General features: G+C 39.3%; 2 protein-coding genes across 2 annotated transcripts; one reads left to right on the top strand and one right to left on the bottom strand.

Annotated features, from left to right (window-relative positions):
* Nucleotides 1-32,037: 32,037 nt before the first annotated feature.
* LOC149288986 (proteasome maturation protein-like) lies at nucleotides 32,038-34,853 on the top strand. The gene is made up of 6 exons (XM_089491270.1): nucleotides 32,038-32,047; nucleotides 33,011-33,111; nucleotides 33,253-33,313; nucleotides 34,282-34,383; nucleotides 34,487-34,580; nucleotides 34,786-34,853. The coding sequence occupies exons 1-6, from the start codon at nucleotides 32,045-32,047 to the stop codon at nucleotides 34,851-34,853; spliced, it is 429 nt and encodes a 142-aa protein (XP_089347396.1). The 5' UTR covers nucleotides 32,038-32,044.
* Nucleotides 34,854-41,474: 6,621 nt separating this feature from the next.
* Nucleotides 41,475-52,954, bottom strand: LOC149288987 (lysosomal proton-coupled steroid conjugate and bile acid symporter SLC46A3-like). Its single transcript, XM_089491219.1, has 5 exons — nucleotides 52,763-52,954; nucleotides 47,635-48,502; nucleotides 45,013-45,096; nucleotides 42,559-42,715; nucleotides 41,475-41,556 (listed from the first exon to the last, which is right to left on the bottom strand). The coding sequence occupies exons 1-5, from the start codon at nucleotides 52,952-52,954 to the stop codon at nucleotides 41,475-41,477; spliced, it is 1,383 nt and encodes a 460-aa protein (XP_089347345.1).
* Nucleotides 52,955-54,140: the final 1,186 nt, after the last annotated feature.

Genomic DNA, 54,140 nt, shown 5'->3' on the forward strand with positions numbered 1-54,140 from the left:
CGACAACAACTAATTGATACCTAACATGCAGTACAATAGTATTGTTAAAGCCTGGTTTATCAAACAGCAAATTACAATTACAGATGTGTACAAGGTCTTGTTATTAGAGTTAAAATGATTAAGAGTCTTTAATCTTTACATAGATGCTGCTTCTAGGGCAGCTGGCACAAGCAGGGGCACATTTACCACTGCATAAGAGGTATTGTGTTCCTTTAATATAATTATGGCATTAAAACCCATTTTATGTATGCCTACGCAATATTCTGTTTATTGTCACCAGCATGGGATTCGTGTGCAATCGTTGTACAACCTTTTTTGTTTTTTAAATATGCATTTTGTTACAATTTTATTTTTTGCATTTGTCATATTTGTGGAAAAAGAAATCTGTACTTATATTATATCATGTAATGTGACATCTGTGCATAGCTTAATTTGATCTGAGGAAAAATCATATATATATATATATATGTTTTTCGTAGGTAAGCTGCTTATAGTCTAAATATGACTAGATCAAAAGTACAAAGATTGTCGCTGCCTTCAGGGGGTAGGGTGGGTGTCGATATATGTTCTCACATGGCACTCAAATAGTTAAACAGAAAGTACCATGGTGAAGCACTACCTTTTGTTATCAATCTTCTATAATGTCAATAAAAGCTTCCTACTGTGCTGTGTGTGTGTATATATTGTGGTAAAGTGTATGGGAAAGTGGCGGATGGGGTGTATATCTCACCTGGTTTTCTCAGCCAGGCACGGTAGCAGAAATCCAGGAGGATCCATGCTGCTTTAGCAGAGTGTAGTCTGCTAGGGCACTTTTGTTTAAAGTTACATGGGCTGGATTTCTTGGACTGGGGGACAGGTTGGAAGTGGGAGAGCTCCAGTCCACACCCCTAGCCCACTACGAGTTTTCCTTACTCCCAGGGGTCCTCAGGTGAGGCTTCCTATGCTTATTACTGGGGAGGAAGCCTTAAAAGAGAGGGCTGTTAGGTTTGCAGGGTGTAGGAGAGACTGAGTCAAGGAGCAGCTACAACCCATGCTGCAGCCCACCAGGTATGAAGCTTTCCCTATGGACAACTTGTTATTTTGCTTGGTGCCAGACCTTAGGCTTGTAGTGGGATAGTGAGGTATCCTGATCTTTAGTTAGAGCCGGACAGGCTTAGAGTTTGTTTTGTTTGCAAGGTGCTCTGTGCCTAAATTATTTAAATAAACACCCTCTTGAACTTTTGAAACCTGCTGCCTGTCATTGCCGCCCCATGTGTGAGCTCTTCCCTCTAATATATATATATATATATATACACACACTACACAACCAAAAGGTAGATTTCAAAAGTTTGGTGTGGAAAAACTTCTTGTGTGCGCAGGAATCTGACTTTAACCCCACTGAACACCTTTAGGATGAATTGAAACTCCGATTGAGAGCCATGCCTGACCTCACACATTCTCTTTTGGCTGAATGGACACAAATTCCCACACACCCTCCAAAGTCTTCCCAGAAGAGTGGAGGCTGTTATAGCCGCAAAGCTGGGGGGGAGGGGGGGGGGGCTCTTTTACAACCCCCTATTAATGGTCGGTGTGATGGTTTAATGAACACTATTTAAGTTCTCTAATTGATACACTATGTGTCTAGTCGTTATTTACTTCTGACTTTTGTGCTTGAACCTGATAAGCCTAGTTACTAGGGCCTGATTGGTCAAATGTCAGATGGCCCTTCTCTACCACATTTATGGGGTTTGCCATATCTATGTAATGTGTGATTGTTAATGAATCCTTTCCACCTTACATTGCTGTATTTAAATAGCATTTTATTCAGTCTTATCTTTAAAGATGTTTTCCTATTGATGCATTTACCTCCACTCTGAGTAGCTGACACTAGCAATAGAAAGTTAGGTCGTGAGACACATCCCAAATGCAGCCCCCGTGCTTACCAACTGCCCCCGTAATCATTCAACTATTCTGCAGATATGGCAGCACCACATATGTGAGCAGAAATTCTAAACAGGAACAAAACATAATCTCTTAAACCAACCAATATAATTGAGCACGACCTTCTTCTATAAGTCACGGAGGCCCTTAAAAATAGGACTGCATATATTGTTGAAAGCTCCCACAGTGTACAATGGCACAATTGTATGCTGTCCAATGTTTCTGATAAGGTCACTAATGGGAGTCAAAACATTGGACAAATTGATATATTTGGTTTAAGGAGTGCCCACCTCATTTCTGAGATAGTGACCCACAGATTGACAGAAGACAGAAACCATTTGGGAAAACACGTCTGGCTTTTTGTTCCAGCTTTAACCTCTTAGAATCCAGTTGGGGTGAGTAAAGCATTGACATATTTTCCATGAATTTCCTTCCTCACATTGATCTCAGCTGTTTTTACTACAGCAGGACTCAATCAGCTGTGCCTGGTATATGATTTTAGCTATTTTTGTCAATCATAAACATCTCCAGAGCCAATAGTAGGGGAATTGCCTCATACGTAGTGGGCAACGTGTAAAGATTCATTGAAGGAACTGCGTAGAGACAAAAAATGGACAATGCAACTAATCCCACTAGCAGGGCATATGCATTAAAATAATAGCAATGTATTGAAAAAGTACAATACAAGGCTTTAGTAAAGAAACTTGACATCCAAGGGTTATAAATGTTCACTAGTGGTATGACGCTCTTGGCTCAAGCCTTTGCCTACTACCTAAGTTCTAGAGCTCATGACCAGCAATAGAATAGGGTTGGCAACAATGTTCCCTCTGATTTTTCTTGGGTGGTGTGCGCAGAAAATTTCTATTGTGCAAAATTTTTCCCAGAGCCAAAATTTTTTGCGCACAATATGCTTCTACAGTCCATATAAAGCGAAGTTGGTGGAGCTGAAAAAAAATCACATTGCAAGGGGGAGCTATATATTTCCAACCTTTTTGACTCCATGGTGTATTTGAAAGGTGAAATTCTCACTGCAAATTATGAGCGAATCATGAGCGGGGGCTCAAGGCTGCATAAAGGATCAATATATATATTAGGGCTGCAACTAACGATTATTTTCATAATCGATTAGTTGGCCGATAATTTTTTCGATTAATCGGGTAAAAAAAAAATATGCAAATTTTTCGTTTATTTTAAATAAAAACGTATAATTTACAATGGCATTTCACGATTCGCCTTCTTATTTTACTGACATAATAATTAAAGCTATATTTTAACAAGAACTCAAAAAATACCAAAAAAAGCTTTACTAGTAAATATTCATGTAAACTATTTTTGCCCAGTTATGCACATCTCACCCCCAGCTTGCCTCTCTGTCCCAGAAATGCATATCAGGAGGGGTATAAGGCATATCAGGGGACAGAGTGGCATATAGGAGGTATAAGGGGATACGATCAAATATTATAGACATTAAAAAAAAAAACACAAATGCACATAATTAATAGATCCCGCAAAAATTCTACCTGCCCCACCAGGGGTTAATATATCAACAGAAGAAACACAGGGCAAATGAGCATAAAAATAAAGATAATACTTACCCAGTGCTGCTTACTTGTCCTGTTTTTCTTCTGTTGATATATTAACCCCTGGTGGGGCAGGTGGAAGTGGCAGCGAGATGAAGTACCGGAGGTTGCGCACATCGCCCACTTAAATCCAAATCCCCTGCAGGCGCTGCAGCGGGACCTGGATCCTCTCCGGTAGGGGTCTGTGTGATGCGCGCACACAGCCGCTTCTCCCCTCCGCTTCCGTTGGGGTTTCCATGATGGAAGCCGCACCGGAAGGTCACATGACGCCGGGTTCAGTAATAGAAGCCCCGGCGGAAGTGGAGGGGAGAAGCGGAAGGGGAGAAGCGGAGGATGTCTGTGTGTTTTGCACAGACCCTCACCGGGTGGCAGAGAGGATCCAGGTCTCCTGCAGCTTTGCGGGGGGTCTGGATTCTACAGTTATAATCCGATCTCTGTTTGAGATCGGATTATAGAAGGACGGGAGTTTTTCAGAGCGTTTGCTCTGAAAAACATAATTTTATAAATCGATAAAAATCGATTCAACTAATCGATTATGAAAATCGTTGACAACGATTTTCATAATCGATTATTATCGATTTTATCGATTCGTTGTTGCAGCCCTAATATATATATATATATATATATATATATATATATATATATATATATATATATTATTTTTTTATTGGGGAAAAACTGCATAGCTTCTGTCGTTAGGCAACCATTGACAGGGGTACAGCATAACACCTATCACTATATACTGAGGCACACATTGACTGGGGTACAAACAAACATCAGTTGCCGCGCACATCACAAGGGAGCAGGATCGGAGGTCCAAATTAACAGACCTCCCGCTCCCTTGATTGATTTTAAGCCGGATGGAGGGAGATCCTTGATTTCCCCAACCGAGCTTGCTCCTCCAGCGACGAACATTACTGTCCGTCTCTGGAGGAGGGCCAGCGTCACCCTGGATGGACTGCCCGCCCCCCCCAGCTCCTCGTTAGGTACTGTGCGCACAATGTTAGGACGTGTGCGCTCCCTTGAAAAGTTATGTGCGCACACACAAGCGCACAGCTTAGAGGGAACACTGGTTGGCAAGGCAGTTTAGCAACTCTACAGTGAAAGGGAAAATAATAAAATAATTAGACGAGGATAATGCCACAGGGAAGAACACGAGAAATTAATTATGCTTAATTAATGGCACCATTCCTTTGGGAGAATTAATTTTGAATATGGTAAACCCGGGCAATGATTTTGACAATCTTATCTTTGAGTTGATTATATCACATCACATGGATTTACTCTCTCCGTTTGGATCTATATCATAATGCATTATAATGCCCTCTTGGGGCCCTAGATATGTGTACTCTTGTGTGCGCGCGCGCACACACACACACACACACACACGTCTTTTCACCACTCAGGTGGACTCCCCACTGGAGTCAGAGGGACTCCCACAGAGTGCCCTCCTTTTGTTAACAGTAGCCTGCACAGTTCAATTACTGCTATTAGGCCAGCTGAGTTGTGGTAGCCAGAATCATCAGAATACCGGAGGACCCAAGGCACTTGCCTAGTGTCTCTAATGACAAACCCAACGCTGACTGCTACCAGCAATAGTTTTCCAACAGAGAATTTTGTACTTTGTGTCCGACTTGGAGGACAGTATGTCGCTACATGTTCTCTTGCTTGAGATCAGCAATACATTTTTATGCATACAAATGCAATTTATTTAAGAGAATAGAAAAAGTAAAAAAAAAAGACAATTCTAGTTACGAGATTCAATATATAAACTAAGTGAATAAAAACTGTATGATATGTATGTATAACTTATTATATGTAATACTTTTATAGCATGAGTCAGACTAAAAATGTTCTTTGTCTTCTCTATTTGACAAATTATTCACTGTGACACATTTGTGAATAAGTGACTTTAGCGAGTCTCTGGACATCACCAACACCTGCAATGTGAACTTCTCTGTTTCTAAAAGACCAAAAAATTCAAGAGAAGATGTGACTACTGTTGGAACATGTTTTAATTCCTTTTCTTTTCTAATAATAAATGGTATGACATTACTTTGAAACACTGGTATTTATTAGACTTGGGCACCAGGGGGCTCTTCGTGTTCGTCTTCGTGCTCGTCTTCGGGGGGGAAAAAACCTTCGTATTCCGCGAATATTCGCCCGTTCCTGTCTTCTCTTCGGGCGAATATTCGCGGACATTCTTCGTGCTCGTTTAATCTTCGTTTCCTTCCCGGTTGCCTTGCAGGGGTTAATACGGGGTTAACAACACATCGGAGCAGCAGCAGCTGCCGTGAAGGAACGTGTGTGCAACTCTATTGGTCGTTTCGGCAGGGGGCTGGTCTGGCATCAACTAGTGAATTGCAGAACGCACTTCATTCGTTGATGGCAGGCCAGCCCCCTGCCGAAACGACCAATAGAGTTGCACACACGTACTGAGGTGTACTGTACACAAAATGACCTAGAGACAAATGCTCCAAGGAACTTGGCCTCCGTTTATCATACACAATCACACATCCATAGATGTTTAATAAAAGAATAGGGATTATTTTACATTTTTAAATTGATTTTGGACCACTTGTAATACATGCCTAACATTTGCTACCTATTCACAATGGCATACTTTGCAACAACCCAACTTTTACTGGACAGGACTGGAAAAAAGCAGGACTGTCCACCAAAATCTTGGGTGTGTTGGCAGGTATGCCGATGGAAAAATGTTGGACAAGAACTAAAAAATAGCTTAGGGTTAATGTACGGTTATGTTTAAGATTAGTAGCAGTGCACTGCTTTGGTTAAAGATGTATTATGTCTAAATAATAATTTAATTTTAATGGGTTTTAAAAAAAAATTAGGGGTTTATTTAAATGTATTTTAAAGTTAGATTTATTATTTAGTACTTTATTATATTTATTTAATGTTTATACTAGTGCTACCTACCGAGCTATAACTACCAACGTGTATTTGCATACCTAGTTTAGCTAAATTAGATGGGACAGGACTGGAAAAAAGCAGGACTGTCCCTGAAAAAGTTGGGTCTGTTGGCAGGTATGTGGATGGAAAAATGTTATAGTATGAAGTGTGAGTTATAGCGTTAATGCTAGTGAGTGTAGAAATGAAGGCCAGGACAAATAACAAGAGGAAAGGTCCTTGTGATTTTTGCATTGTACGTGTATGTGTTATATGTGTTATGTGTGTTATGTGTTTTGTCACTGTGTTATTTGTGTTGTTGTGTGTGTTATGTTTGGTTGGTTGTGTATCAGAAGGAAAATAATGAAATGGAAATGGGAAAGGCGAATGAGTGGGCAATTGGCGACCCACTCACCTGTTTCACCCCAGGGCAAAGCACCCAAACACTGTCAGTCCTAGACGTTTGGCAGCGGACTTCCAGAGCTCAGACACAAGGCCCTAGCGTAAGCTGGCCACTCCGGCGGAGGTAGCAGGCGTTGCCACACCGCAGACAGAGGCAGCCAGGGGGGAGAAACTGCCCTTACCATTAGGGACATTTGAGGCATGACACTAGCCAGGAAGCGAACTGGCATCGAAGAGACGCTGGCACCACCACCAGCAGCAGCAGCAGAATTGGGAAAGGCGAATGAGTGGGCAATTGGCGACCCACTCACCTGTTTCACCCCAGGGCAAAGCACCCAAACACTGTCAGTCCTAGACGTTTGGCAGCAGACTTCCAGAGCTCAGACACTAGGCCCTAGCGTAAGCTGGCCACTCCGGCGGAGGTAGCAGGCGTTGCCACACCGCAAACAGACGCAGCCAGGGGGGAGAAACTGCCCTTACCATTAGGGACATTTAAGGCATGACACTAGCCAGGAAGCGAACTGGCAGAGAAGAGACGCTGGCACCACCACCAGCAGCAGTACAGCAGCAGCAGAATTGGGTAAGGCGAATGAGTGGGCAATTGGCGACCCGCTCACCTGTTTCACCCCAGGGCAAAGCATCCAAACACTGTCAGTCCTAGATGTTTGGCAGCAGACTTCCAGAGCTCAGACACTAGGCCCTAGCGTAAGCTGGCTACATTGGCGGAGGTAGCAGGCGTTGCCACACCGCAGCAAGTGCAACCAGGGGGGGAGAAACTACCCTCTCCATTAGGGACATTTAAGGCATGACACTAGCCAGGAAGCGAACTGGCAGAGAAGAGACGCTGGCACCACCACCAGCAGCAGCAGCATTGGAAAAGGCGAATGAGTGGGCAATTGACGACCCGCTCACCTGTTTCACCCCAGGGCAAAGCATCCAAAAACTGTCAGTCCTTGGCGTTTGGGAGCGGACTTCCAGAACTCAGACACTAGGACCTAGCGTAAATTGGCTACACCGGCGGAGGTAGCAGGCATTGCCACACCGCAGCAAGTGCAACCAGGGGGAGAAACTACCCTCTCCATTAGGGACATTTGAGGCATGATTTCAGCCAGGAAGCGAACTGGCAAAAGATGCTGGCACCACCACCAGCAGCACCGTTGGAAAAGGAAAAAGGTGAATGAGTGGGCAATTGACGACCCGCTCACCTGTTTCACCCCAGGGCAAAGCATGAAAGTCTGTCAGTCCATGGCGTTTGGGAGCGGACTTCCAGAACTCAGACACTAGGCCCTAGCGTAAATTGGCTACACCGGCGGAGGTAGCAGACGTTGCCACACCGCAAACACGTGCAACCAGGGGGAGAAACTACCTTAAACATTACAGATAAAAAAAATTAACTTTCCAAGCTAAGAGCTGGGTAACCCAACTTGGGCAGATTGAATATAAGGAAGGCAATCTGCTCCATCAGATGAGGTGCCATGCGTGAGCGCTGTGGACTCAGTATGTTTCCAGTCATAGAAAACACGCGCTCACTTTGAACAGTGGTTGGCGGACATGATAGTAGCTGCTGCGCAACCCATGAGAGTGCAGGCCACACACTCTTCTTTTCATCCCAGTAGCTAAGAGGATCAACATTAGGCGCAGAAGGAACTTCACAGAGGTAAAGTTTGACCATTTCAGCAGCACTACTCTCCTTTCTGCTGCTAGCTCTGTCAGATGGTCCAACTATACTCCCAAGTGCCTCTTCCCAAAACGCAGCTGCTCCACTCAGCTGTGTTGTGCTGCTTGTGGCACTGCTGCTGATGCTGCTGCTAGGAGTAGCAGACCACATCATCTCTTCCTCCTCCTGCACCTCTCCCTCCTCGGACAGCATTCCCATTTTACGCTGCCAGTCACGCACCTTGTTGACCAATTGCTCCCGGTAGCTACTGAGAACATTAAATTTCAAAGCTAGCTTTCCCTTAATTCTTGGATCGCAAAGGCACGCTAGCATCATTTCGGGACTCTCTTCCATTCGTTTGCGAAGGTGTACTTTTAGCAGATCCTTCAGCTTCCTGACTATGGCTGCTATGTCAGGATGTAGAGTGCCACCTTGAACAGCCTCACGGTTTCCAAGGAACACATCCATCTTGCTGCCTAGATGGGAGAACACTGGGATTACCTGGGCCAGACTGGCAGTGTTTGAGCTTAAATTTTCTGTGGCATCCCTGAATGGTTTAAGGACTGCCACTAGCTGGGCGATCACTGTCCAATCCTCCCTATTCAATGGAGAGGTAATCCCAATATTGTGCTCTGAGGCAAGATTATGGATTGCCCTCTGCTGCTCCAAAATCCTCTCGAGCATGTCTAACGTGGAGTTCCACCGTGTACTGACATCCTGACGTAGGCAGTGTACGGGAAGACCTGACCTCTCTTGCTCTTCCCTCAAAAGTTGGCTAGCCTTAACACTATGGTGAAAGTGCCCAGCGATCTTTCTGCAGCGGGACAGAACTACTGCTGCCACATTAGTTCCTTCTGACATTGCTGCCTTCACTACAAGATGGATGATGTGGGCTGCACAGCGCACACCAACAATATGATTTGCTAGGTTTTGCTGCTGGTGGTGGTGGTGGTGGTGATGATCGTAGCGGAGAAGGTGGAGGCTCAGGGGAAAATTGTGCACTAGTCATTTGGACACTGCTCCCTGAGGAATCTGATTCCTGACCACTCATCTCCTCTACTTCCTCTGGCTCATAGTCTAGCTCTTCATTAGCCAGATCAAATGGAATTCCTGCTAGGCTGGAGCTAAGACTGATATCGTCGTGAGACTCGTGACTAGTAGTAGTGCGAGCAGGAAGAATAGACTCTGCACTTGGCCTCTCAGTCTCAGGCTCCTCTGCTACCTCGCTAGGTGGAGTTCCACTATGTGTAGCCCTCTCTCTAACTGTCTTTACAAAAATTTTGTAAGGACTTGGTGGCTTGCTAGAGGTACTAGGAGGACATGGCGTGGCGGTACCAGTGGGAACAGTAGGCGCAGCACTAGTGGTGGTAGAGGCGGTAGAGGTGGGGGTGGTGGTGGTGGTGGTTTTCCCTACAAAGGAATGAGATCGCTTTGGTTTGGGACCCCTCTGAGTCTTGCTGCTAATTTGGCTCTGCTTGGTACCTTGCATGCTGCTGGTGGATGGGGAAGATGCTGCTTGGGGCAAAAGGCACTTCTTTTTAGTCACTGGGCTGGTACTACTTGTGCTACCCTTTAACTTTGAACGTGCTTCTGGTGCTTTAGGCTTTCCGTAAAAAACCATAGAGCTTGTGGGCCTAGCCGCACTACTACTGCCTGCTTTTGGTGCCTTTCCTTTACTTGATGATCCTTCAAGCAATGCTTCCCCAAATGATAAGCGAGAGCTTGGCCGACTTGGCCGACTAGACTGACGCAAAGGCTGCATCTTAGAACTGGTGGTGGTGCTGGTGGTGGTGCTGGTGGTGGCGGTGGTAGATGGAGCTTGTCCCTCCTTAGTCCCAAAAGGAGGATCCATTTCAAATTTTGTGTTGTGTGTGTGTAGTGTAGTGTAGTGTTTAAAAAACTATAAAAAAAATAAAAAAATAAAAAAATAAAAAAAAAGGAAAAACGAATTAAAGACAAAAAATTTGAGGAAGTTCTCTTCAGTGCTACTGCTTAAAAAGTAAAACTATGCACTACTGCACTGTGCTGTGTGCAATCTGCTAAAGTTATTTAAATTATTAACTCAAGATTAACTATTTAATAACTAGCAGTATTTTATTTTTAATTTGAATTTACACGGGCCTAAGAGCTTAGCCTACTACTATGCTAGCCTAAAGCTATATTTCCTTACTATAAGTCTACCTCTAGGCAGACGCTCTCAAACCCACTAAGCTAAAGTGAGGTTAAATCAGATTCAGTATATGATTTATTAATTAATATTAAGTTATATAATATTAATAGATTAGAAATAATTTACTTATATATTATGTATTATAGATAGAAGAATATAGATTATGAATTAGAATTTAGAATTAGAATTACTTATATTATAGATTATGAATTAGAATTTATATTGTTATATATTATTTATAATATATTATAGATGAAGATTAAAGAAGATTAGAATTATTTTAGTACTACAGCTAGTAGCTTGAAGCTTTGCTTAGTACAGCTCGTCACAGTCAATTTTTCTTGAAAAGAATTAGAAATAAAATAAAATGTCACAGCAAAACAGTTAGCTTCACTGCTGGCTGCACTCACTAGCCCAACAAGTTCACTTCACTGATGGACTGAGGTGAGCAAAACACTAAGGGTACTTTTAATAAAATTGAAATAAAATGTAAAATAAATGAGAAAATCTTTGCAAAACAGTTAACGTCACTGCTTGCTGATCAAAAAAAAACACAGCACTTATGCGGCTGCACTCACTAGCCCAACAAGTTCACTTCACTGATGGACTGAGGTGAGCAAAACAAATGAAATAAAATGAAAGATTAATTAAGAAAAATTGACTTGGTCTCTTGCTGTTGCTAAAACAAAGCACAAACTATAGAGCTGCAGCACCAGTACTAATAAGATTAGCTGAACTATACGCTAGTAGTAATTATTTAATATTATTACTTTTATTTATAGCTAATTTAATTAACTATTAAGACAAGAAAGAATTATAGAATTATTGATATTACTGATTTTAGATTAGACACTAGTAGATGTCTTGAATGTCTACAGTACACTCTACACTAGTATACTATTACTAACTATAACTGACAAATATATATATAATTTTATAATGAATTCAATTATTAATTATATTAATTAATATTACTGATTTTAAATTAGACACTAGTAGATGAATGTCTACAGTACACTCTACACTAGTATACTATAGAATATATATATATATATGACTGACAAATATATATATATATAATAATGAACTATTAAATTATAGATTCTATTAAATTATTATTTATAAATTCTATTTAATTTATTTAAGCAGGACAGGCAATAGGCACTAGTGCCAGCCCAGGGCAAGGGCACCCCAGTGCCACTGAGGCACTGGGTGCACTGTCAACTCAACAGCACTTACACTACAGTTGATGACAAATTAAATAAAAAAAATTAATCAAATTATTATTATTAATTATATTAAGTAGCACTGAAGTGAGGATGAAGTACACTGTGAGAAATGGCAGGCTAAGGCTTACCAGTCTCACACAGAACAGAACAATCTCTCTCTGTAACGCTCGGATGCAGCACAGGAGTGTTGCCAAAGCAGTCACAGCGAAAAATGAATGGATCTCTCAGGCAAGCTCTGGTCTTATAAAGGCGCCTTCAGAATTCAAAAAACAGCAGCACAGGCATTGGACGAGACCCTTAGCGTGACGTCACAAGAGTGAGCTGATTGGACAGACGAGATCAGCTCACTCCTGTTTGAAATTTTGGCGGCTGCGCGGCAAAAACGAAGACGATCACGAAGAATCTTCGATTCTTCGTGGTTGTGAGTCTTCGTCTTCTCCTACGTTTTGCCGGCACTGTATTCTCTTCGGCGTGTCTTCGGAACGAACAAAAAAACGGCCTCTTCGTGCTCGTTTTCATGTTCGTCCGAAGACGAATGCGCAAGTCTAGTATTTATATAGTTATAGGACAACAAGGTTATTGCTATTAGTAGAGTATGGGTTGGCAACTATCAGCCCTTAAGGCGAATTTATCCAAGTGGCCCATTCAAGCCAAACAGACTACACACTCAATATGCAGAATATAGTCCTTCCCAAGGAGCACAGAAACAGTCCAGCCATCATGTCAATGAAATCTAACACTCTGGCTACCCTAGTGGCTATATGTTTAATAGCAAGTACATCCCAAAAAGGTTTCAGACAGTGGCCCAGCAGCCCAGAGGGGAATTGTAATGGGCAGAACCGGCAGCTGGGAATCCACAATGCAGAGACTGAACACAAACCAGGATAGGCGTACACACACACACACAGGTAGAGAAGTCTAAAACGAGGCAGAGGCCAAAGGCAGGTAAACTGAGAAGCTGAGCCGAAGTCAAGGACAAGAGCAGGCAGGATAAACTGGAACAAAGCCGAGGTCAAAACCGAAGAGTAACAAATAACAGTGAAAGAAAGACAACAAGTGCAACAAAGAAACTCTTTGACAGACAATGAGTGGTCAGCTAAGGTGTCCTTAAATAGCCCCCAGGTAGATAACCCAGCCTCCTGCTAATTGCTGGAATGTATAAAAAAGGTATTATGTCTTTATTTCGCGGGCTGCGTAAATTTCAACTCACTTCCTAAGGGGATGACATAGTAACATGGTCATTTTTTTAAAAAAAGACACATGTTCATCAAGTTCAACCTTGCTGCTGATACAGGAGAAGCCAAAAACAACACATAAAGGTAATTCCCAACTGTGACTCAAAAGGGGTAAAAATTCTACTTTTCCTACTGTAAAGAATCACTTTTGCTGCTTTAAGCGAACATTAATTTTCTCACAATGGATGACCTCTTGTTCTTCATAGAGTCCTATTAATGAACAAGTGAACAGAGAACAGTATGTATTACCCACATATGTATTTGTATAACAATATCATATCCTCTATAAAACACCTTTTTTCTAGCGTAAATGCAACTTTTCTAGCCTTTCTAAGGCATCTGATGGAGCCAAACTCTGCACTTTCTCAAGTCATTTTTAAGAACAGTCATCCAGAATTGCATTGTACATTCAAGGGGTCTTACAATAGACAGAGGCAAAATGTACTTTCCTCCTATCAGTTAATACCCCTTTACAGCAGCTGACTGACATTGAGCACTGTGTATTGCTTACAATATTTCCCAAGCCCTTTTCAGATTTTTCTAATGCAACCATAGTTATGATTTATACATTTATTTTGGAATTTAGCCAATTCCCTTTGCAGACAAATAACATCTAGCTCAGCAATAAATTAAAAAATACAAAAAACATTTTGTTATTATATATAAATCAGGGGGTACATCCAGGGCATATAAGGCATATTGTCCTCTTAACTCAAGATCCCTTAGTAATGATTGCCTTGTAATCCTCCTACCATATTCTATGCAGATGTAAGGATTGACATGGAGTGTCATCTGGCGTTGAGCATTCTTTACTGACCACAACTCCAAATAAGAAAAACAAGGTTCTTTACAAATATAGTGTGTGCAGGTTGATACGCCTCCTTGCAGTTGTTGTGACCTTTGTTTATCTGTAGATGATTAAGGTCATCATGTTAACTTAAACAAGCAAGTTGTGTAAAATAGTAACAAGTCTCATAACTAAAACCCAAAACATGGAACAGACACGTAAGACTTTTTAGGGGTTATCAATAGACATTAAAATAACGGAAACACAAGACAAAACTGCAATATATTTTGGAATTACAGATTAACGCTTGACATTTGCATATGAGTACACGATTAGGTTCCTGTTCAGAGGTTAATTTGAGGAACATGCTGGCTACATATCTGCACATAACCTCAGAAGAACACTTAGGAGCCATTAATCTGACATCACCTTTATTGTTAAATGGGAAATTATGAGACATAGGGCTCAATGCTTATAAGGGTGTGGGTAATGTCTGCAGGAAACTGGAGGATCTTCCAAAAAAGAGACATGAACTCCTAGCACATTTAATGTCTGGTGATAAGATATGAAGAGGAAAACATTGAGCATATTGGTACATTGTATTCATAGGTCAGAATAAAACATTATTATAACAGTTTAGAATAACAAACACATTCTTTTTACATCATTATATTTGAAATCATAGAAGTCATTTAATATCTGTGTAAAGGACACAAATGTCACTTAGTAAAAAAAAGATAGAGTTACAATAAAAAATATATCAATATTAACCTATATTTGTATAGTCACAACAATACATGGAAATAATCCACGAAGAAGATGTTTAATTATTGAATGATAGTCCTTCTCTCGCTTATGTTCTAAGAGCATAATCAGACAAAGTAAATAGAAATGTCAATAAAATGAATATGTAAAAGCTAAGAGAAAGTATAACACATTGGTGTTTTGAGACTCAGAGAGCAGGGTTATGGTATAACAGCCATATTTAATTTTAATGGGGTAATGGCCAACCACAGTGGTCCTTCCTGCTAGCGTGAACCGAATGGTGGAATTGGCAACTATAGTAGAAAAGTGTTCATAATCCAGACAGAGAGGAGGTGTTTGAGTCCAAAAGTGTTTTATATTTTCAGGCCTTTTGTTCTAAACAAAGACACCTTAGGAAGAGACCATGGACTCATTTCAGTGATCCATCTAATATTGCAATTGCATGTTACAAATCACTAGTGAGAAATTCAACTCCTAGCACATAAAGACAAAATTATTGCTAATTACTCAAATGTGTTAAGTATACATATCTCATAAGTATGTGCCTTCTGCTTCCTAATAAAATCAGGAAGTCTTTTCATTAATATTAGTACACACGACTGCCACAACATAAGCTCATTACAACCAATCGGCTACACAAGTAGTGTGATTACTTTGGTGGATGCTGATGTTCGTTCATCTCTGCGTTGAGATATTTGTATTCTGTTTGCAGATAATATAAGCCAATAGGTACAGTTATGTTCTAAAACAAAAACAACTGCCTTTGTGTGTCAAATATTGGGGCGAAAGGGAAAATATATGATTGGTTAAGAAGCTATTCCTTTTGAAGTGACTGCCAAGGTGATGTGGTAAAAATGGTCTATGCAAATTCTAATTTGATGGCATAAAATTTAGCATATGGGCTCTGGCTTCTTTTCTATGCTACAGTCAATGTGTTAGCATTAAAAGGGTTAAATAATCACTGCTGCACAGTTTTGACCTCTCTCCATGCCCACCGGACAAGTGTTATATTCCAAATAACTAAAAGTGATTGTCTTACAGTGTGCTGAAAGCATTATAAGTACCCTTGGACTATTTAACCCTTTGGGTGGCAACTATATATATGAGATCCATATTTGGCAAAAAAGACTTTAGTGGAGGTACGTTTGGATCTGTGATGCCTGTGGGGATCCAATTGCTAAATAATTTTTTCTTTAGGTAGCCAAAAATCAGAAGCCTCTCCTACAACAGAAATTAATGATCCTATCTTTGTGAACAAGAATCAGTGCATGGGACGGGCAGCTTAGTGGAGCTGTTGGTTTCCATCTACGGCTAAATGAGCTTATCGGTATGCATGCAGAAAAAAATCATCTGATCCGGATGAATAATAATGAAAAAGGGTAGGCAAGCAGGAATTAGTGGGAGAGGTGATACCTATACTGTTAGTAATTCTGCGCCTACAGGAAACATAGCAAATGTCATGTTAATCATTGACTCTGGCCTTAGTCACACTACAAGCACATCTTGTGGCAATGAAGTGTGCCATTGTATTTGTGCATCGCCGTGAAATACCGAATCCGAGATAATTCTAAATTTGAGATATATATTATAGAAACAAGATATTCCCAGTTAAAACTGACCTTCTAAATTCAGTTTTGTCATTGTCTGAAGGCAATCTCCCATTTAACTGGACATTAGGTCTTCTGATTTTTAGATTTTGTTCGTCAAATATTTACTCCTTTTTGTACCAGTCTACACATCTTATCGCCTGCTTTCTTCTTCACTCATCGATATGCAACAGCCGGTGAACGGTGGCCCCAAATTTCTCCACCTGAAAATGAGTGGCTACCTGTGCATGGAATAACATAGTCACGCTACCAACACGTCTCATGTCTCTTCAACAACACTACTGTTAAAGCTTTCCTGCAGACCTTCCTTGGACACAAAATGTGATGTTTGCTTTCTGGATGGCTTGTGATACATTGTAAATCAAAGACTGTCTAGCAGACATCCTGATAGAACCATGTGGGTTTTGCAATCTTCCACATATTAATCCATTTATAAATTTCTAAGTTTTGCAAAAACATCATTGCCAGTAAGAGCAGATGTTGGAATTACCGTTCTTTCGCTCAACGGTAAATTACAAACCGATGGTAATTAAAGAAGTTGCAAGCAGAAACATGTTTTAATTATTACGAGAAACTTTTTTTTTTTTTCAGTTATCGACATGCCTTTGGATTAGTGTTTCTTGGTGTAGGTGTATTAGTTTCATTGATAGACCAGACAACAGAAAAACATTTCATTTGTTCAGACAAAGCAGAAGTATTAAAAATACAATAAAGTATATATTTATCAGTTATACTAACATTTGGTTCCATGAATCAAGAACAAGCAACTGCTGGTGGGTTCCCATATAGCTGATTGCATAAACTTTAGAATATTCCCTAGCTGGATAAATAAATACATTTGTTTTGATTTATTTCCATAAAAATCTGCAGATTTTTTGGGAGGACTGATATCTATGTTTAATCACCAGTTTGTGAGCAAAGGAGCAGCTGTTGGTCCTTAGGAATGGTTGGACCCCAGACACCTACTCCATTATCTAGCGCAAATGACGCTGCTTCCATGTCTGGAGAAAGAAGAAAGTAACTCCAAGACTCGGGTAAGGAGGGCTTCACCTGGAGACTCTAGGTAAAACCTGTAGAGTTTACAGCTTGCTGACATTCAGTGACCTTGAGTGTTTTATGTCGTTACTTGGAGCTTCAGCATATTTTCATCATTCTGGCAGTATGTGTGTTAGCTGTGGTAGGTACGTGTTGAAAACCTAGTCCATTCTTACTTCTCTGTATTGTATTAGTATATAGTATCCAGAGAATGCATGTTGGTAAACCTGCACAAGTTATTGGAAATATTGTTTTCAGAAATCATTGTATCCTCACCAAAACTGTTTGAATCTATGATGATGTATTTGATGCAGACAAGAAATTTAGACATAGCATTCCAAGAAATTACTGGTAATTAAATATTTTCCCTTTTTAAAAAAAATATACTTGTATTTGATATAAACAAACAACAATATAAACAAATTCTGCGTGTGTGTTGGATTTCTCTATGTTTTTATTTCCCCAGTCATCCTTTCTTTGCACTTCCTTCAATGTGAAGCATTTGTTTTAGCACAAATATATTTTTCAGCCATAATGCACTGATATTAGTCCAGAAACATGTCTGAATAGCAAACAAGCTGACCACATGTTGCTAAACTAGTGTCTGATATAACAAGACGTTAGTTTGTCTGTCTAATTTCTACGACACTGCAATACTTTCAATCAATCAGGCACAAATGCACACCATTCACCAGTTCCATGCATTTTAGTCATTTGGATGCCTAACTCTGTGGGGAACTCAGGGACACTCAAGTGCAACTCACAACAGCTCCCAACACGGCTTTGTTAGAACTGAACTCTGAAGGACTTGCATCATCTCATGTGGTGGCAATGTTGGCCTACTAGAGTAGTTTAATAGGCTTCCTACTAAACTCAACAGAGCACCGAGGTCCAAGAGCATCTTTAAAAGGTGAGTCTCAGGTAATGACCTAAAAGCTATGACTTTTCAGGTGGGTATAGACCAGTTCAAAATTTAGGGAACAGACTCAATTGACATAACTGGAGGAGATGTATAGATACTTGGCTCTTTTGATACGAAAAACAGATCAATACACAATATGTTGTTTCTTCGTGATCATGGCAGCATTTTTATAGTATTTTTGAACGTCTTATGTAACAGGAACTATGTTAGTAGAATTCCGCTGATCACATAATTATATTGGAGATAAATTAAAATTTCTGGGCAATCGCAATTTCCCTTCCAAGGATTGTATGCACTTCTCTCGCCACAGTGGAGATATAACTAACAAACTGTTACAAGGTCAACATCCAAAGGAACAATGTACCTTGGGATTATTAAACTTTGTAAGTAGGCACCAAGTACACACAATAAGGGAAGTGGCAGCAAGTCATTTCCCACAATGGACCCTTCACATTTTCTCAACTGTGTCCTCGAAGGTTCCCCCCGGGGAAATGAAAACAGTACATTTTCCAAAGCTATTTCATGTTGGTGTGGAGCAAGTACTTGTACTGAAGTCACACGCTATTTTGGCATTATGACAACACCTTATCCAACCTGAACTGAAATTGTCATGCGAAGGGTGTGTCAGATTATAACGGAATTGTGAGTTGCCTTTGTGATTATAAAACTCCCGTTATTTGATGTATTTCCAACATTATCTCATTTGTATTCAAATGTTTGTTCCCCTAAAAGAAAAAGTACAGTTCACAGTAGGGACTCACACAGTGTGAAACTCTATTTGTTTAATGAAATATCATTTTACAATGGCTTGGCAAAATCATATCATAAATCATCCAGACATGAAATAAAGAAAAATAGGTACATTTATTCAGTCCTATTCCGTGTTTTCCTGAGACACAACGTACCATAATCAATGAAAGTTCAATGGATATAAGTAAAGAGTGCATTGTCTGCAATGCCTGCTCTAAACAGGGTATAGCATCTAAAACGAAGTCTAAAAGAGCCTCTTCGTCAAAGAAAATGTAAAGTAATTTATGGAAATTTTAGACTGTTGTTATCCAAATGAAAATACACTGATATGGACAATGGTGATGTATGGCATATACATTGTGACCCTGTACAGCCCCAGGTTCCTGAGGTGGAGCATGTGGAGAGCCGGGGCGGGCCAGCTCTCCAACGCCAGTACTGCAACAGACAGGATGTCCAAGCCAGGAAGCCACAATCCAGTCCAGGATTTTCACAAAGCCTGCAACATTAATATACACAACAAAGAATCAGCAAATAACTATTGGGGATTCCTTCACACTATATGGCCTCAACTATGTCAAACTACCCCCATTTCAGCGAGTCCTATCTAAATTTGCATGGACGTATTGCTTACCACGGAGCTGAATGAGTGGGACTGCACTGCCTTTTAACCCACTATGACTCTCCTGTAATATAAATATTAATGGACACCATTAATGAGGCACTTGTGTTAAAATATAACACTTTATTTATAGAGGGAAAATATTAAATTTTACGAGGAAGATACACATTAGGCTGAGAAAACACTTGTATTTAAAACAAAAAACGCTGAGATCTTTATAATAAGTCCCTAAATTGTAACCAGTGCTTTTTGATTATGTGTTTAGTGTGTTGACTAGCTGTGGTAAATTTTGTGACAAAAACAAGGGCAGACCAATTTGCAGGGCATAAGTAATAGCTTATTTAAAACATTTTGTGTCTGAATCTGTCTGCTGCTTCCTGGATACTATCGTCCAAACCATCTGTTTCTGAAACAATTTTTTGACTCTCGTTAATAGTGAGAATGGTAATGCTTTTATTGTCACATGTTTGGACTGAAAGTTGGTTTTCTAAAAAAAAAATTAAAAAAAATAAAAAAATATTTTATATATATATATATATATATATATATATATATAATTTTTATTTTCTAGAAGCATGTTCACATCCAGACAGGAGATATTGTGAATACGCCAATTTAATATGGGTCCCTCTCTTGTTGACATACTCAAAGAAGGAAATACTTGCTTCTGCCCTTTGTCATACCAACAATAGGTCAACAATGGATTGATAAATAATACTTTTTTTAAATTCTTCCATGAATACATTTACATATGCCGATACCACATTATTGCCCATTTCTTTACAGTTTCTTGGCACTGTTGATAAAAAGTATTTTAAAACAGTAATTTTTGGTGAGAATTATGTTTAATGAAGGTAGGGGGCTTATTATTGTCATTCTTAATTAAAACTTTTTCTATAATCACTATCCCTTCTCTATGAGGACAGTTTGTATAAACTAAAAAGTATAATTTATTCACCTTAAGGTAAATTGAGTGGAGTTTTTCCTAAACATGCAAAGGTATCATTTACATCGGATATTACTAGTAAAGGTTGGAGAAATATATCAATGAAGTGTACCGCAGGTTTCAAAACAGAATGAGTTTTAGATCTTTATGAATCTTGGGCAATGGACAAAGGGCTGGTCAACATGGATTGAATCGAATCAGTAGGAAAAGTTGAATCAATTAAAATATTATTTCTGCACCATTGAATATGTAATAATTGAATATGTAATAATTGTCTTTCCATCTTCTATTGGAAGTAATCCAGCACAACAATGCCTCCTTCTCACCTGCAGGTAAGATACGTTAAAGCTTGAAATTTTACATTGTGAATTTAGTTATGGTTTTTTTTTTTCTTATGTCTTGCTTAACAAGATAAATAAAGGGTCCTTCACTGAAGTGTTTATGATTGGGGTAATGTAGCGTAATTTCAGCTTTGAAAGTCTCAAAAGAGATGTTATCCTCCTGTCCTTTTTCTTCTCCATGTTGAAACGTAGAGACGCATTTGGGTTTAAATATTTACTTTTTTCATTTGGGTTGGGGCTTTTTGCTATAATTATTATTATTATATACTTTTGTTTAACTTAATTTGTCTGGTAATATTTTTGTAATCGATTTTTCACTCACTTCCAAGCCACCTAGAGTTCTGAAATTTTGCATAGTTACTTCATGATCACGATGACTATCAATTATTTGTATTTTATCATGAGTTAATTTAAAAAAAAAAAAAAAGTCTAAAAAATGTTAATGGCCTCGCCGAGACTTAAATCTGGAATTTTCTAGAATTTTCAGAAACGTTAATTTTCAAAAATCGTAAATTTTTACATGAAAATCATACATTATTGTCTCTTGGATCCCACTATAAAAGCTAAGGTCCACCAATATACTGAGCAATGGTCTATTCTTTTTGAGTTAATAAAAAAAAATTATGATTTTTTACAGAAAATGTATCGTTTTAAATGTATGATTGGTAAGAGATAGTGAAATATCGATTACAAAATTTGCTAAGACTAAAAAGTCTAAAAAAACCCCACCTTTATTTAAGTGCACTAAAAAGGGGAAAATATTTTTTTTCAGATAGGTATCAAAACATTTTTGAATATATGTGACTAAAAATAAAAGTGTAGAGCACGCAATTAAATATCGAACTATTTCCAAATCCTTTTTTTTTTTATTTAGAATTTGAATATTTTTTTTTTATATTTTTTTATATTTTTTATTTTTGATTTATCATTTTTAAAGGTTTCATGCAGGCCAAACATATACCACACCGGTGTGCAATCTCAAATTAGCTTTCAAAACATATACACCACACTCAGCCACATATATGCACACAGTATCTTCATCAATTCACCGGAGCACTCCTCCCAATCAGAGACAGCATCTATGCCGCTGAACACCAGCTTCCTGGGTACCGACAGGAGAGTGATCTAATCCCACAGATCACTCTTCCTTCACTAACCTATGATCGCAATACAGCTGTAGCTGGCTTTGTGGATAGCATTGTAGCAATAACATAAATTGTCTTGCCATTATGACTCCAACGTGAGACTCTGCGATATGGGAAAAATACAAAATAATCTGTAAAAATAAACTGTTCACCACCTGCACGTGTTCAGGTAATGGCTTGGAAAGACTGCCACAGCTGCTTCTGGAGTGCGGTCACTATCAAGAATTTAGTAAAATGGATATGGACCTGAACAGATACCCTAAATCCAGCCTGGATGCAACATTGAAGTTTCCGTTTACATTGACTTAGATATGGCTTTACATATCTTCTTTATAATTGCATTGCAGAGTTCAGGAAATGGCTTAAAATGTTGTTCTGGAAAAGGGAATTTGGGTGAGCCCTAATTAGGATGTTCTATTGTCTATGCTGTCGTTTCCTTGTTATTTATATGATTGTTTTAATTGTTTGTTTTTGGTCAAATTCTATTCCTCGTCCCGGGGTGCCTGGATGCAGAGAGCTTTAAAGAAGCAACAAGTAAATAAATACCATGAATCGCAATGACGCAAATACGGGACCATGCATTTAAAGAACCAATAGGAACAGGACTCAAGATTTTTTTTTTTTTTTATATTTATAGCGATCCAGAGTTAAAAATATAGTTGTTATATATTGTTTATTCTAAAATATAAGTATATGTACATAGACTATGTGATATTAAGCTTGAACTAACAAATATGCTATATATATATATATCCAGTGCCAAACTGGAACACATCCGACAAATCTTTTTTTCAGAGTATGGCCACCAGAGCAGGACTGGGGATAGCGATAACTAATGGCGTCAGTGCGGCTGAGTCCCATCATATATTGATGCGGCCAGGCATATATGGAGTGATGTTGGGCAGCGAAACACTAGGTAACACCAGCGTGTCAGACGGTCAGTCCAGGCCTGGTGTCCCCACTCAAAATGTACATGGGAGGACGATGGATATTATGGCTCTGATCCAAAAAGGTGACACTTTCCATCAAGGACATACTTGACACATGCACACATTATACATGCATGAAGCAGCATACAGAAGTGTGAAGAATCAATACAAAGCAGTCTTTAAAATGGACACTAAAATCTATGTTAATCCGGAGGCCATTTTTTCAAGTTTTTAAAGATTCTTTAAGGCTAATATGATTATACTGTGGTTTTAATAAGATTTACTGTATATATGTTAATTTGTGCACCTGGAAAGGCGTAGGCATTAGGTGCTTTGTAAAGAGATTTTATCACAGGTGACTCTGTCCATGGTACTGGATGTGTTGGTAAAAAATGTACTCGATTACATCCCATAATCCTGCTTCTGATGTTTCACACAAACAAAAATCATATCCACCAAGGTGTTACTACACCAAACTTCAATGATAGTGTCAGCGTCGTTACTTGACTGTTTACCCGGGTGCAGCAAATCTATTAACCCCTTAACGTCCATTGCCGGGTCAGGCACGTCATGCAAAACGGTCACTTAACGACCTATGACGTGCCTGACACGTCATCAGACTTAAACAAGCTTAGAAAGTGATCAATGATCACTTTCTAAGCTTAAACGGTGTTGCTGTAATGCCTCGATGTCGAGGCATTCAGCAACACCGAGATCGGCATGATGGGCCATGTCTGGCCCCTCCCCGGGGCGTCAACAGCCGCCATACATTGTATGGCGGCGGACGCCCGTTTTAAAAGCGTTTAGGAGGCGATCAACGATCACCTCCTAAACTTCAATGGTGTCGCTGGAATGCCTCGATCAGGAGGCATCCAGCGACACCAAACACTTACCTCTTGATGGACTGTGACCGCTCCGGAGAGCGGTCACAGCCGCAGCTGCACGCAGTCTTCACCATCCGCAAGATGGCGGCGGCCCGGGAAAAAAAATAATAAAGTTGAAAAAGTTCGCTAGACGGTCTCCTGACCTTCTAGAGAACTCTGGCTCCACTTGCTGGTTGAATACAGGTACTGCATTCAACCATACAAGTCAATGGAGGCCAGCTTTCTAATCACTATGTGATTAGTAAAATATTTAAAAAAAAAAAAAAAAAATTAAAAGAAAAAAAGAAAAAGCTTAAAAAAAACATGGTAACATTTAAAAATTATTATGCTTTAGAGGAACTATCCAGTTCCAGCAAAATGTAAAAAAAAGTCCAAAAAGAGTAAAATAAATAAAATAAAAAAATAAAGTTTATTATTATGAGCAAGTGCTAAAATTAGCGCTGTATCTTCCCAAAAATCCTGACGTGGAAAAATTTAAATAAAAGCATTTCAAATACCCAAGGGGTGTCTAATTTAAAAAAATGAATGGTTTGATGGGGTAAATTGGAGTGGCCGGGCTCAAAGATAGGGCATAGGCACAGACTGACCGAAATGGGGGGGAAAAAAAGCGCACTTCCAAAATGTGGCATTTTAACCTCAAACACCAGACAAACCCATACATGTGGGGTATGACTGAACTTGGGAGATGTTCCTGAACACATATTAGGGTGTTGTTTGATAGTGACGTATACCTGGAGCTATAAATTTATACCCAAAGTACAATTTGTGTGAAAAAAAAAAAATACTACCACAAAGTGTGGCAAAGGCTGGTGGTAGAATCTGATGCATGGAAAGGGTTAAATACTACCATTTTAAGTACCGTGGGGTGTCTAGTTTTCAAAAATATATGGTTTTATGAGGTAAATTGTAGTGGCCAGGCTCAAAGATAGGGCATAGGCACAGACTGACCAAAATAGGGGAAAAAAAGCGCACTTCCCAAATGTGGCCTTTTAACCCCAAACAGCAGTCAAACCCATGCATGGGTGGTATCACTGTACTCGAGAGATGTTATTGAACACATATTAGGGTGTTGTTTGATAGTGACGTATACCTGGAGCTATAAATGTATACCCAAAGTACAATTTGCGTAAAAAAAAAATACCAAAAAAATACTAACACAAAGTGTGGCAAAGGCTGGTGGTAGAATCTCATGCATGGAAAGGGTTAAAATACTAGCATTTGAAATACCTTGGGGTGTCTAGTTTTCAAAAATATATGATTTGATGGGGTAAATTGCATTGGCCGGCTTCAAAGATACCCGAAATGGCACATGGGGGGAAGAATTACCAGATTTGGAAAAAATGGTTTTGAAATAGCAAAACGCTACCTGTACTTAATGCTCCATAACGTGCAGAAAAAAGCAAAAAAACATAAAAACATTGGGTATTTCTAAACTCAGGACAAATAGTAGAATATATTTAGTAGGGTTTTTCATTAGCTTTTTTGGATGAGTAAAAGATTTTTGGGGTAAAAGTCAGAAAATGTGGTTTTTTTTTACATTTTTCATCATATTTTATTATTTTTTTTATGGGAAATTAGATAATATGATTAAAACAATGGTATCTGAAGAAAGCCCTTCTTGTCCTGAAAAAAACAACATATAATTTGTGTGGGTTTACTAAATGAGTGAAGAGAAAATTACATCTAAACACGAACACCGCAAAAGTATTAAAACAGCCTCGGTCCCAATGGTACAAAAGGTAAAACACAGCCTGGTCCTTAAGGGGTTAAACCAAAGAGCTGAATCATGTTTTACACTCAAGGTTTTCTGTTATGTTGATTAAATAAATTATTTTATTTTTAATCTTTTTAAAAAAATCCATGTGATTTTAATTGCCCCCACTTAGCTAAATCCTCTAATATGCTTCTGTATCTTGCATAGTGAATGCACTATTTACAAAAAAAGGAGGATTTATTATGTCTCATGGTACATGTTTTTTCTGTTGGGGGGAATTGCTCCCACCCACCATTAGCCATAAGACTTCTAGGTCTTAGAGTATCTGGCACCTAAGAATAGACGTTACTTAATTTTATTTTCAGAGCTCGAATAGTGTAGGGAGAGGAAAGCCAAAATAAAGGAAGTCATGGCCAGACATTTGGGTGCAGAGTAGGGATGGCCAGAAGATAAGAAATTTTGCTGAACAATCAAACGCAAAGTGAGAACGAATAATCCTATAATGGGATTATGGTTCAACAATATATGTCCAATATATGTTCATGTTCTTTTTTTTTTACCTATTCCATGAAATTGCAAATACCTTTTTTCTGATTATCATTTTTTTTAATTATCAGTTTGTTTCTTCTAAGGTATAAGAAGGTTGTTTTGGGCTACACTGTTTTCATCTTTTTCTTTATTACAAGTAGAGAATTTACATTTCTGTTGCAATTGTTTTCACCTTCTTAGTTATTAGGGTGTCCTCAGGTCCATCGTTCCATGTATTTTTTTTTCGTTTAGGTCTTCTGAGAAGGGAAACCCAAACTAGAGGCAACTCACGTGTTAATGAATCAGAGCGTAACTTGCATTTTTAGGCTAACATTAACTCAATACTCCTGCTGTAGCATGTGTATGCAAGCAATGATTGATTTTGTTTAGCGTAAATGTGAGTTGGCTTTAGTGAATTTGCCTGCCCAAGTAACTCAATTAAATTATATTTCTAGCTTTTAAATCATATATTACTAGGTCATTATATACCAATTGAGCTCAATTCAGATCAATTAATCTGAGTGTTACAGTAGTAAACAGGTGAGCACTGCCAGCGAGATCTTCTATTTGGTTTGGGAAAATAAAGCAACATGGGAAATAACCAATGAGATAAACATAATAGTGGACACACAATTCTTAAATCGTTGTGTTACATATTGAAAAGTCAAAACACAAAAATATATATTTTGAATTACTTTAGATTTTAAGTTTAACAGAAATGAAAAAAAATCATGAAATTCCTAAAATGTCCCAGAACCTCTTTGGAAGCAAAGCCTTAAACATCCTTCTGCTTCTGCACAATAACTTATATCAATAAAACAAAGCTTCCATATTTAGTTTGAATGGAGACCTTTTATGAAATATTGTTAACATCTTGTGCACCATCTAGTGTTGATTAGTCAGAATCATAGCTTTTTCTGAAAACCACACAGCCTCTAAGTTTCAATTGAGATCAAAACTCACAATGTATTTTCCTTGCGCATCAGCAAAGAACAGACATTTTAAATCTCAGATACCATTGTAGCAGGCAACCATAATGCATAATCCATGTCTAAAGGGATACCTTTAAACGTATGAGACTTCTGATGGGTAGGTAGAAGACAGCTGTGGACGGGTTAGCCTCCTGGGTCCACTCGGCCAATCACGTATCTCATATGCAATAATTTTACTGCCACCCAGGGGCGGACTTGGGATAAAGAGCAGCCATGGTTGTGACAGAACCCTCCATCACTGGGGCCACTGGAGAGGCCTGAGAGTCAGCCTCCTCCCTACTGACTATGGGCCCTGGTATTCTAAAGACTTCTGTGGCTACCCCCAGAAGTATCATCTCATCACTTGTTGAGATTATCTCTAGTAGACAGCCAGAATATGTAACCAGGGAGTGACCGCCATTGTTTTAGTTTAATTTCAGCCCCCCACCATGGTGCACTACTATGTTGTATAAATCAGTTCCCCCATGGTGTACTTAAATGTTGTATAAGTCAGCCCCCCCCCCAGTTCCACCACTACAGACCTTAACCCCGGCCAAACCCTGGAACTGATTTACACCAGTAATAGATAGCTGGGACCCTATTGTACTGTTAATCCTTTTATTGCCCCTGTTGTCTCTGGGAGGCAGACTAAGGGGGTGGTTTGTATCCCAATATCTTGATTTAAGTTAATGTGTGTTTTGCTGGATATATCCAGCCCTGTGTGTCTAAAATAAATCAGTCTTCGTTTTGGTTTATACCCTACACTGAGTGTGTGTTGTCCCAGGCTAAGGGAGCACATATTCAGCTTCTGTAGGAGAATGATTATCCCTGAAAGTTACATAAGTGAATAGAGTTATAGCCCTGTACTCTTTATTGTCAGACATCCAGGTCTGCAAAACACCAGTTCTATAGTCAGTGCTCTAGGATCTTGGAGGAGATCTTGGCTCGTTTGTACTTTACCAGGGGAGAATGAAATGTAACGCCCAGAAACAGAGTGAACTCAATTGTATTAGCATGTAGTGCTTGTGCTGAAATACCATTGACACTGCCCATGCTTTAATGCTAGATCCCTCCAGTGACAGGCTACTAGGTTAAAACTTTAACTACCTAGGCTCCAAGCTAAATTGGTGCCTGCCAACAGCCCTACCCAGTAACACAAAACAAAATAATAGTAAAAGGCAAAGGATTCATATTTACATATAAACTGTTAAACATACTCTTCCAAAACTGTATTTAATGAATGTATGGATGCAAGCAATGGTTATATTAAAAGAGATAGGAAACCACATTTATCACAAAAATAGCTAAAAGAACATTTAGTAGTCTAATTTGCCTCTTGACACTTTCCCCAGTTTCAGGAAAGGGTGGGTCACATTTAGGGGTTTCCTGGTTTTTTTTTTTTTGCTCAATTTTAGCACAGACACATGATTAGAGACACCCTTGAGAATCTTGTTTTGGAACACTGTGACTCCTACACTGTGCTTTCTCACTTTCGGGGTATATTCAAATATGTAGTTCATTCAACCAAAACATGTCAACAACTCAAGGGACATAAAAGACGTCAATATATTTCACAGCAGGTGCGGCTTTAATTGCATTTTAAGGTGGACTTAATAATAATAATATAGATCAGACCAATTAGTCACACACACGTTTTCTTTGTGATAATTGTGTATGGAAATATTCCAGTTTGTACTTTACAAGACACTGGAGGGGAAATGGCTGCATGCAAAGTGGTGAAATAACCCTAGCAAAAGCACCTAGGTTGCTTCATGCTGAAACATATGTTTTTGCGGGGCAGTTTCTGATTCATCGCCTTGTTGTATGTACATATTTGTCATTTCAGCAGCAGCCCGAAACCTGCATAAATATGTTTCCTAGGGTATTCCGTTCTGTTTGTATATAGGCTATATGACCAAAAGTATGTGGACATCCCATTCCAAAGCCATTGGCATTAACATGCAGATGCCCCCCCCCCACGTTGTGGCTATAAGAGCCTCCATTTCTTCTGGGAAGTATGTCTACAGTGGAGAGGGGTCAGCATGGGCACCCTGACAGGTCTACGGCTATGCAGCCCCATACGCAACAAACTGCAATGCACTGTGTGCTCTCACACAGCAGTTTGCTCATCTGTTGGATTTGACCACATGGGCCACCCTTCACCACCCCCCACGTAACAAACTACAATGCACTGTGTGTTCTGATACCCCAATTTGCTCGTCTGTTGCATTTGACCACACGGGCCAGCCTTCACCCACCATGTGTATCAATGAGCCTTGGCCGCCCATGACCCTATTGCCGGTTCACCTCTTTTCCTTACTTGAACCATGTTTGATAGGTACTGGCCACTGCAGACCCGGAACACCCCACAAGAGCTGCAGTTTTGGAGATGCTCTGACCGAGTCCTCCTGCCATCACAATTTGGCCCTTATCAAAGTCACTCAGATCCTTACACTTGCCCATTTTTCCTGCTTCTGACACATCAAGTTTGAGGACATGTTCATTTCCTACTTAATCCAACCCACTGACAGGTACCATGATTTATCCAAAAGGCTGAGTCCACCATCACCAGCTGGTTTATTTGTTCATTAATGGAAGAGTAATAAAATATTGTATAAATTGGTAGACATTATTCAGGAATACAATAATAAGAATAATCACTTTTTATCTCTGTTAAATATATATGTGCAAGTGTCACTGATATGAATAGGTCTTCACACACCATTGCAAGCTGGGTCAGATTTCTGGCATCCTGACCCAATTTATCCTTGAATTTAAGGTCGAGATACCAGAAATCAAGTAGGAAAACCCATCAGTAATGTTCAGAAGACACACAATCTAAGGGTAAATTGAAAATGGTGTTCAGTGTTTAAATAGGACAGGAACTGCTGAGGTCACAGAAAGGTCATAATTCAAACTCCCAGGAGGCGCTGGCTGATGATGCCAGACATGAGCGTGATGTCTTTTAAGGTCAAACAAAAATTAATGAGATCACTGCTATATCGGTTATTCGAAGAAGGCCCTGATATGGGCTTTCCCATGGGGGTGACCTGCCCCTGCCACGGATGCAGGGACATGATCGCAGAGGCTACAACGCTAAGTTCTAAGACACATACAGTTTCAGAAATCTTGTTACACTACATACTTTATTCAGAGGGTAATGTCATGACATTAGTTCTACTAGTATGGTCCTGCTGAAGTTGACCTAGAGCTAAAACAAGGCTAGACCCCCACAAATCGGACAAAAACTAAGCAAAAAGCTCAGAATTTTCATCCAAAATAGGCGGGCCCACATAAACTCACACTCTCTCAATGTTTTCATATCTTCTCTGCTGACCACGGCCACTTCTGTCGACCACTTCCTTTTCTGCATCTTCTATCTTCAATCTACAATCTTCGCCCTCATCTCCGCGGATTGGGGAGAGGACATCACAGGATGCGACGCCATATTACCCTGAGTTCAAGTTAGGGGAAAAGGATGGCACTTTCGGTGACGTCCTCTACCCTGATTGGAAGATCGAGGAGAATTCTCTTCCTGAAGCGGATGGGCCAAAAACGAATGGAAATTTTTGTATTTTTTGCCCGATTTGTAGGTCTAAATTTAAACAGATATTGTTAAATTTGTTAATGCATATGAATGTCTGAAAATGAGGAAGAAGCCCCTTAAAAACAAACAAAAACAGAGAGCACTATGCTTTTCCCTCATTCTCTTATCCTGTTCTCTCTCTCCCTCCCACCTCGTCTATCGGTCCAATCCCCCCTCTTTTGCAGCGTTTCGCTTCATTTTTCCCCCTCCCTCCTATGCCTTTGGAGGAAGAGGTTGTTCCTGTGGTGTGCGCTGAGACTCTGTACTGTTGCAGAAGCAGGCTGAAGAGGCCTGACAAATACCCGTAAAGCAGACAAATGGAAGCGGTTGTTGCAAAGGTAGGGAGAGCGTGAGAGCCAGTGAGCAAAAAAATGAATTTAGTTCAGAAAAAACATTTTCTGTATTTCATCTCCACTGCAATTTGTTGTCCAAAAACTAAATGAAAAATGTGTCCTAATTGTGTTTGGTCTGCTTGCGCATGTCTAGCGCCTACTACATCTATAGATTACTCTCGCCACTTCTCTGGACCAACACGTGAATCCTACGGGTCGCGAGGGCAGGGTCTTGACACACCCACCCATTTCCCCTTTAAAAGGGGGTGTTTCCCTCAATGCCAACAAGAACGCCCACCGACGTCAGCGAGCAGTCTCAGCTGCATCCCGCAAGGGTCCGGAGCCCACAAGTTCCCAAGTATAGACACGGTGTGATCTATGCAATACATATACATACATATATATATATATATATATATATATATATATATATATAGTGCCCTCAGATTCCATAGTCAGCAAAATAAATGAAAACCACACACAATAACAAACTGTATGTATGTATGTATATCACGTGTATTGATATTGAAATGCATACATGAACTCAAAAACCATGCCTAGGCTCAGGTATTAAAAATTAGAATTCCCTCATAAATTACCGAGAATAATTATAAGGGAATCATGAGGAGAGCCGGCAAGGTCCCATTTAATACAGACCGCTTACTGTCATTAAGTATTCCACTGCTTTCATTCTAGCTCGTAGGACGGACGGCTCATATAGAATACGTGAAAACCATGAGGGCTACTCCCGTATTCTCCAACTTCTTAAACGCCGTTTTTCGTCAACCCCCGCGCCCCCTCCACAAGCGGAGCCATTTTGTTAATAGCAATAAAGTATGTCTCAATCAGATGTGCTTTCGTTCAAACGCAACAATCACGCTAATGGAGACGTTTTCCTCTACCGCAGCGTTTGAGGTTTTTCTTGAGTGCTTGGAACTCTTCACAGGTTTTTCGCGAGTACGTCATCACGGCGCGCACAAGCCGCACATGCGCAGTTGTTAGTGACGGTGTTGGTTGGTGTTGTATGTGCACCGGGTTCCAGAGGAAGCAAGCGATCATATTATAACTCTCGGTGTAATCATGGTGAGTTCCGTTGGTCCGTTATATCGGCATTGTGCGTGCTTTGTGCTTGTGTCAGAGAGGGGCCTGTTAGGTGAAGCCTGATGCTTCTTTGTGCTTGGGTTTCGGTTTCAGTTGCTGTGTCACCGGCCTCTCCTGTATGGAGGCCTGGCTTGTACAGGTTTGAGGGGGATGCGAAAGGAGAAGAGGTCGTAATGGTCTTCACTTAACCTGACTGTCGGGAATAAATAGGTCTTTTGCTGGGGTGATGCTTTGTTCTCGTGTCTTTGACATTGCATAATAAGTCTGTTTGTCAGTCTGTCAACTCCAGTCATTCCCCTTGGATATATGTATATACTGTAAGATGCGCTGCGGAAACTGTTGGCGCTATTAAAATAGGCATTTGTATTACTAGTTGTAGTTTTTGCATGTCTTCAGGTACCTGGCTATCTGCATGTGTTCTAGCTCTGTTATGTTAGCCCAATCCAGTAGACAAACAGCCTAACTCCTTATTATAATACCTTATGGTAAAACAAAAGAATGGCTCTGTCTTAATCACCTGATCAGACACTGACTAAAAGAAGTTTCTGGAAGAATGGACTTCATTAATATAAAGAATCAGTTCAGTGTAGTGATTGTGCAGCCTTTTTTTTTTTTTGTCAGTCAATACAAACCTACATGCCTGTATACAGCGCTGTATTTATGATCAAGGAGAATATGTTTTCCATAGGACTTTAAGCCTGGTTTACACATCCTTTAGTTTTATTGCATTACTTTGACCTTCTACACGTTCTTAAAAATGAGGTATAGAATTGAAGTCTGACTTTCAGATCCTTTGATTAGTCTGATATTAAAATATTAATCTTGATACTCGTCTAAAATCAGGCAGTCCTAAAACTTCTATAACTTTTATATTGTGCCGTCTCCAAACACTTCTTTTTAAACAGTGATTTTTGGAGACGTTAAACGTGTTTCTTATTGTTTTAGAATACCAAGGGACTCGGCTCTCAGCTGAAGGACAGTATCCCGATTGGTGAACTTTCCACACAGTATGGAGGGTATGGAGTCCATGATACTCTCCGTACAGGGTATGTATGAGTCTCAATCAGCAGAATGAATGTAATGTCACATCCTCAAACGAGAAATCCTAATTTCTCAGCTTTCTGGATGGTTAACCATGTATACATTATTGTCCTCGATAACATGCGTATTGTTATTTCCTACTGTAGATTTAGGAGTGTGCAAAATGAACTTCTGCCAAGTCATCCTCTGGAGCTGTCAGAAAAAAACGTAAGCATGCTTTTATTAATGCATTTATTTTTTGAATTGCAAAATATTGGTTGAACCATGACCGAATTCACCATGGCATCTAAAGTCATGACATGCACGTTGTATAAATGAATGGAATAAAATTAGATTTGTTTTTCTTAATCACCATGGTCAATCTAGAAATGGTGGGGGCAGCAAGGCTTAATTTCTCATTTTTTCAAAGCAATTTTTATCTTTTTATACGTTTTGTGACTCCCTCAGCTCCCTAGTCAAGATGTGATTGTACGTCATTTTATCAACATCACACACACCATTTACCAACATCCCACCCAGCCTTAGCTTTACAGAATTATGTTGACTTTGAATGATCTAGTGGATTATTCCATGTTGCAATCTACTTTTTAGTTTACTGTAAAATCTCATATTTAATTGCACATTTCACTTATTTTAGAAAATGACTAGTAGTTGAATTATATATATATATATATATATATATATATATATATATATATGTGTGTGTGTGTTTGTTATGCACTTAAAATTAAAAAGATGAATGCAATCCTTCATGAGTCTTTGTTTCTTAGGTAACACACTTCTTCTAAATATTGCCAGTTAACTTGCTTGTATAATTACTATAGCTTCATTTAGACTCAACTTCTGTGTATGGAGTAACATCATTGCTTCAGATTGTTTAAGCAGTTAGAGCTGAAGCCAATATCCAGCTGAGTGTGCGTTCATGTTTAACAATGCATCCGTTTACAAACACGAGATGGCAGGAGAGCAGTCCCCGCAGTATATTCGTTTTTTTGGGCCATCAAACTATGAATCCTTTATGAATGTTTTGGTATAAAAAGAAAGTACACACCTTGAGAATCTGCAAAAAAAAAAAAATTATAAAATGACAACCTGGGCTTTCATACCTTAAACTAATGAATTTTAAAATAATGTTTTCTACATTGCTGTACTGAAAATGTACAAATGTTTTCTAGTTCCAGTTAAACCAAGACAAAGTAAGCTTGGCTAATCTAAGAAATATCCAAGGACTGCATGCACCACTCAGACTGCAAATGGAATTTCAAGCCGTCAAACAGGTGAGCTACTGAATGCAGCGTTTGGGCAATTCCCGCGGCGCGCTTCACACCTACTGTGTACAGGAGCTGTGACCGCCATTCTCACTGAATGTTTTTACCCCAGGTTCAGCGTCTTCCATTCCTTCAGAGCTCTAACATTGCTTTAGAGTCGTTGAGAGGGACCGATGAAACTATTGGTTTTGAAGATATTCTCAATGGTAAATATGGCTATACACGGCTTTCGTTTTGTAATTCCATATCATGTAAATACTCATCTGCAGTGATTTTACAATAACTGTAAGCTTCTATGTCTTACGTTATGAGGGCTGGAGTGTACCTTTTAACTGATGTCCGTTGCACTAGCTGGCTCATCTTTATAGTATAGTGTAAGTTTGTTTTTGTTTTTTTTATTCTCTTTTGCAGATCCTTCGCAAAGTGAAATCATAGGAGAGCCACACATGATGATGGAATATAAGCTTGGTTTATTGTAAAACATGTATGGGGGAAAAAACTAATAAAGTATAGTGAATTCTTTTCTAAATGACTCGGGGTTCCATCTTGTTTCTGTCTAAATTATCAATACTATTCTTTTGTAAATCCTATGGCTATACACCGTTTCCTTGGTTTTACTTTTATCCAGCCAAACATGCATTTTAAGTTAAATATTCATTAAGCATGGCGTAGTTAGCTACCTAAACTTCATGTCAATTTATTTAGCCGTATACGGTTACTGGTTACAATTACCTACTTGCTGAGTTAAAGGACACTCATAACCTTTTCAGCAAATCTCACTGCCCCTGTCTCAGTAATGTGGGCAGCATTTTACCGTGAAGCTGTTTATGCTCCCAGCATCTCCCATCCAACGTTTTTTTTCTTCTTCTATTTAAAGTATTTTTGTTAAGATGCGATCGAGTAAACTACTTGTGATGGCACTTAAATACCATACATCAGTAAGTACTGCGACACAGGGCACTTCACGTCCACTACAGCAGCAGAGTACATTTACATATCCAGACATGGTTTGGCACATTGGAAACTGATCAGGGGGAAATGGGTGATGGTGGGGGTAAAGAAGGGATAGAGGGCAGAAGAGGGATTAGTCCTCCTCTAGACTGCCCATAAGAGAAAAGTCCCTCGTCAGGCTGTGAATGAATTGTAACCTGCTCCCTTCTCTCAACACCAGGCGGTTCCTGGCAAACAATTAAAGTGTCCTTTACACAGCACATTAGATGCCAAGCATCATCAATGCTGCCCTCCGTGTGCTCCTGGAAAAAAATCCGTAAAGTACCTACTTTCTATAGAGTCCTTGAGATCCCATTTCAGGACTCCCACCAAAGCCAACAAGTGAAAGGGATGTTTCATCCTTCACAGTCCACTGCGGGCAGTGTCTATATCTGAGCAGCCCCCTGGCATGCATTGATGTGAAAAACTAGTGCAACAAACACGTCCGTTTATGGGCCATGGTGAGCACCAAATACTCCATTATTTGGGGGCCACATTCTCTGAAGGGATATGTTGGTTTTGTTTCCCCTGAAGTCCTGGCTAAAAAGGTGCCAGGTCCTCTAAGTTGGTTTTAAGGCAACAGGGTAACCAGGTCTGCAATTTTCTACTTCCCTCCCAGACCAAAGTCACAGGAGGGCTGGTCTTCAAAGAGAGATGGTGGCCATAAGACTCAGTAATCCCTCCTACCGAAAGCAGAGTGTACGGGAACCTGGCTCTGCTGTGCCGTTTTCAACGTGACCATAAAACCGTGACAAAAATCAAATCCACATGTGCACAAAAATAACAAAAAGATGCTTATGAAACGTGTAATTAATGTGCAGTATCTGGCCCCAGGCCATGGCTGGTATTCCAACATTTTCCTTCACACCACCAGCCATAGACCAGGGCAAATTTAAGTAAAGAATCACCAAAAAGGTGTAGACTTTATCATAAAACCCATGTAAGTGAGAATGCCCCTACCCAAACACATGAACGCGTGGTGAGTGCCCTGAGCTTCATGAAGCCCACTCGGGGCTAAATGGACAGAAGACCAAGCTTTCCTTCTCTCACAGGTACTCACTTGATGTTAGCGAAACGGCTGAGTAGTGATGAAGACGGGTGTTTGTGTGGGTGCTTAGACAATGGGAGCGTGCTCTCAGTCCCCTCGGATGGATTCAGATCTTATATAGTTTAGAGTGACGATGCAACAAGAAGGGAGAAGATTGAACTCTAACGCGTTTTATGCAAGTATTTTTGCTGAGCTAAAAATAATGCATGTAAAATGGCATCATTTCATTTAAAAGAAAGGGGAAAAATCCCTCCAGGACTCAGAAGGGATTATTTCTGAATTTGGCAAAACTGACTCAGATTTAAGTTTGTTAACTGGAAATTATAGTTGTCTGGATATGATTTGCTCTGGCAGATATTTAATCTGGAGAATTTAACAGGCTGGGATCTAGTCTGCATAATTCGGCTTGATGATATATATACCGTATATATATATATATATATATGAAATAATAAATTTGCTTGCTCTAGGAAACTATGCTAAGTCACCAGGTGAGAGTACTTTCCAGTCTGTTAATTGATTTTAAAATGCTATTAAAAACAGGCTCAGCGAATGAATGAAACGGCTCCTGCAGCAAATCTGGTTTTATAGACGTCAAACTTGGGGATTATAGAAGACAAACACCTTGTAAAAGGGAAGGTACCCAAGCCCGCATTTATTATGGAATGGGCCAAAAGTAGGTTTACTTCACTGATAGGATCACGGCATTTTATTTATTATTTCTTTTACTTTGGGTACTGAGAACGACGGCTGGTTCTAGTGAACCTAATAGACTAAACACGACCGATCAGTACTGTACTTTTGGCCCACTCTGTATTCATCCCTTTGGTTCTGGCCTGTTTGTAAATCTGGTTCCTGATTTCTCCCCTTTCCGTTGTACAGACCCTTTATTGTAGTGAATTATATTGCATTTTTTTTTTCATGTGAACTTGTGGCAAAAAATATTCTAACAAATGTATATAATGTGACGCTACATTAAAGGTGACTTGCCTGGAATCACAAAAAATGAAGGTGTCGTGAAAACTGATGTGTGTTTTCTCTCTTATTTATGAATTTGAACAATAGGTAGGCTGTATCTACCTGCCCCAAGAGCCAGCGTTGGAGGAATACGAGGAGAGACTTTAGTGTAGCCATACTACTTTATGGTACAAAGTGTTCTTGAAAACAATTATGCTTTTAAGAACCTAGGTGAGCCAACGGTCGCTAAAGTGAAGAACTTAGTTTTTGCCTTGCAGTTCCAATTATTTACAGGGCATGAGTTTGTAATGGTCAGTCTAAAGTAAACATACCGGTGTGTGTGTGTGTATATATATATATATATATATATATATATATATATATATATATATATATATATAAACTATATGGGTGATATCTCTTCCTCAACCTCGGGTCCTGGGAGTTTGCGGATTCTGTGCAGTATCTTAGCTGTTCTTTATTAATGGTTTCTTGGATGGAACAATGACTGAGCTTTCAAACTTCAAACTGCAAAGCTGCCCAAAATATTCTATGTTTGCTTTATTATTATCAGCAAATTATAAGCCAACATGTACAGCGCCACTAAAATCCAAACTAATACAAAATAATAAAACTCCAAATGTTTTGGACATTCTCAGCCGTGGTCATGTATTCGAGGAGTGAGACATTGCGTTACTACCCTTGCATATTACTTATGTGGGTTGTTTTTTTTTGTTTTTTTTTATTACATTTATTATTATTGGTAATTTTAGTGGAATCTGTATTCATTAACTATTTACGTACATTGAATGTACTGGTATCTCAATAGTTTTATTAGCTTGTGATTTTTTTTATATGATGAAATCATATAAATAATGAAATGTCATTTTTTTAAATTTATCTAGTGTGACATTTATTTATTTATTAAGCACTGTCCACTTTGTTGGGTTTTTTTTTTTTTAAATACCAGAATTTCTTTTGCTTTCCAGACAACTGCATTCTGATTTCAGTCAGGCCGCGTAATAAGGTCTCCTTTGTAGGAGTCAATTCACAAACACGCGCAGGCATTCACTTGCCCCCAGCGTATATATATTTGTTTATTTGTAGTAATATTTAATTGTAAACAGGAACCCTGGAGATTTTTTAGAAATTTACAATTTTATAACAAATATCCAAAACACCTAGTATATTAATATTTATTAAATGAAATCATTATAACAAACCGAAACAAGTTTAACTAGAAAGGACAGATGAAATCTTAAAAATGACTAATTTAGATAATTTAGTTAAAACATGATTTACTAAAGACGCAACATTTCTATTTACATATTGCATACAGTCTATCTGGTCTATTTCTTGTATTTATCTAGTAGATGCTTTTTTAATGTTACTATATATTAAATACATATTCACAAAACAAAAAAGGAAAGAAAAAGGATTACCAACATTTTAAACAATAATGTTTGGCACAAATTATAAAATGTAGAATATATTCCGATATTCCCTTTTAATATAAAACCCAGGTCAGGCTTTCAGAAGGATATAGGTAATATCATGCCCTATAGATATAGTATGTGGGAGAGGCAGGATTTTCACTTACAGATTCATTCTTTACCAGAATTCCATACTTCTACCCCTGCGCAGAAACACTGTCGATGTACCTGTATCTCCCAGACATGGCATCAGTACAGAAAGTGAGGATTTTGTATCTTAACTTGACGAGGAACCTTGGTACTTTGACATAAAATGTAAAAAAAACCAAAACAAAACAGCCCTTAATTTGTGAATTTACCCCGTGGAGACATAAGGACTTCTTTATAAACAATAATCTAGTTCCTCAATAGCAAATACTGGTTACCTAAAGGGGCAACTGTCGCATTACACATGATCCTCGATCCCACTATTTCCACTGCCTCTCCTGCCCATTTATTTAGAATATATACATATTTATATATACATACGCATACACGCACACATATAAATATACAATTTATACACATACAATATACAAATTACCCGTTAGTTTCTGTTGTGCCGTATACGAGAAAAGATACTGCCCCGTTTGCGAGAATAGCTTTAATCCTCTGAACCTGATTGTATTTACCGACAGCTCTAAACAGTCTCCAGTGCATTCGCTAAACCAAAGCAGATAGTCCAGAAAGTGTCTCCCAACTTTCTGCTTGGACCGACAACAGAACTCAAAGGATCACGAGAAATAAATGGAAATTGCAAGACATTAATGATCTGGTGGATGTCCAGCTGAGATCAAAAAAAAAAAAAGGTATAGTCTAGTCCCCAAAACTGTGCTTTTTAATTCACGTTCCAACTTGCAAATTGGTGCAGGCATTCTTTCATTTTCGTTATTAGGAAATTAGGCTTCTGTCTCCTTTCATTCCTCCCCAGAAGCTTCTACTGAAAGTAGGGAGCATTCGTATATCAAATGGAACCCATGGATTATATAAAATGAACTCCAAAACGAAATCAACTTAAAAATAGGCATGCTAAAATAATAACACCCAAGATGGTATTTGGTACTGTGGGAGGAAAGAAGCTGTAGAATAGCTTTTTATGGTATAAATTGCATTTATCTCACAATACATCATATTTCTTTAAATAATTCACTAATCAATATTACTTTTGAACAAGCTATAAATATATATTATTCGACTCTTATAATGTAAGTGCTATTTGTTTTGTCTATTTACGCAATTTTCTATCCACAATATTTTTTAAGAATATATATTTCAGATTATTTGTATACTAAAGAGAATCACAGTCTGTTTCCTGGATACAGGAAAATAATTACAAAATATATTTCCATTGGCAGAACATATTCTAAAATATGTTGGTAGCTACAGTATATGAATATCACATACATTTGAATTCAATTATATTCAAATTAATTAATAATTACCATCCCCTAGGTGTGTGAGACTAGGGATACGAGGTATTTAAAGTGCTCTTCTGGGTGCCAACAAGGTCCAAACTGTGTTAGCAAAGCATTGGGCTCGATAAAGGACGCGGGTCAGCACTGAGCTGGAGGGGGAAGAAAATTAAATCGTACTTGGCACTTTAAGGCCAGTGGCCAGTATATCACTGTACCCTATCTACCTACAAAGGAGGAACAGTTTTGGGGCACTAGCCCATTGAGCATTTGCTGGTTTGCTTGTCAGCCAGTCCAGTCTGATGCTGGTTACTCTGTAAGGAAATCAGCCCTTGGCTCCAGTTAAATGGTAAATGAAATATATTAGATATGCAATTTTTGCAGGTTTTTTGCCACATACCTTGGCTAAATTAGTCCCCTGTATAGTAGCCGGTAGCTCGCTAGCCACTGGTACCTCTCCAGATACCCCCAGATTAGCTCAAGATAGATTGCGTTTGGTTTATTCACTAAAGAGAGTGTTGGTAGGGGACATTTGTTACGGTTACAGCTCCTTCACTTTGCTATTCATCATGATGGGTCATCGGTGGAAAATTTCACCTGCAAGAAGGGCTATGCTTTTCCTATATGGGGGGGGGGGGGGTCGGTGATTTAACTATACCTTATACAGGGCCAGCCAAGCTTACTGCTACTGGTAATTTACAGTGAGGTCAAGGAATTGAAATCCCAACCCTCCTGCAAATTCTCCTATCAACTCTGCCTTTAGTGAATATAAAGCAAGTGCTTATGGAATGAGACTGATGTATGTATTCTAGCACTACTAACCCTCAGAAAGAAATACAAGTAAAGAAATAAACTTGTAACATATCCGAATAAAATGTTTTAAAGTATATCCCTAACACACACAGTACACAGTAGCTTGTTTTCTCAACATGTTCGTTAATGAATTAGCTCATTCAACCAGATACCAGGGACCAAGTTTAGGCATTCCCTTAAATCTGGATTTAAATATTGTGATAAAATGCTATTATAATATAATATAATACTATCATAGGTTGCACATTAGTTTTACAATCAAGAAATTTGGAGAAAAAGTGAGGTTCTGGGCCAAATGCAAAAGGGTGTATTAACCCTTTTCTTACTGATCACTCCATATCCATTGGTACGTCCCTGGAACATAAACATTTTGCTCTTCCATTGTCCGCCGGGCAGTTACGACGTTGATCAAGATTCTTCTTCGGTACTTACTTCTTCGTTCACGATAAGAGTGTGATCTCTTTCTTGATAACCAATGCATACCAAGAACCTGAAATTAAAAAAAGGAGAATACGTGACCCTGGGCTCTACTGACGCATAACAGCTCTCATTCTGCTGTTTTACATAATATAATACCAAAAGTTAGAATTAAGCTACATAACAAGCCAATGCAATATAAATGAAAAAGAAATGAAATTTTGGTTCTTTGAATTTATAAAAACAAGAGGGTCTAAAACACAGGCTGACTGCATACAAAGTTTATTAGCCAGTGTATTTATAGTGTTAACTCATCTGACTTTCTGGAAGGCGAGTGGCCGTGCAGTAACTATTCACTATGTTTTGAGTAATATCAAGTACTTGCAAGCTGCTGTTGGCGACATCTATACTCATACGTGTGTATTTTTATTACTTATTGATATATATTGATATTATATAGCTGTACTATATTACATAGTGGTGTTCAGTACCTTGTGTGCAGCAAGTAATATCCACGGTCTTTTGACGGAAAGTATATAATAGATATATATCTAAGCGGGCTAATCTTTTCTTTCTCCGGCAATGTTCTCTGTCGTGGGCATACCCAGGAACTGCCTAGGGTAGATTCCTCAGCGCTCTCTAACTTGGTGAGGACTGCCTTCATACAGTGGCGAGGCTAGCTGCACATAGGACAGGGTTAGCCCTAGAAATCCTTTAGTGGGGGGTGGCATGGCATAGACCACTCTCCAGCATGAGACCTGGGGAAGCAGGGCTTCCCGGGGAGACCCTAGGTCAAACCCACAGAGTCCACAGGTATGGTCATGGGCAATCATTAATGGCAGATTGCATGACTGTATGGCCATATGCAGTAGGTAATATCCGTATGCCAAAATAACAAAGACAAGAGCTTAAATATAAAAATCTAAACATTTTCTTTGTAATCTGCAAGCACACCGTATAGATGTTTATGCTCTAAAAATAGCACCTTTGTCATATGTTTATAAAACGTTATAAATATGTAAAACCTCTTGCCAATGGAGGTCGGCAAGCCAGCCTGGAGCCCAACTCTACTTACCATACAACACCAATTGGAATTAGGCAGAGACCAGCAGATAACAAGAAACTGAACCCTGGGAACCACATAACTGTAGAAGCATAGACGCTTTTGAAAGCGGATATCGTGAGGACTCCCGTTATACATTCCAGGCAGGCAATGCAGGCAAAGAGCGCTCCTGGTAGACGGGAAATAAAACAGAGGACATCTAAATCATGAACCCAGAAACAGATACCTATGAGAACATCAACTCAACCACTCAACCACTAATGGTGTTTATACAGCGATGTATTTACTCCACCTAGGGCAGTGTTCCCAGCCGTCTCCTTTGTAATCAGCTCATTGTGACACTGGGGGGCCCTGACCAGTTTTGCAGCAAGGGGGCTGCCAATGTCGGGGTCAGGGTACATCACAGTGTCACGGGTTCAAATGAGGAACACATATCAGAAACAAAGGACCAGCTATCTTTAGTTCTGTTCTCAGGATCTATACCACTATTCCTCCCCATTAAATTACCTCTTCCTTATTGTTAAGTTGCTGATTCATGTGCACTGGTTCAGGCAACCTTTGCAAGGAAAGTATGAAGAAATTGGGACGGAAATTGTCCTTCAGAACAGGAAATTAATTAGTTATGCTAGCGCTTTGCCACAGGCCTTGGCTATTAATCCCCTAAATTGAAGACTAAATATCTCCAAAACAGTTAAATTATTGAAAATCCCCCAAAACAGTTGGATTTAGATATGCCAAAAGCTGTGATGGTGGCCTTTCTAATTTAAAAGGATTACGTCACTGTGGACATAAATGGCGAAATTGACCAAAACAGAGAAATGAAAAAGATTCGTTTCTGCCTAAAACCGCTTTCTGGTGAAACTTTGACTGAGCAATTATTTCCTCAGAAGAGATATTTTGAGGCTATTCTTCCCCTTTTCGCTCATGCAACGAATCGCCTTCTTCCCACAGAAACTCTTTTTACTAAAACTGTCCATATAATTCTATTCCAAATGTGTTGCGAAACCATGCGATTCAAACGCCAGCAGAAACAAATCACGGTTAAACAGGCGGAAATAAAAAATGTGCTGTCGGCACCTGCACTTATTCACTTAAAATATCTTGCTTCAGTGGAAACTTTGCTAGGTTGACTACAGTATTACTTTCACCGGTTTGAGGCAGGCTAAGGGAGCCCTTTAATGGAAGAAGAAGGTCCTTGAAAGCCTGTGTCATCATGGTGAAGATGGAGACTGAGGGTTTCTGACCTTTCATTTAATGTTATGATTAATGAAAGATTACAAGGGCGTCTGTGGAGATATAGCCAAGAGGGACTTCAGCATGATTTCTGGCCCCCTTGTACCCCTCTACGCCAGGAGCTTGGGTGGATGTCTGCTTCCACTCTAAAATGGGCACAGTCCCCCCCCCGAGTGGTGTGTGTGCCGTGCGAGGCAGGCTGGTGCTGGGAGCCAGGTGGACCATGTGCTACCATAAGCAATCACCTGTGAACGGATGTCTTAACCCATGAAGTGCACTCTTACCTTTCCACTTATAACATGCCTCCTAAACACTTGGAAGGTAAGTGTATCACAGTGTTCTATAGCCCTAAAAGCCAAAATAGTATGTACATAGACAGCAGATAATGTGTTTATGGAATAACACCACCTATCCAAGACAATGAAGTGTTGGGAGTATTTGAGGATTCTATCCACTAGGGATCTGCCGATTAAAACATACGTATCTACATACGGACCTAGGGACACATGGGAATATGCTTCGTTTGTGAACCTTCCAGATGCTTATCTTATCATAGCTTCTTGCAGTAAGTATCTGCAAGGTTCACAAACGGAGCTTATTCACATATGTCCCTGGGTCCATCTGTAGATGCGTAGGTTTCAACTGGCAGCTCCCTAGTGGACAGAAGAATGAAATACTCCCAACGGTTCACACTTGTTATTCGTTATACAGTTTACCGTATATGTTGGCAAAGAGTGGATTTTGAAGTATAATTTGACAACCAGTATTTTTGTGATCACATTTTTGAAATGTTGGGAGATATGCCAGGGCCGGATCTACCACATGGCAAGAGGGGCAGCTGCCCCCGGTAGTGCAAGGAAAGGTGTGCGTTTGAGCTGCTCATCAGCAATATCCCTGCATAACCCTCTGCTTCCAGAAGTGGATGGGCCACCAGCATGGGGCGAGACCACCGATCCCGATACCAACAGCCCTAGTTACAGCTGAACTGGTATATCCCTTTGAGCAATGCTGTACAAATCGTTCTGCCTTTCTCATAAGGCTAACCCAAGAATGAATAAGGTCATAAAAACGATCATTTTCTGTATTTTATGTTGCCAAGTCGTGTAATCAGGGTGTCTAATGGCAGCCTGGTCTCCTCTCAGCATCCGGGTCATATATTGTATAATACCTACAGTATTACTGGGATGAACAACACACTAATAATAAAAAGTTTAAAAAATACCATTTGCTCACCTTGTTCATCTTCTAAAACTACTTTGGACATCATAGAGCGCAGAACGGGAAACGGCATAGCAGCAAAAAGAATTGGAATTCTCACTGGAAAAAAAGAAGAAATCCTCGTTTACAATAAATTAAACATGAAAAGACATATTGGAAGATAGAGGAATGTGTGTTAAAAAGTAAATCCGGTGCAAAGTAAGGAAGGTGGTCTTATCACCATAGCAACCAGGAGACTGTTCTTGCCAACTGGACCATTGCACCAAAATATATATATTTTTTTTAATATACCCTCTATCATTTCATATAACTAAAAACAGTGAGAATTTCATTTTGGGGGCAGATATTTGTGTTTATAAAATATAATTATTTAAATATTGCATTCTGTTACATAAACAGCTATGAATGATTCACAAAGACCTACCTCTAACCGCAACCCTACAGCCATTCCAAGCACCGGCAGGTATGTACTAAGAATCAGCATATATGGGATTTTCCAAGCCCCCCCCTCCTGCGCCTTATATATGGAAATGGGTGGAGAGAGCTTGAAGCCATAGCCACTCCCCCACCTGATCAAAACCCATCCCGGAGACTAATTAACGAAGGGTTAACTAGCTGTGATTTCTGAAGCCTCGGGGTAAATCCAAGACAGTTCCCAGGTATGATAACCATCCTGTCCAGGCAGGGATTGCGCTCGTCTTTCTTTACATCCATGTATTTTTGGTTTATGGGTCCAAGATAAGAGATTAGATACGGTTTTTTTTATATATTTACAGTCCAACATAACAACTTTTACACTTTTATATAGAGAAACTTTTCTTCAGAAGGTCAGAGAACATTCTTTTACAAAACACCATAGGAGAAGGGCTGTGTGTGGCTATAGCGGTGATATAGGTATTCCTACAGATATCCCATAATATGATTCATGCATATATTTTCTCACTTTGGATTTATGTATCATCATTGTCTTGTTCCTAGACCTTGTATCTTTATATGCCGACTGATAAGATATGTTTCTGTGATATGAAACATTGTTTACTTAAATAAAAACTTGCTCTTTGTCATATTACATTCCTACGCTAACCATGATGAACAGAACCCAAAATGGACTTTCTTTAACGAAAAAAAAAAAAAAAAGCAAATCCTTATTTAATGGTGGTGTTTCACTTACTCTGATGAATTTAATACTTTAGCTAAAAGCATCACTAGAAACATTATTCCTAGTACTGGTGAAGCCCAAAACTTCTGTAATAATGTAAAAAACTTTGATATCATTTTAATAATTTCAAAAGGAAATAATAAAATAATATCTTAATGTTTATTTACTTAATATACTTGAGTATGATTAATGTTTTGGTTTTTTTTAAATAAACTTTTACATAAAAATAAGTTCATAACCTCAATTTGACAAATAAACACACACATTATATATATATATATATATATATATATATATATATATATATATATATACACATATATATAATCTACCTGTTTGACACGTGAAATCGGTAGTGATTGTGTCAGTTAACCTTTTCCGAGCTGTAGAACATCCCAGCCTTTCCACAATCATATAGACCCTGACTAATCCAAAGACTGTGCAAAGTTCTCTTTATATGATGTTTTGGTTTAGCTAGCTTGGAAACTTGTATATTTAGCACATTATCTGCTGAAAATGCAAAATATTAAACACAGCTGCAGCCAACTGGACATAAGAATCCAAGTTAACTTTAACTTAATAAATTATCATTTGTTGAACATAGTCAATACCGATTTCTAAAATCTAGTCTGCCCATTTTTCCTGATGTAGAGACTAAAATCTTAGATTCAGGAGTTATGCCTATCCCATGCATGTTTAATTCCCTCACTGTATTAACCTCCACCACTTCTGATGGGAGGCTGCTCCAGTTCTCTACTACCCGCTTTCTAAATGAAACCACCTATCCATCATATTACATTTGGAGGTGGGGGGCAGGGGCAATTATGGCTCAGACAAGCTGTTTGTGGGCAAAGAGGCCACAGCTAAGCTGTTTCAAGGCACTAACAAGCTGGGAGGCAAAAATGGCACTGGCAGGCTATTTGGGGGTTATGATAAGCTGCTTGGGGCAGACGTGGCACTCACAAGCTGTTTAGGGGCAAAGGTAAACATGGCACTGTGGTGGAGTTGCGGGGCAATTTTCGCCCGGGCCCTGTGGTTTCTAGTTACTCCCCTGTGACAGTTGTTTTCATTGCCCAACCTGCACAAAAAGACCTATTATTATTTTTACCTTTTATTGATTAAGTGCCAACAAATTACACAGCATTACTTCCTCGTTCCTTGATGAGAAGAACAGAATGAACAAGAAACTACCCTGATGAGAAAAAGTTCTAAAATAACTAAAGATAACGATCCAAATGAATACTGCAGCTTTTATAAAATATCATCTCTGTAGTGCTTCGCCATTTAGTATCGCTAAGTTGTTTGCTTTTGCAGAGGGTAATACTTTAATATTTAACGCACCGCTTTTAATTGTGCTATCCTGCGATCATTTTATCTCATGGTAACCTTACATGGCATTTTCCAAGTGGCTAACAACATGTATGTTTGGGATAAATACTATACCGTTCAGCTCTTTCCAATGCTGAGGTGTACCTTACCTAGCATCATGACGACTGTGGTCCTGGCGAAAGCTGCTAGGGTTATTCCTATCATCCCAGACAGCACTCCAATGAAGACAATGTATGGATCTTTTAGGCATCGGGAAAACAGATAAATCCCCAGGAAACTGGTCACAAAGCAGAAGGTGGAGAGGGCCGAACCCCATCCAATGAGAACGGCGTCCCAACAGAGAGGCGCATCCAGCTCATACAGGGTAAAGAGGGCAGTTGCCCCAAAATTGGCAAATAAGTATGAGTTAAAGGCAAAAAGCAAGAGACCTACGGCCACCCGTTTCTTGACAGACGAGTGCTTGAACAGTAAAAACACTCCTAAAAACAGTTCTTTAAACCCTTCTTTACTCAAAACATGTTGCTGGAATTCGGATCTTTTCACGGTTTCTTCCAGGAAAAATATAATGTAGAAAATGACAATGATATAAAGTATAGCTGGGATGGCAAATGATAGTTCAAAACCTAATTCCTTGATCATATACCCAGACGCGATCCCTGCAACCCCACTCGCCACCCCAAGAATCATATCCACGAAAGCGATGTGCGTGTTTTTGTTGTGAACGTCCTTAGCTATGTCAGCCACGTAGGAAAAGCAGCCTCCTAGAAACGTTGCAAAGCTGCCAAGGAATCCGCTGATCAACGAAGCCGCGTATAAAATCTCTAAAGGCAGGGAAAAGAAGGAGGTTGCGCAATACACCAAAACAGACAACAAGCCTCCAACAGAAGGCAAAACGAGGGATGCTTTGCGGCCGTGTCGATCGCCGTAGGACACAAGGATTAAAGACATTACGAGACTCGGAACAAGGCCGCTTAAATCCAGGGTGGAGGTGAAATACGACGCTCGCCTCTGGACTTCCTGAAACAAAATAAAATTCAAAGCTGTAACTGTCGTAAAACACAAACAAAAATGTTAAGTATGCACATTTTACAATTTGGAGTATTAGCATCAATCATTCAGTCAAATAGGCAGATTTGGCCATTCTCTTGCCACAGGTCGCTGCTTCCTTGCAGAAAAATTGTCGCTTATTTTTACCTTAAATGCCTCTAAAACGGTTCCGCTGATGAAGACGCAAAGCAAGCAAAGCGCAAGGAATAGGTAGTGCTTTTAAATGCATTTAGTGAAAGTAAAAAGCTGTTAAATAGTTCATTAAAAAAAAAAAGGAATAAAACAACTTCAACTTTGTTGAACTAAAAGAGGCAAAGGGAAATCGGGAGGCAGTTGCCCTCTGAGTTGCTCTGATCTTGGAAATTTAAGCCCCCGATGTAAAGAGCTTAATGAGTCCATTGTGTTGTCTTAGATTCAGTCTAGCTTCATGCCTATCCCACGCAAGTTTACATTCCCTCACATCCACAAAGCCTCTGAAAATAGTTTTAGATTTACGACTTCTTATTTTAACATCTCTCCTCCTTTCAAATACACTTTACTCCTGTACTCTGTTACATCGCTTTCTGTATGTATCTCCTCTCTCTCCTCCAAGCTATACATATTGGTCTATATAGGGACATGCACACAGAACTGTTGGCAGGATTAATCATTTGCTCCTTTGTGTGCTTCTTCTCTGGACACTTTAGACAGTTATCTTGTCTGGGTGCCAAACCGAAGTGAACCTCAGTACTTCTCCCAGGGTTGGAAGGTGCGAGCACCCTCCTTTCAACGGCCGATGAGAAGATCTCAAGACTAAGACTTCTTCAAGTCGGCCATCAAGTGTCTTTATGATCAGATTTTCCACTCCAAGATATGATGGTGATATATAATATCCACCAGTATTAATTGGACGAGTTTAAAAACCTGGAGTTTGGTTAACTTACTTATAAAACCAAACGCTACTCTAGAAAGCAAATTTCAACTAGCTGCTCAGGATCTTTATATTTATATGTGCAGCAAATTTTATAGTAAACAATGATTACCATAAACACAAAATGTTTGTATATTAAATATATATATATATTTTTTTATAATACAGTTTTTTGCATGTTTTATTTTAAAGGATTCAGTATGAACCTCCCTATATAGCCTATTTGTTTTGCTGAATGTATTCTGGTGTTCATATTATTTATTTTATAAAAAAAAAAAAAGTAAAATAAAAGCTCTTGTTGAAAGTCAAAACGTACGTATGTTTACATATAAAATTCATTCATATTATTTTAAATGCTTCCAAAAACGTCGGCAAAACGGACGATCAAACTGTACAGTAATCACTAAAGCATAAACAGCTGCCTATACCATAAACAACTTAAACCTGATTCAGCAGATTTTACCCATCTCCGCTTCCATTTCCTGTTTGTGTATATTATATATATGCACACATACATACATACACACACATATACATACACACACATGTAATCACTAATCTCTAACTAGTGGCATGTATTTTTTTCATTTTGGCTTTGGAATAGGTATCTTAATTAATATCTTTAGCATAATCACTCGGTCGCAGATAATTTAATTCTAGATTTCATCCTATTTAAAACTATAGTAAAAAAATTGGTATACATTTATGTAGAATGTTTAACGAACTGATAACTTTTACAGAATAGCATGATCTTTAAAGTTCTTTTTCATCAAGAATTACATTTAAACCATGGTTCATAAGAATTCATTAGCACGTTTTTAATACTTTCTGAAAAAAAGGATCGGAATAATCCTTCTACGTTTTAGAACGCATGCAAAAATCCAGCATAATACACATTAAAAACTTGACTGTCCTGTTATATAACAGTCATATATATCTTTCTCCTATTATTAAGCCCGTATCACATTACTTAAGACTAAGCACTTCTGAAGTCTAAAAGCTGCTCATTTCCTAGTTTCATACACAGTTTTATCAGCACCCAGCAGTGTAAATTTCTACAGCCCAATTCCATCTGGTCGCCATCACAGATGATAAGAAAACGTCTGTGTCATGTTGTGGTCCACATCACAAGCTTGGGTTTCACTTGCTGGCTCTAGTGTGTGGCATTGTATATCACTATATCTTATCCCAGTTTGTATATCACTGTTAAAAGAAGAGGACATTGATATGAGCAATATTAATTATTCCCCATTAGAGAGCTTACGAACTCTAGAGCCAGGTGACGACTCTACATTCACAGATGTCCCAAGAATCTGTGTGAGTCTCCTGGTGCACACAAGAATATCCCTAATGCACCCTCTCTCTCAATGCCTCCCTACCTTCTCCAACGACGGTTCCCCCGTCTTCTTTATTCCACGGCTTGGCTTCTTCTCTTGGCTTTTCTTGTTCTCCTGTCTTCGTTCCCTTCTCCCAGGATCCGCTCCATTAACTAGGCCTCCTGGAGCGCTTCCTCAAGAGGAGGGCTGTTCTTCCTCTGAGGCGTGCCATGGCTCCACCCTTTTCGCAGAAGTACTCCAAGAGGCCAGAGTATTGAAGATGGATTCAGACGGAAATAGAAGCGTTTCTGCACTTCTCTTTCTCAGAGAATCTGTCGGCATCTGCCTGGTTAACAGAGTTGATAGAGGGAAGAAGTGGACAAAGAAAGAAGACAGAAGAACACGAAGAGGCACGAGAAGAAGCTGCAAGGGAGACAGGGACGAGGAAGCGGTCGCCAGAGAAGGTACAGAGACCACAAGTGAGCGTCAGAGAGAGAATGTGAGAAATTTGAGTGTGAGCTCCTTGCTTAGTTTCCATTTGTTTCGCTGTGGTTCCTCCTTGTTTTCGGACATTCTTATAAATTAACAAAATTGGCAAATTTCGTAAAAAATTTAAACTCGTGCAAACCCGAATGTAAAGGTCTAATTTGGACTAAAATGCACGCAATTCTAACAACTTGAAACACACGGAAATAACCAACAAATCAGGAAAACTAAACATACACATTGTTAGATTGTAGCTTAGTATTTGTGTTATAAACACTACAATATATGTCTTTCTGGCTTTGGTGAGAGGTCCCAGACCCCCAACCAATCTCCCTGAAGCCTGTTTTACAAATTTGAGACCTCTGAAATCAGGGCTGGCATAGTCTCCAGAAGGGCCCAGACACCTCACAGCGTCACTACTACTACTATTATTTATTGTTTTATATAGCGCCGTAAGATTCAGCAGCGCTGTACAAAGGGTAGACAAAACATAAAAAATATAAAAAATGAAATAAAAAACAATAAGTGTTAAGTAAAGTGCAACTTATAACACACCTCGTGAAAAGACCACTTTAAATTTCCACTCAAATAATAATAAACATAAAGGTGTAAGCGCACGTGCCCCAATACACAATCTTAGGGTAAATCTGCATATATACTTGCATATAATGTGGTTTAGACCTCTCTTTTAGCCCTGTAAATTGAGACGCAGAGAGATCATACTATAACCCATAAATGCAGTAATGATTTTAATGGGGTATAGAGTAAACTCACATGTGAGAGAAAAAAAGACACTTGAAAAAGACAAAGTCGAAACGCGTTGTGTATATTGGGGAAATATAGGTTTTCATGCCTAGTTCTCCTTATTTTAATAAAAGAATCCAGAAGGAACAGAACTGTGTGGATCCTTTTACTGCCTGGAGTGGGTTCAGAAGGTAGGCATCCTTCCGTTTACACCCCAAGTGGGCACCTTGAGTTGTTTTTATAGAGCCTGTTCACGGCTCTATCTCATGTGAGTTTATTCTATACCCCATTACAATCATTACTGCATTTATGGGTTACACTATGATCTCTCTGTGTCTCAATCTACAGGGCTAAAAGAGAGGTCTAAACCACATTATATGCAATACAGATTTACCCTAAGATTGTGTATTGGGGCACGTGCGCTTACACCTTTATGTTTATTGTTATTTAAAACATAAAAAATTGTTTAGATTAGAGCAACAACATAGCGTCCGACCACATACCTGCCAGCGTTCCAAATGGCCAGATAGGGACACTAGTTGAGGGGTTATAGTAGATAAGGGGCTAGAAGGCAGAACTTTACCAGGACATTTTATTTCTATAACTGAATAAGGCATTTCGAAGTAGACCAGTTAAAAAATGTATATAATAGGTCACAGCTACTGTGTGGTCTTCATAGACCAGCCATGCTCCAGATCTCCAGTCTCGAAACATATTGATGGCCAAGTACAAAAAACGTGAAACCAAAATCCTCCATCCTCAACGTTTCCATACCTTTTGATGTATGAAGGAGGGGCTGCTCTGGTTTGTTTCGCACTGGGAGACATTGTCGCTGTATGGGACACTGGAGTTGAATTCCTCCTTCCACAGTCTCTGATATATATACAGCTGCGATATCGGGGAGCTTACAAAGCTCGCAAAACAGTAGAGCGCAACCACAGGCTCAACCACCCGGAACTGCTTCATAACGCTGGGGACAGGAAAACCCTCACGGAAGCATCACTTTACTCCTAAAAACGTAAGAAACAGATTCAGGTGGAACGTCTACTTCTATTAGGTCGTATTTCATAATATCGTACCTTTACCAGGACCTCTTCATACTGTCGGTGGCACCGATGCATGGGAGACAGAACGCAAAAAGACAGACATACAGAGACAGGTCAAAACTATGAATTCATGGATTGAAATACATAACGAGACCAAAAAAAAATAAAAAAATATTTGAAGTGTTAGAGCAAGAGGTCATAATCTAAAACCAGAGGGTTAGTGACTCAGATGTAGTGTAAAGAAGATTTACTTTACGGAGGGTGGTAGATACGTGGAACAGCCCTCCAACAGAAGTAGTAAAGATGTTTGAGTATGTATGGCATGGGCAAAAGGCCAAGACAAGAACAAGGATTAAGAGTCTTTAGAGGAGGAAAATGGGACTATTTGTCAGGAGAATATCATTAAACAGCAGGGATTTAGGCATTTTGATGTTTGCTATTCTTCATTCATGCACTAATGGGTTTTTTTCCCCTCACTTGTTCTTCTTCTCATTAGTAGGATATAGACATAATATAGAACACAGGGCCCTCGGCTGGATATTAATGCTAAAGCAGAAAACGTATAAGAACCTGGGAGATTCTTAAGTATATCGAATCTGTAGGGGATGTGTATATGGTTTTCTGGTCTAAGCCAACTAGGTGTAGGATAGGGTAGCAGCCCCTCTTCCATTAATCTCTACTGCAACTCCGTCAATGCACTAATAAGTCCCGTATATTGCTTTAGGTCACAACATCTCTGGGCCATATTTATCCATGCAAAGTTTTTTCGGTGAATAAATATTGTTACACACAGCTCTCCCCCTGCTCTCAAACAGAAAAAACTATTGGGTCGTGGCAGAATTGAATCACTAAGTAAAGTAAATAATCACAGGAGTATCACTAAGGTAAACAGGTTTTTAGGTATTTCAATGCCAACGTGACTCAGCCGGGAAGTTACTGAACACAAAGCGTCACGCAGATACATGTGATTAAAAAAACAAAAACAGGGCTGGATATTCACTAAAAAAAATGACCAAGTGGCCAGCTGGACCCAACCAGGAAAGTAAGACGTGGGGCTGTGTCTCGGCACGCGGCGCACCGTTGTGATTTAAGTTACAAGCCTTGCT

The sequence above is a fragment of the Sceloporus occidentalis genome, unplaced genomic scaffold (genome assembly GCF_023333645.1).
Source record: "Sceloporus occidentalis isolate IW3139 unplaced genomic scaffold, rSceOcc1.0.p SCAF_49, whole genome shotgun sequence".
NCBI classification, from domain to species: domain Eukaryota; kingdom Metazoa; phylum Chordata; class Lepidosauria; order Squamata; family Phrynosomatidae; genus Sceloporus; species Sceloporus occidentalis.

Coding starts and splice junctions, on each gene's coding strand:
- LOC149288987 (XM_089491219.1), bottom strand. CDS start 52,954: ATGAAGCAGTTCCGGGTGGTTGAGCCTGTGGTTGCGCTCTACTGTTTT. Junction 48,503..52,762: donor CCTCCTTCATACATCAAAAG/GTATGGAAACGT, acceptor ATTTTGTTTCAG/GAAGTCCAGAGGCGAGCGTC. Junction 42,716..45,012: donor AGTTTTAGAAGATGAACAAG/GTGAGCAAATGG, acceptor CCCGTCTACCAG/GAGCGCTCTTTGCCTGCATT.
- LOC149288986 (XM_089491270.1), top strand. Junction 33,112..33,252: donor CATGATACTCTCCGTACAGG/GTATGTATGAGT, acceptor TTCCTACTGTAG/ATTTAGGAGTGTGCAAAATG. Junction 34,581..34,785: donor TTTTGAAGATATTCTCAATG/GTAAATATGGCT, acceptor TCTCTTTTGCAG/ATCCTTCGCAAAGTGAAATC.